We start from the raw sequence: 72,089 nt of genomic DNA on the forward strand, positions 1-72,089 counted from the left end.
TTGCAACGGTCTATCACATAGAGCCTTCAGGTCGATTCTAGCCTTAGGATTATCTTTTGACTTCCCCTCTATGCCGGACAATGTACCAAAAATGGCCTCCGCAATATTCTTTTCAGTGTGCATCACGTCAATGTTGTGTGGGCAAAGGAGGTCTTTGAAGTAAGGCAGATCCCATAAGCATGACTTGTGAGTCCAGGCATGTTCCGTATTATACCCTTTGAAGTATCCTGGACGCAAAGGATCAGGCTCGAGAGCGTTTAACTGATCAAGGGTCTGTTGGCCTGTCAACGCAGCTGCTGCAGTGTTTTTGACAACTCTACCTTTGATGAAATTCTTCTTGTCTTTTCTGAACTTATGGTCAGGATCCAGGAATTGTATATGCATGTTGAAGCAAGAATACTTGCGACCAGCCAGCAGCCAACGGAACTGAAGAGCTGCCTTGCATGTGGTGCATGGGAACCTTCCATGCACACACCAGCCAGCGAATAGGGCAAACGCCGGATAATCATGCGTCGAGTACATGTACCACACATGCATTTTGAAATTTGTTTTGGTAGCCGCGTCGTAGGTCTTGATCCCATTATCCCAGGCTTCTTGCAACTCATCCTTAAGCGCCTGCATGTACACATTCATATTCTTCCACGGATAGTTGGGCCCTGGAATTATCAACATCAGGAAAATGTTCTTTCTTTTCATAATCTCTCAGGGTGGCAAATTTAGTGGAATGACAAATACAGGCCAACAAGTGTATTGTGTTGCCGTCATACCATACACATTGAACCCATCCGTGGTGATGGCAACTCTAGGTTGCCTTGGATCTTCCGATTTATCCTTATGTAATGCATCTAAGTGCCTCCACGCAAAACCATCTGAAGTGTGTACCAGCATCTTGTTCCCATCCGCATCTAGTTCGGTTCTTTTGCCCAATTTGTGCCATGTCATCTGTCTGGCCGTCTCTTCGACCATGAAAATACGTTGAAGTCTTGGTACGATTTGCAGATACCAAAGAACACTAACGGGGATTTTGGTCTGATTCTTCTCACCCATGCCGTTGTCTACCACAATATACCTGGAAGAATTGCAAATGGGGCAATAGTTCAAGGCCGCATACTCAAGCCTAAATAAGGCACATCCATTCTCACAGGCATGTATCTTCTCATAGGGCATCTTAAGTACACGGAGGATTTTATCTGACCGGTACAGGTTTGCAGGCAGTACATGGCCTTTGGGTAGAAAGCGTCCAAATATCGTCATCATCGCGTCGTAGCATTCTCTGCCTAGGTTGAATTGAGCCTTCAGAGCCATTACTTGCGCGATGGCATCTAGCCGACAAAGCTCAGTCTTCTCGTGGAGAGCACGTTTTGAAGACTCCAAAATTTCATAGAAGGCCTTTACTGATTCCTCCATCTCATCGTCCGAATCCCGAGCATCATCAAAGTCTTGCACCATGTCTTCAATCCCGGTACCATTCTCGTCGGTGCGAAGACGAATCACCTCAGCTCTGGCATGTTGTTCAGACTCACCATGAGAAGTCCACACCATATAATTAGGCGTAAAATCCCACTTCTGCAGGTGTTTACCCATTTCAAACTATGTCTGCTTTTTCCAGTTGTCGCAGTTGGGACAGGGGCACCATGTTTTTTGCTGGCCAGTTGCAAACGCGGCTCTTACAAACCCCCTGGTTTTTGTTAACCATTCATGGGTCATGTCTTACTAACTAGGGTGACTAGTGTACATCCAAGCACGATCACTCATGTTGCCTAGCTACCTATGGGGGCACAAGAAATAAATATATAATTCATCATCTATATTTATACACTAATCAAGTTTGTCTGTTTTATTACATCCATGCAACCTACACGCTAATAGGTAAAGATAGGTCCAAATCCCACCCGAGTATGTGTAGATTGGGTCGTTTTCCCATGCTTTGCTCCAGATGCGACGTAGAATTTCGGCAGCACCTCCCCGCTGTTCTCCTGATACACGTCTCGGCAATAAGCAGAGACGATGTGTACCCAGAGAACAACAGGGGAGGCATTGATGAAATTCCGCATCGGATCCGAAGCCCAGCATACGGGAAAACAAACCCAATCTACACATACTCGGGCTGTCCATGGATAATGTTGGACAATTCGAAAGGATGGCGGTTATAAATATGCAAAGAAATGCATATTTATAGATGTCGCCCTTTCGAACGGGAGACGCATACTGCTCACGCATACTCATGATTGAAGAAACCTATAGCTAGCAAGTTTCATCCGCACGAAGACCGGGACATAGCAAATAAAGGGGGTAGGAGGAGAAGTCATTTGTGCTCACCAACAAACGCAAGGACGGAGCTCGTCCAACGCACATGGAGGCCGTCGAACAACTGCACATTGAAATTCACACGATCAACACAAATATGATGTTTTTATAATTAACATAATCGGAAAATATGTGACCTAACTCACAATTTACAAAACTATGACCACGTCGGTTTGTGAAAGGCCGAAAAGCACCTTCTCGTTCAACCGGAGGCAGAAGAGTTGTCGGGGGTCGGGGGTTAGTGGCGTCGGGACTCAGTGTCGTCGAGGGTCGGTGGTGTCGGGGTTCGGGGGTTAGTGGCGTCGGTGGTCGGGGGTCAGTGTCGTCGGGGTCCAGGGTCAGCGGCGTAAGGGGTCCGTCGTCGGGGGGCTTCTCGGTCAACAAGAGGCCCAAGAGGTGTCGGAGGTCGGGGGTTGGGGGTTAGTGGCGTCGGGGGCGGCGTATTCTGCCAGGGTGTCGACAGGATGTCGTGTCTGGGTTTCGGGCATCATGTCGGGGTGTCGAGGTGTCAGGGTGTCATTTTCTTCTTCATCATCTTCTTTTTTTTCCTCCTCTTCCTTTTCTTCTTCTTCTTCTTCCTTCCTTCCTTTTCTTCTTCTTCTTCTTCTTCTTCTTCTTCCTTCTTTTCCATTTCCCTCTTCTTATTCTTCTTCCTTCTTTTCCTTTTTCGTCTTCTTTATTCTTCTCCTCTCTTCTCTTTTTCTTCTTCTTCTTTTTATCCTCCTCCTCCTCCTCCTCTTCTTCTTCTTATTATTCTTCCCTTATCTACTTATTCTTCTTTTATTCTTCATATTTTTTCCACTTATTTCAATTATGACTATGTAGAATCTAAACCTATCACTAAACCTATCGCTAAACCTATATAGCACTAAACAGCAAAAAAATAACAAAAACAAAATCTACAAATCATTAACGAAAAAAAGAATCTACCACTAATTAACAAAATAGAATCTACCTCTAAATTAACAAATCAAATAACTAACTAAACCTACTATTCAAATCAACTAACTAAATCTAATTAAAACAACTAACTAAATCAACTACCACTAAATCAAATAACTAAATCATCTAACTAAATCAAATTAAATAAAAAAACTCACCTAGCCGGAGAGGAGAGGGCGGGGAGGAGGGGCGGGAGGGGAGGTGGCCGGCGGGCGGGAGGGGAGGCGGCCGGCAGGAGGGAGGGGAGGCGGCCGGCGGTCTGGGAGGAGGGTGTGGGGAGTAGGGCGCGGGGAGAAGGACGCGGGGAGGAGGGGGCGGGAGGGGAGGCGGTCGGCGGGGGGGTGGGAGGCTGCCGGCGGGCGGGGAGGAGGGGTGCCGCGAGCGGGCGCGGGGAGGAGGGCGCGGGGAGGAGGCTGCGGGGAGGAGGGGGCGCGAGGGGAGGCGGCCGGCGGGTGGGGAGGAGGGGTGCCGCGGGAGGGGAGGAGGGGCGGGGGAGGAGTCGGCCGGCGGGAGGGGGGGGCGGCCGGCACGCGGGGGACGAGTGGCTGAGAGAAACTGTCGGAGGGGAGGAGACTGGCCAGTGATAGTGAGAGGGAGACGGCCGTTAGGGGGGGCTCGCTTTGCCGTCCTCCCCCCCCCCCCCCCCCCCCTGACGGCAAAGAGAAGGAGGGAAGACTGCAAAGGGAGCGCCCGTTATGGGATGGGAGGGGTGTACGGTGGCACCCCCTTTGCCGTCTGTCACCCCTTTGCCGTCTGCCACCCCTTTGCCGTCCGCCTGTGGTTCCTTTGCCGCCCGCTGGCCGACGACATAGGGAAGGCCGATGGCAAAGAAGTTTTTGCCTTAGGTGTTGTCTTTGCCGTCTGCTTTGTGCCAGCTGATGGCAAAGAAGCTCTTTGCCATGTGTCAGCAGACGACAAAGGAAAGGTGGACGGCAAATTTCTAAATTCGAGTAGTGTATTATGTGAAGCCAACTCCTGCACGTGGCCGCGTGAGTTATGTTTCAGTAGAAGAAGTTGCAGAGGATCCCGATGTCATTTTGGGTACGCTCGTTGTCAATCATCATCCAGCGTCTATTCTTTTTGACAGTGGGTCATCCCATTCCTTCATTTCCGAAAGTAATGCACAGTTGCATAATATGTCCTTTTCTGATATGCCAATCCCATTAGTTGTCCAAACCCCTCATAGTAAGTGGAAAACTTCTAGGATAAGTTATGACAATGAAATCCTAGTATACAGGCTAGTTTTCCAAGCATCATTGATAGCCCTGAAATCCTTAGATATCAATATCATCTTGGGTATGGACTGTATGTCAGCTCATTACGCCAAGATTGATAGTCATACTAGAAATGTTCAACTTACCTATCCCTCGGGTGAGATAGTAAATGTCTCAACTCGAGTTGCCCAATGCCAACTCTATTCCCTCAATGCCAGTCCTCTCCCAGAGCTTGAAGACATTCCGGTAGTCCGTGACTTCCCGGATGTTTTTCCAGAAGAACTGCCAGGAATTCCACCTGACAGGGATGTAGAGTTTGTGATAGATATGGTTCCATGAACTGTCCCAATAGCCAGAAGACCTTATAAGATGGCACCCTTGGAGCTAGCCGAACTTAAGAAACAACTAGATGAGGCCTTGAATAAAGGTTTCATTCGACCTAGCTCTTCTCCTTGGGCTTGTCCCGTCCTCTTCATCAAGAAGAAAGATCGAACGGATCGGATGGTTGTAGATTATTGACCAGTTAACCTGGTCACCATAAAGAACAAGTATCCGCTCCCCAAGATCAACGATCTGTATGATCAGCTCGCTGGATCTTTAGTATTCTCCAAAATCGATTTGACGTTGGGTTACCATCAAATCAAGATCAAGAACGGGGACATTCCAAAAACGGCTTTCGTTACTCGTTACGGACAATACGAGTACACCGTCATGTCCTTCGGTTTAACCAACGCCCCAGCCACCTTCTTTCGCTTGATGAATTCAATCTTCATGGAGTATTTGGATAAATTCGTCGTGGTGTACCTCAATGATATTCTCATCTACTCGAAGAATGAACAAGAAAATGCCGAGCATCTAAGGCTGGTATTGATGAAACTTTGAGAGCATCACGTTTATGCCATGTTTTCAAAATGTGAATTTTGGTTACCAGAAGTGAACTATCTAGGCCACGTAATCTTTGGTAAGGGTATTGTTGTCAATCCCAGAGAGTTCAAGCTGTCCTTGATTGGACTCAACGTGAATCGGTTAAGCAAGTTAGGAGTTTTCTTGGACAAGCGAGCTATTGTCTCCGCTTTGTCAAGAATTTCTCCAAGGTTGCAAAGCCTCTAACTGAACTCCTCAAGAAAGATAAAAAGTTCAAGTGGACACCACAGTGTGAGCGTAGCTTTCAGGAACAGAAAAGACGCCTGACTTCCGCACCTGTGTTGTTACCACCAGATTTCCCTAAGGACTTTGTTATCTATTGCGACACCTCGCGACAAGTATTAGATTGCATTATCATGCAGGATCGTCATGTGATTGCATACACATCTCGACAGTTACGTCCACATGAGGATAGTTATCCCACACATGATCTTGAGCTTGCAGCTGTAGTCCATGCACTGAAAACCTGGCGACATTACCTTCTTGGTAATAGTTGCGAAATATTCACTCATCACCAAAGTCTGAAATATATCTTCACCCAGCCGGATTTGAAGCTCAGGCAAAGACGGTGTGTTGAGTTGATCTCAGATTACGACTTAGGGATAACTTGCACCCCGGGGAAGGGTAATGTTATGGCTAATGCACTAAGTCGTAAGTATTATTGTAGCAATCTAATGCTACAACGAGGTCAACCACGTCTCTATGAGGAATTTCGGAAGTTAAACCTTCACATTGTTCCTCAAGGATTCCTTTCTACCCTGCTGGCGAAACCTACTCTTAGGGATCAAATCATAGCTGGCCAAAAGCGTGATAAGGGTATATCACAGATCAAGGAGAATATCATTAGCGAAAACACTAAGGAATTCTCCATGAATGATCAAGATGTTGTGTTTTTCCAGAACCAGATAGTGGTTCCTAAGAATCCACATCTGAGGTAGTTGATCCTTAAGGGGGCTCATGATTCTCCCCTCACCATTCATCCTGGTAGTACTAAGATGTATCAGGACCTATGCCAGAGGTTTTGGTGGACTAGGATGAAGAGAGAAATTGCTCAGTTCGCTGCTAACTGCGATGTTTGTCGTCGAGTTAAGGCAGAACATCAAAGGCCTGCTGGCACCCTTCAACCTTCAGCTATTCCTAAATGGAAATGGGATAAAATCAGTATGGATTTCATCACTGGATTTCCCAAGACCAAGAAAGGAAATAATGCTATCTTTGTGGTCATTGACCGTCTTTCCAAAGTAGCTCATTTTCTTCCAATTCGTGAGAGTATAATAGCTAGCGAGCAAGCAAAGTTATATATATCTCGAATAGTGTCTCTTCATGGTCTTCCTCTGGAGATTAACTTAGATCGTGGAAGTATTTTTACTTCTCGCTTCTGGGAATGTTTTCAGAATGCCATGGGGACTCACCTATCTTTTAGCACAGCTTTCCTTCCTCAATCAAGTGGTCAAGTAGAAAGAGTGAATGAAATTCTAGAGGATATGCTTCGAGCTTGTGTTATATCATTTGGTACGAATTAGGAGAAGTGCCTTCCATTCGCCGAATTTTCTTATAACAATAGTTATCAATCAAGCTTGGGCAAAGCCCCTTTTAAAGTTCTCTATGGATGAAGATGTCGAACACCTCTTAATTGGTCAGAAACCGGAGAGAGGCAACTCTTTGGTCCGGATATGATCCAGGAAGCACAAGAGCAAGTTCACATTATTCGTGAAAAGTTGAAAACAGCCCAGTCTCGTCAAAAGAGCCAATATGATCGTCATCATAAGGCTGTGACCTTTGAAGATGCTTTACTTGGGTAGCTGAACCTATTCCTTTGCATGACCTGTCATTGTCACAGTAAATAGCCAAACCTTGCAACCTAGCATATCTGGTAGTTTCTTGAGCCATGTTGTGCTATTTCCTGGTATGCTTGCTATGCCTAGGGTAGTGTCAGGTCTGTTTCATCTGGGTGATGAACATGAATGGATGAATGTGTTCTAGTGACAAAGAATAAGTGTGGAACCTGATTTGGTAAAGGTACCGATGAAAGGCTAAGTAGGAGTACATGGCCGGTTGTTTCATAGGAACCGTCCTTAGGAACTGAGTTCCATGTATGTAATCCAAGAGTAGTTACTACCACATGCTGGGCCCGGAAATATGACCCCGCTCGACTTATTAATCGCCTAGTACTTGATCCAGGAGCCGCAAGTAGTTTCTGGTGTTTATAGTCATGCTGGAGACCGTGCGTAGTGCTGACCTTAGAGGTGGGCTATGATGCGGTAGGCAGTGGCACGGTGTACCAAGTGGCACCCGGATGGTGGGCTTCGGAACCCTGCGCACATCGTTTGGGACCGTGGCGGAAACCTTGGCCGGACTTTCGTGCGGGTTACTCTCAAATAGGCGATAAACCTGGACTAGGTATTAGCATGGTTAACGGTCGTGGCCGACTCCGTCGCTAGGTTTCTGCTTAAAGGATGCCGAGGTGCATGACGTGCACCTAGCGATAAGTGGCGAGAGCGTGTGTGAAGAAGTATACCTCTACAGGGTTATGATGTATTCGAATAGCGGATATGGACTACTTGGAGACATATGTTGTTCATCGATAACTTTAATGGCTACTCATTAAAAGTATCAAGATAAGCGTGAGTATCATGTATGGCATTTCCGTAGGGAGACGGAAAGGAGTTCATGATAATGTATTGTCGTGGTGGTAGTGGACTCGTGTACGACTTATCAAAGTTGTTAAAACTATTTAAAATTGTAGTTTAGTCTAGCCAAGAGTCAAAGCTGGCTTGCTACATGAAACACCACAAACCCCTTTATTGATACCTGAGCATGAGTAGATAGATCTGTTCTAAAGTCTTGCTGAGTACACTTGTACTAATGTTTGCTTAATGATTGTTGCAGAGGATACCCACGAGCCAACAGGTGGGTTCTTTCTAGACATCGATGATGACGAGCAGCTGGTATCCCAGCTACGACCTGGCCCCTTTTAGAAGGGATCTGTAGATAGTCAGGCTTTATGCCTTACCCTTTCAACTGTCTGTACTGAGACAGCTTTTATGATTCCGTTGGTTTGGATGACTCTGCTTGTATGACTTTGAGTGTCGGGTCGTGTGACCCCATCTTGTATGAATATATTATGCAAGACTCTTCCGAGTCTTCTAAATAAATGTCGTGATGTTGTATGGTTATGTTGTGATGCACTGTGATATGCATGGGATTTGACACCTAGTCGTATGCCCTTATTAGCTCTCTATATACAGAAATGCCCCTTTGTGATTCCACCGAGCCTTGGTAGTTCGCTACTGCTCCGGATACATTGGTTGACCGACATGTATCCTTCTTAGCTGCTGTGTCTGTCCCTACGGGGAAATGTCATGCGGTGTAATAGAGTCCTTGTCTCTGTACACTCGCTGATGACCGACACCTGCTTTACTGGGTTATGTATGCCTGTCTCTGTACAGACGAGCCACTTGAGTTTATGACTAGATATGTCGACCCGGGTTCTCTGACATTGAAATGCTAGCGACCCTAATGCATACGTGAGTCAAAAGGCGCAAACGGTCTCGGCAAAGGTAAGGTGGCAGCCCTGTGGTTAACCGTGTGTGAGACCGCAAAGGGATGCAATGTGTTACAAGCTGGATTACTAAAGCTTAGGATCGGGGTCCCGACACTACTGTTCTAAATAAAAGGCAAAGAAAAAATTTTGGAAATACTAAAATGGATTCAAATTAATTTCTCTCCATTTTTATATTGAAGGGAATCATTTTACCCTATTTTCCACGTATTTTATTTTTGGAGAATTGTTTTTTTTGAAAACCACTTCAAAAATTGATTTTGAAAAATAATATAAAACATTTTTAAAATAGTCTCGTGAGTTTCATAAGTCCAAATATAATTTCAAATGGCCCCTGGTTTGGAGTGTCATAATGCCCCTCTCAAGATTTTGAATTTGGGCAACGGGATTTGAATTCATTTAAATTTCAAATAGGACCAAATATGAAAGAGATTGCAAAAGGAATTATTTTTCACAAGCCACCCTTGTTTGCCAAGTCCTTTATTTTGAAGAAGTCATGTTATCTTGTCTCAGTGATTTGTATTGGAATTCAAAAGAAAATGGGGAAGTCATTTTATTCCCTCTCATTCAAAAGTTTTTTTAAAAATTTTTAAAATTTCACTCAAGTTTTAGTCACTCAATCAATCAAACGATCAGTCAACTATTTATTATAACATTCCAAAATTTGGGATGTTCCAAACCTACCACACTTAAAACGAATCTCGTCCTCGAGATTCCAAGAAGGCTAGAGAGAAAAGGTTAGGGTTTGGGGGTCTTTTAACAAATCCAATCTCCTGCAAGGTGGGTCCCTCATTTTTTTTAACAATCCTCTGGGGACTTGGCATCTGACTCCTCACATTCTCCATACTAACTCCTCTGGTGATGCTCTTCCGTTATATTCATATCGTTCCCCTCAAAATCCGATGTCTTTCGTGGATATAAGCTTCTTCCATTGGTTCTGCAAGCTGAACGAAACATCTATCGTATTTTTACGACTCTCGGGTTTTACGCGTGCTCCTAGGAAAACGCTTGCTAACACATCATAGCTTATTCCTTCATACTCTTGGGATAACCTTCATGAAAATCTTGAGATGCATCCTTGGTATCGATTGTATTCCTTGAACTCATTTTCCTTTCCATTGGTCTATGCCAATAAAAGTGTTCGTTCCTCATATTAAATCTCTCCTCAAATTTCCAATACAATGGTATATTATTAAACTGTTGTCACCCCGATAGTTGTATATGATCCAGCATTTCCTTGGATGGTATTCAATGGGTTTGACTCCTTAGTATGCATGGTACATTCTTACTCATTGGATCATGTGGGTTTACCGATTACTACCTCACTTAAAATGAAATATACCCAAGCCTCCATAGACCATATTTTCTCATATCCTCATAAATGGTCAAAGATCTTTGCTCACAGAGAAACAACACAAAAAAGTTTCATCATAGGAAATCATGACACAATAAATTTTATTGATTCATGAAGTTATTACAATCTCTGAGTCTTCCATTACAATATTCAACTCCATAATCTTATGAAAACAGGAGTGCTTCATGTTACACTTATTACCATTGTCAAAACTTAACTACTCCATTCTAGATTTCTTCCCATGTGGACAATTACTAGCATAATGTCCTGCTGCATTGCAACGAAAACAAATTAGTTCCGACAAGTCTCGGGGCTTCTTGGTGTTTGCTCTTACTCCTTGGTTTTCCTGCTTCCTTCCTGGGCACATATTGATGTAGTGGACCAATTCCTTAGACATGAAACATCTGATATGACTGAAGTCTTTATGTGCTTTCTCTCACTGGTGTACTTTCTCTTCTTTCCGGAATCCTTCATTCTGGCCAGTTCTTCTATTTCAAGTGGATCAAACTCTACTTTTTCTGCCCGGAAGTTTCCCAGGTTTTTATGGATTTCCTTCGTGCGATCCTTCGAAAAATGTCCTTCTTCTCCACATGAGTAACATGCATTGGAGAAAAATCTGGTTAGGCTCTGTCCATCAGGGACTTCTATATTTTCCTTCATCCCAGGTTCTTCTAGAATCTTGTTCTTGAGCGTTTCTTTCGTTGCTTCTTTCTGCTGCTTGACAACTTGTTGCACCTTGGGGTAAATGTGACACTGAGCTGGGTAGTGGGTGTTTCCTTCACACAAGAAGCAAGTCACCTAACTAGTTGGGCATTCCTTCGCAGGGTGGTTTTCTTCACAATGAGGGCATCCATCCTTGTGTTCTCCCTGGGTGTGTCCTATTTCTCCACGGATCTTACATGCACAAGGTTTCTTCATCGGGCTATCATAGCACTTCTGAATGAGACCGGTTCTTAACAGAGTCTTCTTCAATTCGTCCCAAGTTTCTGCTCCACTAAATCCCTGTATGGCATGATGCATTTTCCACCAGATAGCAGCACCTTGGGTAAAGTACTGAAGAGCGTGTGCCACTTCATATTTCCTTGAAAACAAATTGCTCCCGAAGTGCTTCTCCATGTTCTAAATCCATATTTCCACTTCCAGCTGGGTCATTGGTCCAGAGATTACAAGTCCAGCTTCATACGCAATCTATTGGGTCGAACGTTTTTGGGATGAGATGGGTAAGAGAGAGAGAGGGAAAGAGGAAGATACACACAATACACACAATATTTTTGAGAATAGATTTTATTTGTGGCTATCGGAAAACACACACAAATGACGGCTCACAAATCACCGTTTCTAACGTGGGTATATAACAGGGGTTTGGACTTCTAATTGCCATATAAATATTGAAACACTTCAGGGTCTTCGAATTCTTCGGGTCTTGAGAGTGTTCAATTGGCGCAACTTCAATTCTTCAAATGCATGGTGAAATCCTGTTTACTTTGAAGTCGGACTGAGTTGATCCTTCATGTGGTCAAAAGGGAAAGGGTATTGTCTAACTATTTGAGGTGAGAGAGAACATTTGATGAAATCAGAAGAGATGATAAGTAAAGGATGTTCTTGGAAATAAAATTTTAGAGAGATCCTTTCCTAAGGGATTTCCAGTTTCTAGGGTCACGTCCTACAGTCAACATGTGCTCTGATATCATATCTGTAGCGACCTGATTCAAAACGAGTCAAGCCTCTGTGTACCTGTGCTATCCCTGGATCAGTATACTCGCACACAGAGTACATCAATGTATATATCAAAGTGCAATCACATGTAAATAACATAAAATATATATATACCTCACATGCCGACCGTAACCCTGAATCGTACTCTTACTCATCGAAGAAAGTGTCTGCAACATAAGATGTTGCAGCCGTGTAGGTCAGCATATTGAATATGCCGGCAAGTCACAAAAGAGAGGGGTGAAAATATCATCTATACTATATGCATATATGGTAGGCGGGGCTGTAGTTTAAGTTTCGCGTAAAGCAAATTTTTCCTACAACAAGAGAGAGAGTAAAAGAAAATTTTACTATATTGTTGGTTGTTTAATGAGAAGGTTCCACCAACCAGTTCTCATACCCAAATTATCAATATCACCCACATCAAATATATTAATGGTGTTGAGAATTCCTGATAGTTTTAGTTCCTTTGGATCAAGTTGTCCATGACCGTGGACATGGCTAATTGATTAGGTTTGAGTACTTTGCAGAGTTTTGCACACGTTCCCTACAAGATTTGATCGCCTCCGTTGGAGTCATCGCACTTTAGGGTGTTTGAGAACTGGATGATCAAAACATGGTCTTTCAACGGGTTCCTCTAAGCCACTGTTAGTGCCCATCCAATCCTACCGTTCTTCTACATCTCGTAGCACCGCCCCATCCAGAGTCACCATGTTGTCCAACCAATCTAGAGCCTATAATTACTTTTGGCTGTGTAGGTAAGCCTCGGGTCTTGAAATATCCATCCATCTCTTCATGCCTGGGTGAAGCTTTCCGCAAGATGACATATATCAAATGGTAATTAGGATGAGTTGAACCGTTATAAGGATTAGCCAATAAGTTTCTTTACCATACCCAATGGAGTCTCATAATAAATATTTTCAGTAGGTTCACTAGGTTGAGAAACAAATTACTGAACTTCCGTTCGAGGGGAAGATGCCCCAAACAAGCCACTCAAAGGTGACCGTTCATAGTGAAAATGTTTCCTTACCAATTTCCACTTACCAAAGGTGCTTCACTCCCCGGCAACGGCCCCATAAAAAAGTCTTGATGACCCTCAAGTATAGGAACCAATAATATTCATTTAAATAAGTAAGAGTGTTGAACCAAACGAGGAGCAGAAGGAAATGAAAAGCAGATTTCAGCAAGGTATTCTCTACAAGTGTTGTATGTAATAGTGATAGATAGTTTTGTAACAAGATAATTCGTAAGAAGTGACAAGTAACAATAGTATCAAAGAGGAAGCAAGGTAGCCCAATCCTTTTAGTAGAAAATGACATGCCTGAAAGTACTCTTATATTAAGCAAGCACTCCCGAGAACATATGGGAATTTTTGTCTAGTTAAGTTCATCATGTTGACCTGATTCGCATTTGCTACTTTGATAATTTGATATGTGGGTGGACTGGTGTAAGGTGTTGTTCTTAGTAGAAAAATCAACCAACTTTTGATTACCCTCTCTCTCGCAAGCATCCGCAATTACCAAATAGGAATTAAGATAAATCTAATCAGAGCATTGAACGTGTGGTTCCAGCTTCTGTGATTCTTGCAACTCGTCATCTATTTGTTACTCAACAATGACTTACCTTAGGCCCATAACATGGTGAAGTTTCATGTAGTCGACATTCATATGACACCACTAAGTGAAGAAACAACATACATATCATCAAAATATCAAACGAATATAAACTTTACATGATTACTTATAACAAGACTTTTCACATGTCCTCGGGAACAATAGTAACTACTCACAACTGATCAACTTGTTCAAGATCACAGGTATAATAATAATGATTAAGGATCTGAACATAATATCTTCCACCAAATAATTAAACAAGCATCAACTACAAGATGTAATCAACAAAACTAGTAGCCCACAGGTACCAATCTTAGGATTTAAGAAAAGATTGAATACAAGAGATGAACTAGGGTTGGAGATGTGATGGTGCTAGTGAATATGTTGATGATGATTGGTCATCCCATGAAGGAGGACGCGTTGGTGATGATGATGGCTTCAATTTGGCCCTCCTGGACAGGAATTCCCGTGGTAGAATATCTTTGTATGATAGCAAAAGGGCCTTTGCCTCGGTTTCTGCCTCGAGATAGTGGCGCTTCATACCAAAAGGTTGATTATGATTTTTTGAGGGAAAAACACACCATCAAGGAGAAGAGGGGCATCAGAGCACATCTAGGGTGGCCATAAGCCATTAGTGCGGGCCTAAGGTGTTTGCGCACCCTGTTGGCTTGTGGCCAGCACGTGCCCCCCCTATGGTTTATTTTTTGGCCCAGTAGTACTTCAGTATACCAGAAACATTCTCCGTGATTTTTCACGTCATTTGGAGTTTGTTGATTTTTCTCCCATTTTCTCGGTTTTCCGGTCAAGAATTCAACTTTCCAAATATTCCCCCCTTGTGTTGAACCTTGCATATTCAAATAGAAAGGGAATAATAATTGTATGATAATCGGGAATAATGGACAAGAATAACACAAATATCAATAAGGAAATATGATGAAAAATGGATGTATCAAGATCGATTCGATGTCTCCAACTGATGATTCATGGTCACAGTAGACGAGAGTGTCTCCACTAGGCGCAGAATTATCCGCTAGGTCAACCCCTTGATTGAAGCCAACAAAGACATGCTTTCAGTCTAGTTGAGTGCATTGAGTCGGCTCGACGATGTCGATGCAGATGTCCAACTCGGATCCTCATGCATCGTTCTTGCCGATGAACACATGGATCATGCTGAATGGAACCCGCTACCCGTACTCGTTTGAGCCAGCCTCGGGGCTCCAGCTTGAATCGTCAATGTAGAGCTTTCCGCGGCGGCTCTTGGTCATCTGGCCGATTTCATATCCCTCGATCCCTGGGAAAGCTACCTCCAAGAACTCAACACCACTATGCACTATCCCCATGGTGGGCGCCAACTGGCGTAGTTTTGTCACGGCACATGTCCTCATGATAGACTAAGTCTAGGATCCATCATAAGTGGGTGGTTGTTTTGTTGGGGTTGATTGGGAATGAGATACAAGAGTTTACCCAGGTTCGGTCGCTTCGGCAGAGGTAAAAGCCTACACCGTACTTTTTGTGTTATTGATGATGATCTCGATTACAAGGGTACGAAATCACTAACCTAGCTCTCGGCAATTTTTAATTTGTCCTTTGTACCTCGTGGGCTCTTCTTTATATATAGGTTAGGGACCTAAGATTACAACAGAGTCTGAGTCTTATTGCGGTCCGTGACCTCTTGTCATCTAAGTAGGGAAAGCTTCATATGTCTTTTGCAATGTGCCGGCCCACCAGGTGATCTTCGATAACTCGGCGTTGAGGATAAGACGCCCATACCTCAAGCCTCATATGAATCTTGGTCTTGGGTCGGACTGGAAAGGCCGGGGCATCCCTTCGGAGGGTCATGCTGATATGTCTCCAACGTATCTATAATTTTTTATTGTTCTATGCTGATATATTATCATTCTAAGATACCTTTTGGGTATTATTTACCAATTTATATTATTTTTGAGCACTAACCTATTGACCGAGTGCCGAGTACGTGTTGTTGTTTTCTGCATGTTTTTCACTTTTAAGGATTTCAACACCTAACGAAGTCCAATTAATCTCAAACTTTGTGGAAAAAAATCCTGGACCAAAAGTAGACCAACGAGCATCGGAAGAAGGGTGGAGGCCACCCGAGGGCCCCACAAGCCAACACGACACGACCTAGGGGGACGCGCCCTCGTTGGCATGTGGGCGCCTCGAGGCCCTCCTGACTTCGTTCGATGTCTTATAAATTCTCATATATCCTTAAAACCCTAGAGGTGGTCCTGAAACACTTTTTAGGCGCCGCAAGTCTCTATTCTAACGAGAGGCCATCTGGTGCTCCATGTCGCACCCTATCGGAGGGGGGATCAAACACGGAGGGCTTGTTCATCAATCTTGCTGCCCTCATGATGATGTGTGACTAGTTGACCACAGCCTACGGGTCCATAACTAGTACCTAGATGGCAATCTCTCTCTCTTGATCTTCAATACAATGAACATCGCATCTTTACTTTGATCCATATGATGTAATCCTTTTGTGTGGTGCGTTTGTTGGGATATGATGAATTGTGGGTTTAAGTTCAAATTATTCCATATAAATATTTGATTCTTCTCGAATACAAATATGATTCCTATGTGCATGATTATGATAGCTTTGTAATTCTCTCCGATCTATTGAAATAGTTTGGCCAACTAGAATGATATTTCTTCGTTGAAAGAGGTGTGTTGTAGTAGGATCAACCTGGAGAATTTCTATATCCTAGTGTCAAAATGGTACAATATGCATCTTTTTGTTGCTTCTACTAAGGATAACATGATGGGGTTTATTCATATTTCTTGAGTTTACTTTCTCTACACCATGTCATCGTTCTCCATGCATTACTTTGTTTTACTTAATACTCGAGATGCAAGTTGGATAGCGGTCAATAAGTGGAGTAATTATAAGAGGTGCAGCCATGACTCAACCTATTTTTTTATGGAGTGCTGCCTATATACACATGATCATTGCCATTAATATCGCATAACTATCCCTTTTCTATCAATTGCCCAACAGTAATTTGTCTACCACCGTATGTTGTTTTCATGAGAGATGCCATTAGGGGAAACTATGGCCCCTGGGTCTATTGATCATATATTTACAAAACCTTCAGTACCGTGTTGCCATTTACTAGTTTTCATCTTATTTTGCAATTTACTATTATCTACACGTCTCACTTGCTTGCAAATAACGAGACCAAAGGGGATGGACAGGCCTCTTGCCCGCGTTGGGTGCAAGTTGTTTGTTCTTTTGCGTGCAACCACTGAAGATGGTTGTTGTTGATATTCCTATTGTTTTGATAAATCTTGGTTTCATAACTTAGGGAAATACTTACCCACATTGTGCTGTAATAACTCGTTCCTTTTCACAGGAAACCAAACGCAGATCACAAGTATCACACGTCGTGGGGTGCATCCCCAACACATAGCTAGTGGTACATACCCTCAGCCCCGAGGGTGAACTACCCCATCCTCGTCACGGGCTCCATCGGGATGATTAAGATGGCCACCAGAGATTATTTTCCCCTCTCGCAGGGTACTGGAAAGGCTCCAAATGGATTTTTATTTGATACAAAGAGTTGCAGCATCGGAGCAGAAGTTATCTCCTAAATTCTGATAGTTCTCTGGGTTTATAGTATTTTTCAGCGTTCGAATCACGGTAGTCGGAGCCACGTGGGCACCACAAGCCCTCAGGGCATGCCTAGGGGGAGGGGTGTGCCCAGTTAGCTTGTGTCCCATAGTTGGCTCCGTATTTCTTATTTTCTCCATAAAAATCATAAAAAAGTTTCTAGTGATTCCGAGAATTTTTATTTTCTGCACAAAAATAACACCTCTCTAATTTTATTGAGAACACCGTAAGTCGAGGTTAATTCTAAATAAATTATATGAAGTTCATCAAAACCATATAACAGTATTACACACATAGGAAAATATGACATGAATACTTCAAATATTATTGATACCTTGGAGACGTATAAGTATCCCCAAGCTTAATTCCTACTTGTCCTCGAGTAGCTAAATGATAAAAGAAATAATATATGAAGTGTGAATTCTAGCATAGTGTGTAATTTTGATCAATGATAATTGATTTACTTCTTCTAGCATCATTAACATCAACTTTCCTCATGAAATTCATTATGATAAAGTAGCAATCAATTCACATGTCATGATTCAAACAATGCATTCTCTTGAAATTTAGCAACATATGGTCTTAGTCATCAAACAATTTCAATGCATCATCAAGTCTAAGTAAGAGATTCACATGCTCAATTATCATGTATTCTTCTATGATAGCTAATACACAAAGCATATTTTTCAAACAAATAACATCCATCAAACAAAGAGAAATATAGGGGCTTAATGTTTTGCCTCCCAATGTACGTATCATGAAGATAATTGTCAACAATAATGAATCATGACCAAATATATTGGACTCAATATATATGTTTGGATCTTTCCCCACCACATGGTACTTGCCAACTAATAGATTGAGGTTGGAATAAGAAGTTGGCTCAACATGAAAAGTAAATAACATTATAGTAAATAGATTATCCCTTCGTAGAGGGAAGTAGGGATTTTCAAAGGTCCAGAGCTCATTGTTTAAAACAAAGATGAATATATTTTGGGTGGTGCGTCTTTCCTGTCAATGTTACAACAAGGGATTTTAATGTCTTCTATGCTAATCACATTATTGGCGGTTCCCAAACAGAATTGAAATTTTACTACCCCTCAACCATTCACACACTTTCCATGGCTACCCTATCCACGGGTGCCCTCCAAACAATGAACTTTCTAGGAGGGTTATTTATTTATTTATTTATTTATTCTGTATTATGTAGCACTGGGCATCCTTCTTACCAGCCGCTCTCATGCAATGACAAGTGAATAAACACTAATCATGAGAATAACCTGCTTAGCATGGAAGATATTGACCGCCCAGTCGCTCCATGAGCGGTATGGGCACACAAAATGGGTGTTTATTTGAAGGTTTCAGAGGTGGCGCATGCAAATTTACTTGGCATGGTAGAGAAACACCATATATAGGTAGGTATGATAGACACCCATGGAAGAAACTTGGCTCAAGGATTTGGATGCACAAGTAGTACCTCTACTTAGTACGAAGTTTTTGCTAGAAAAAGGTTCTAAGCAAGCACCACATGTTGGAGGATCCATACCAATATAATTTCTATGCGAATATACCCAAACATAACCATTATATTGTATTCCTTGTCCAACTTCAACAATTTGACCAACATTGAAAATAATGAATGGGCATTCACAATCATAAAATATCTCCACGATAATACATTTGTATGTGAAATTACTTTTTCTTATACTACGCATTCATGAATATCTTATATAACCAATATTGTGATTGTCAAAATTCAATAGATTGTACTTTAAAAACCAAATGTGAAACTACTACTAAGGATATAGCACATTGACAGTTTCAGATTTATGATATTTCGTTCATTCACAATTTACTCTTAGGATATAAGTGAATCACACGAGTAAACATCGAATTACTCTTGAAAGATGTAAGTGAAGATCAATGAGTAGTCGAACAATTAAGTAGCTATGTGAGGACTCTATCTTAGTAAAAAATATCCGATATTATAATTTTATTTAAACAGAAAACTTAGCAAAAATGCACTCCAAGAATAGAACATATCACGTGGAGAAATAAAAATTGGGGCTCAACATAGACTAACCTATATTTGTTTGATGAAGAGAGGTGTGATGCGTAGAATACCCAAGCCTAGATGCTTTCCACTTCTTGAAATGTTTAGCTCGGGTGCCTTGGTAATCCCCAAGCTTGTTCTTTTGTATCTCGTTCAATCCCCTCATATCCCGGTCTAAGCTAAGTCTCAAAAACATCATCCCCACAAAACTTGAAAAGAACTCGTGAGATCGGTTAATACACATAAGAATAAATAAACACTTCATGTACTGCCAAGACAAGCTGCAAAATAATTTTGAAACATTAGATACTTTATACTATCATTTCCACAATTTATAAATGCTAATATAAGCCATGAAAACTCTAGGATAAGTAGAGAACAAAAATATGACAGCAATCGTTCCAAACAGAACAGTCTCTAGGAATCTATTTAAAACGTAAACATATGTATCTCCAAAAATTCTGAAAGTTTAGGAAATCATAAAGATTTTGTATGAAAGTACCATGTAAAAAAATTGAAACCTTCGACCTTTCGGAAAAATCTGATAATTCAAATACTACAACAGAAGTTTCAGTTTTTGTACAACACATGTCACACATCCCATTCAAGCATTCTAAAGGCAATTCTTGGAAATTTTTATTGAAAAACAATATCATAAATAACATTTGACAGAAAAAATAAAATAAAATGATGCTCCAAGCAAAACACATATTAAGTGACGAATAAAAATATAGCTCCAAGTAAGATATACCTATAGTGTTGAAGACGAAAGAGAGGATGCCTTCCGGGGCATCCCGAAGCTTAAATACTTAAATCTTCCTTGGATAATACCTTGGGGGTGCTTTCGGCATACCCAATGTTAGGTTCTTTCTTCTCCTTATTCTCCTCATATCGATATCTCACCCAAAACTTGGAAACTTCATTCACACAAAACTTAACGGAACTTCGTGAGATGGGTTAGTGTAATAAAGATAGATCATTCAGTTAGGAACTATAAAGATAAGTTTCGTAATTTTATCACATAATAACTATTGTATTATTATCATACCCTAATTTATATCGCTCAATATAAGCTATGGAAACAATTAAACATGCAAAACAGAATCTGTCGAAAACAGAACAACTTGTGAAGATCTGAATGAAGACCATACTTCCCTAACTCTATTTTTTTTGGAAAAATTAGGACAAAGCAAATAATTTTCGTATAAAACTATGTAAAATGTTAGAATTTTTTGTGTGTCCAGTAAAATCATGGAAATTTTACACTGGACATAAAAGTTTGTGTTTTTCCACAGAATCAAACAAGCAAGTATCCACAGTATGCCAAAGCCTTTAATTGGCACCTTAGTGAAATAAAAGACACAAAACATGATTAATACGGTATCTTAATCATGTGAACACAAAAAAAAGTAGGTACAGGTATTAGTTTGTCTCCAACAAATGCATTTCTTTAATGTCTTTTAGCTAAGCAAGATGATTTCAATGATGCTCACATAAAAATTAGTAGCTGAAACATGCGAGAGAGCATCATGGATCACATGGCAAGCACATTTAAATATAATCCACTTCCTATGCATAGGGATTTTTCAAGCATACCATTTATTGTTGCAGGAATCAACTTGCATAGGTAGGCAAAACAAGCATGACTATAAAACTTTGAACACATAGAGAAGAAAGTTGATATTATTGCAATTCCTGCAAGCATGTGTTCCTCCCTCATAATAATTTTCAGTAGAATCGTGAAGGAATTAAACAATATAACTATCACAAAACACATTCTTTTCATGATACATAAGCATATAATTTTCATTATGCTCCCAACAAGCTAACTTCTCATACATACTATTGGGAGTTTCATAGGAGACTCGAATATTATAGATGGTTTCCACATTAAAAGAGTAATATTCAGAAAAAGGGCATTCATAATTATGACAAGTTTTATAATAATAATCATCACTACTTTTTATAACATAAGTATCATCACAATAATCATCATCAATAGTAACTTGGTTCTCATCATAATCAATTGAAACCTCTTCCAAGATAGCGGAATCATTAATAAATAAAGTCATGACCTCTCCAAATCCAGTTTCGCCCTTATAATATGATTGAACACCCTCCAAAATAGTGGGATAATAATCATCTAAAGTTAAAACTCTTCCAACCCCACTTTCCAAAAATCGCAATCATCATAAATAGGATGTATGCAATCGTAATAATAAATTTGATCATTCAAATTAGGGGGACTAAAAAGATCATCTTCAATATGCCTAGAATTTCCAAGCCTTGGACACACACTAATTGTAGAAAATATATTCTCAAATATGTCATTCTCATCAAGCATAGTATCCCCAAGATTGTGGGTTTCCATATCATTAGCATAATCATTAATAGCATGAATAGCACCAATAGTGTAACAATTATTATCATCATAATTTTCCAAGTTGGTGCCAAAAAGATTTTCAATGTTATAAGGAGTACCCTACCCTTCCCAATCATCCTTATCACAACAAGTAGTAGGCATAACAAAATAATCATCAAGTGCGTTATTGTCCATACTACTTTGGGATTCATTCTCCACAATTATAGGAGCAACATTATTTGGTAGAGATACCTTTTACCTCTACTTTTCCTTATTTTCTTCTTCATGGGTTTAAGTAATTTATCCAAGCTTATTATTGAAGAGATGGGGGCTCCTCCTTGCAACCTTGATCATTACGAGAAACAATAGGAGGGTATTAGGAGACCTTTACCCTTTCATTAGTATTCCATTTATATTCTATTTTTTTCATCTTTCTATAGTTGGTAATATAAGCATTCTCCTTGCGATTTACTACAGAGAACATATAGATTTATTGTAGATTAGCTTCATTGGTATTAGTGATAAGGAATATATCAAACCAATCATTTTTATGTGACAATTCTTCACACTCCAAAAATAAACAAAGTTCATTATAGAGTTCACGGAGATCAAATTATCACAATATTTGGAAGCAGTTTGATCATGGAAATGCATGCATTGGAAATTAATATGGCCAACCATATTACAAAGTTCACAAGTAATCGGATGAAAATATCATAATATTGTGGAAAATTAATCTCTCACTTTAAGCCACCAATTAGCTTGATCACATTTATGCTTCTTACAACATCTATCATCCTTATATGGCACGTCTTCACAAATTTTGTTCACTCCACAAAAATTGACATGCTTATAGGAAATATTTTTATCGTGACAAGCGCAATAATCATTAGCATCAGCAATATTCATAGAACTCATACTAAAAATATTATTATCATGCTCACCATTCAAGGATTCTTATTAAGTATTTTCATAAATTCTTCCTCTACCAAATGAGCACAATTTTTTGAACCATCATTTTCATGGAAGACATTAAAAAAGTGAAGCAATTGAGGCAACCTAAATTCCATTTTTTATAGTTTTATTTTATAGAACCAAACTAGTGATAAACAAGAAATTGAAACATTTAATTGCAAGATTTAAACATATTTTTTCAAGCACTCACCTCCCCCCACCAACGGCGCCAGAAAAAAGCTTGACGTCTACTACGCACCTTTATTCTTGTAGACATTGTTGGGCCTCCAAGTGCAGAGTTTTGTATGACAACAACATATTTCCATCAAGTGGATGATCTAAGATTTATCAATCCATGGGAGGTGTAGGATGAATATACTCTCTCAAACAACCGTGCAATCGAATACAAGAAATCTCTTATATCCCCAACACACCAATAAAATGTTAAATTGTATAGGTGCACTAGTTTGGAAAAGAGAGGGTGATACAAGTGTAGTATTGATAGTAGAAATAGATTTTTAGAATATGAATAAATAAAAACGGCAAGGTCGCAAGTAGTGAACTGTAAGCGGAACATTATATAAATGCTTAGAAACAAGGCCTAGGGTTCATACTTTCACTAGTGCAATCTCTCAACGATGCTAACATAGTAGAATCATATGGTCATCCCTCAAAGTGCAACAAAGAATCACTCTAAAGTTCCAATTATAAGAGAACATAATACGAAGTTGTTGTAGGCAGCAAACCACCTCAAAGTTATTCTTACCGATCAATCTTTTGGCCTATTGATATAGGGTGTCACTAATAACCATTGTGTTCATACTAGAATAACACCTATGATACATATCAGTCAGCCCTAATGTCACCTAAATACTCCAATGTCACCTCAAGTATCTGTGGGTTAATTATTCAACATGCATCAAACAATTTCAGATCCATCATATTAAATCCAACACAAAGAACGTGTATAAAACCCTATACAACGATTACAACATAAATAAAGTGTTCTAAAATCAATATTTAATCCAACATAAGAAGATCTCAAAGGGAAAGATTCAATTCATCACAACAAGGTAGCGAGGAAGAAACACCATATGATCCAACTATATTAACAAAGCCCGTGATACATCAAGATTGGGACATCTCGAGAACACGAGTGAGAGAGAGAGATCAAAACCATAGCTGCTGGTACATACCCTCAGGCTCGAGGGTGAACTACTCCCTCCTCATCATGGCCTCCGACAGGATGCTGAAGATGGCCATCGGAGATGATTTGCCCCTCCGACAAGGTACTAGAAAGGCTTCAAATGGTTTTTTATTTGATACAGAGAGTTGCGGTGGAGAGCGGAAGTTCTCTTTTATTTTCTGATGGTTTTGTGATTTATAGGATTTTTCAGCATTGGAATCACACCAGCCAGAGCCACATAGGACCCACAAGCTATCAGGGCCTGCCTAGGAGGTGGACGTGCCCTGTTAGCTTTCGTCCCACACGTGGATCCCCTCCGATGGTTCTTCACTCTGGTATTTCTTATTATTTCTATAAAAAAATCATAACAAAGTTTCGGGCGATTCCGAGAACTTCTATTTTCTGCACAAAAACAACACCATGCTAATTGTGTCCAAAACAAAGTCAGCTTGGGTTAGTTCTAAATAAATTGTATAAAGTGCATCAAAATCATATAAAAATATTGTAAACCTAGGCAAATATGGCATGCATACTTCATAAATTGTCGATACGTTGGAGACGTGTCACATATCACGATAGAAAGACTAAAAACATTGCAAAAGTAAAACTAACATGATAACCAAATTCAACTAACACCATCAACGATAATAATGGTTCTTATGCAACATTGAATTTTGGAAAGCTTTATTTTCTTTTTTGATTGAATTTGCACATCCCTTTGTTTTTTACTTTCTTTATTTCAGCACCTAACAAATGCATTTTAGGCAATATTGCATGGCACACTAATGTCCTAAAATTATGAATAAAAAAGAATTCGTTGAGTAATAATTCTAATCATGTACATAGTGGTTGGGATGGATGGATATTTCTTCCATCCAAAATTACTTTTCAAAAAAGGATAAAAAAGATGTATATAAAACTAAAATACATCTAGATAAATCATTCCTTTGACAAGTATTTTCGGCCGTCCAAAACTATTGCAAAGAAACAACAACTCGCTGCGTATCCTATGCCGACTCCCACGTCCTCCCTCCCACTATGGCGACTCCATGGCGATCTGGATTTCTAGCCGACGTGCTCCTCTTTCAGTGGACGCATCATCTCAGGTGCACCTCCATGAGCACGTACGTGCTTTTTCATGGCTTGCATGGGTGGCTCCACGATTTCTCCCCTGGTGCAACTTTTGCGGATAAAGTTTTCTACTCCAATGGCTTCTCTGTACACCCGATGCATCATCGTCGACGTTTCATCATGGTGGCATCTTTTGGTCGACATACTTTTCGTCTCACCGACGAATCAGTAGCTGCAGCGTTGGAGTCTGCCATTGGGGGTTCTGCCATTGATACTATGGTGACGAAGATCGCGGACTCCGTTTTCTCCTTCCTGGTTTCTTGCAAACAAGTTGGTTTTCATATCTTGGATTTACGTTCTTACAAGTGCTCTAGTTTTAAATGTTTCTTTCATTTATGGGGTAATGGTGGCCCGAATTGGAACCGGGTATTTTCTCTATGGAAGAAACAATGTGATGTTGAATGGGTTTTGGTCAGCCCCTCTAAGCGACGAGCTTCACTAGGTCTGATGGCAATGCATTCCATGCCAGGAAAATCATGTTTAAAATCTGGATCATCTACACGTAAGAATCTCTCTTTTGCAACCATCCAACGGTATGAGGTTTGCAAGGGTTATCGATGCCGTGTCACGTAGGATATTGTTGACTTTTCAAAGTGCTGGTTATTCTGTTCCACTACAGGAGCGTGTCATCATCAGTGCACCATCGCCGGTTGAACTCCGGTGGACGACGACGACACCTCATATTACTTTTGGCATAGTTTGTCAGCCGACGTCTTCTCCCGGGTGTATGGCAAGGAAACAAATATCACCGTAATTGATGGGATTTCTCCCTCTCATTGCGCTGATAGGGTGACCCCCCCCCCACCCTCAAGCGGGATTTCAAAATCTTTGGATTTTTCACAGATGGATAATTTTAACTCCGTCCTGATTCTGCTAAACCTAATGGGCCATCGGTGAGCTCTCCTTTGATGGGTCCAGAAATTCCTTCCTCGCAAGAAGCCCACCAACGGTTTGACGAGCTGATCAACGGCATGGTTCATGAGATATTTTCCTGCACGATCTGCTCTGAACGTGGGCATCTAGCCCCCAACTTCAAGTTGCCGATATGCTCCTCCTACGGCTATGAGGGCCATTACAAATCTAATTGTGCTTATTTTATGCATGATAATTGTCTTACTTGGAAACATAAGAGCCCCACCACCTCCCCTGTCGCCGATTTCTCGGGAACCTCTGTTGTTCTTGGGGAACCGCATAGCCTGTTGAACAGTTCCTGCCTGTCCTATCGCAATCATCGCCTCCCAGGACTCCATCAGACACACCGCCATTGACGCCTCCTCCACCTGCAACTCTCCCTGACATGGGCAACTTCGAGCTCGAACCTGAGCGGTTTGTGCCTCCGGGCCATAACATCATCGACGGAGGCCCTGACCGCCTCCCGCGGATGTTCATCACGCCAACAAACCCCATTGCCCGCAGACATGAACAGTATGTCATCGCTGAAGTCATGCCTGCCCCCTCCTGATCAAGTCGCTCAAGTACGGCAGGAGGTTGTTGATCTTCTCCACAACCTCAGCTTTCATGTCCGCTCTGCTCAACCATGGATTGAGGGGGTATCTTTATTTGAGCTTAGGGATGCTAGAGAGAGCTTTGCTGCTGCTCGGATGATTCCGCAAGCTATGATGGACGACACCTTTGTTAGATGCATGCGACACAATGAGGGGGTAGGATTTAGAGGGGTTGCCAACTTTCGTCAGGGTTGTTTGATGTTTTTAGGCGTTCCTTTGGATTACGCAATACTAATGATCTTCGGGCTGCAGTTAATACTTTTGGGGAATTTCATTATTGGGTCATTGGTGATCCATATCTTGTCTGCTCCATTGTCTTTGCATCTTTTCCAGATGATAATCTGGTGCCCCACAGTATCACTTTTTCGGAATATGCTGCTTGGGGTGGGGTGAGGGTTTCTTGGTCTGCACCTCTGTTAATTGGGTGGAGGTTTTGTGGAGAAAATGACGAATGATGAGGATCACATGCCCCTCGATGGCAATCCCCATCCACTGCGAGGACAGTTGGAGTAGAACAACATGCTATTCGCTCTTCCGCCAAACCCAACGCTGGGCTGGAAAGCTGTGCCACCACAACCACCACCCCCAATGCCTGAGCCGCCGGCTCAACCTGATGATGGGCGGTTGGGGTTGGCCCCCTGAAGCTCCTGTGAAGGAACCTGCTGCTCCGGAACAAGACCAGGAATCCATGGTTGTTGATTAGCCAACTTCTTCCGACTCTGTTTAGGTGATTGTGGTGGTTGATCCTAAACCGGCCGATTATGATGCTGTGGATGCTCCTGGCGCTCCTAATGGGGGCAATGCTGCTACGGAGGAGGTTGCCGAAGACATGGCCCCTAAGGAGGAGGATGGTGTAGAGGAAGCTAAGGATTTCAATCCTCTGGCGATTGTTCCTTATTAGCAACGCATGTTCCGATCTGATCAGCTGATAATCGGAGCAGTTCAGATTGCCTATGGACCGTCGCTACCGCCGGTTATAGCTTGGACACGCTCCTTTCAAGCGCTAATGGGGGTTTTCACCTCCAAGGATGTTCCTCGTCACCTCGCCATGCCTGTGTCCATGCCAATTGTGCTTCCCAAGCGCTCCTGGTCATTGGCTTTTGATGAAGATAGCACTGAGCCTCACATCATCTACCACGACAACAACCCTGCTCCTGCTCCTGAGGTAACGGCTTCATGACCAGGTAACGGCTTCTCTCCATCAGGTGAATTGTTCTCCTTCGTGACTCCGGCTGCCCCGAAGAGGGGGCCACGCAAGAAGGCCACACCCATTGTGGACTCCTCGGTATGTCAGTATACAAGGGGGTCAATCAAGAGGGATGGTTTCAAGCCGGTGCTGTAGGAGCTTCTGATGCATGTGCCCAAGAAGAGGAAGCCAAGAGCAAAACCCCTTGAAAACTCGGAGGTTTAGGCAGCGCCGTCTTCATCTCAGGAGGAGGCTCTCCCACCTGCGACTCCTGTGCGTGTAATTCAGGCGGTGGGCCATAGCCTTGGCATTGCACCAGAGAAGCTGTCAAAGGATCGTCTTATGGAGGATCCTGATGTTCCCAATCCTACACCTGCTGATGATTAAACTACGTCTCATGTATCTATGTTCTTATTGCTGTCCGCTGGCTATGTTTCACGGCCATCAGAACTTTGGATGCGTGGGTTATTATGTAACTCCACTTTTACTTCTCTCCATATTTGCTATGAATAGTCGATCTATGAGAAGCTGGCATGTTCTTTACAGGAATGTGCATGGTTTAATTTCTGATTCACGACAAAGAGCGGTTAGAAACAAAATAGATGAAAGCATGGCTACGGTTGTTTGTCTTCGAGAAACCAAAATGCAAAATATTAACTTTCAGATTGTTAGGAGGTTTTGCCCCAAAATACTCGATCAATTTTCTTACATCCCCTTGCGTGGTGCCTCTGGTGGATTGATCACCCTTTGGAACTCCTCAGTTTTAACTTGCACTCTGGTTGAAATGCAGAATTTTGGCTTAATTGTGTCATTCGTCTCCAATCACACATCTGAGGTCTGGACTTTGGTAAATGTATATGGCCCTTGTCATGGAGATGCTCGAGACGAATTTGTCAGCTAGCTATACAATCTTAATATTCCTGCGAATGATGATTGGATGCTGCTTGGAGATTTCAATTTTATTTGATCCCCTTCCAATAGAAATCTCCCTGGTGCTGATGTGAATGAAATGTTCCTTTTTAATGATATCATCGGCCACCTGGGTCTTCTGGTATTGCCCCTCAAAGGTAGGTCTTTCATTTGGTCCAACATACAAGACTCACCCCTCCTGGAGCAGCTAGATTGGTTCTTCAGTTCTGCTAATTGGATATCATCCTATCCCCTGACTCAAGTCCTCCCTCTAGCAAAATCTGCATATGATCATGTTCCTTGTGTGGTGACAGTCAACACCTCCATCCCTAAATGTAACATTTTCAGGTTTGAAAATTATAGGGTTGAGATGGATGGTTTTTTGGAATGTGTACATCACTCTTGGCAGACCCCTTCCAGGAAAGGTCACATTTCTGCCATCATCATGGATAAATTTAAACACCTGACGCAGGCCCTAAAGAGATGGCAGACTGGTATTTCCAAACATAAAACACTTATTAATAAGTGCAATCAGGTGGTGCTATGTCTGGATGACCTTGAGGAGCTCACACCCCTTTTTAGACCTGAAGCTAATTTCAGGTTGATTGTCAAACTTCATCTAGATCATCTGCTGCATTTGCAATTCTTGTACTGGAAAAAGAGAGCTACCATCAGGTTCATCAAGGTGGGGGAGGAAAATACTAAATTTTTTCATGCCATGGCTACTGAAAGATACAAAAGAAACTCCATATCATCTCTTAGGATGGAAGATGGCTCTGTTATCACTGATCATGAGCAGATTGCTGGATGCTTTTGATCTTCATTAAAAAAGAGAATGGGTTCTTCTCAAGGAATCAACTTGGCATTTGATCTACAATCTCTCATTCCAAGAGTGGATGGGCTTGATGTTTTGAGACTGCCTTTCACTAATGATGAAATGGATAGGACTGTCAAAGAAATGCCCATTGATAAGGCACCTCGTCCAGATGGTTTCAATGGTCTTTTATTCAAGAAATACTAGCATATCATTCGTTGTGATTTCTATCAGCTTGCAGCTAACTTTCATGCAGGGATTGCCAAGTTGGAAAATATGAACTCCTCTTATATCACTTTTATACCCAAAAAGAGATCCCCTGAACAAGTTGGTGATTTCAGACCTATCTCCCTGACTTGTATGGGTCTTAAATTCCTCTCCAAGATGATTGCCAACATGCTGCAGTTGCATATCATGAAACGTATCCATAAAACTAATATGGTTCCATCAAGTCCAGAACCATACAAGATTGTGTTGGATGGACCTTGGAATATTTGCATCAATGTCACCAATCTAAACAACCAATTTTCGTCCTCAAGCTTGATTTTGAAAAGGCTTTTGACTCTATGGAACATGAATTCATCTTTCAGATCCTCAAGCACAAAGGTTTCAATGCTAAGTGGATTTTATGGACACAGCAGCTGCTCAGTTCTGGTTCCTCCTCTGTCCTTCTCAATGCAGTCCGTGGTAAAAAAATTATGTGTAAAAAAGGGGTCAGGTAGGGAGATCCCATGTCCCCTCTCCTTTTTGCCATTGCTGCTGATTTTCTCCAAACATTGGTCAATCAGTTATTCCCGTATGGCCTCATCTAGCTACCAATACCCTGCCATGATAAAGACTTTCCAATTGTTCAATATGCAGATGACATACTCATCATTTTGCCTGCTGTCGAGTCTCAGCTACTAGAGTTCAAAAAGATGCTCCTGCTTTTTTCCCAATCCACGGGTCTTCAAGTAAACTATTACAAGTGTGCTTTGCTACCCATTTACATTGATCAGGGATAGCTTCAGTCACTTGCTGACTCTATTGGTTGTAAAGTTGGATCTTTACCTTTCACCTATGTTGGTTTGCCTGTTGGGACAACAAAACTAAGGATTATTAATCTAATGCCCTTGGTTGACAATATGGAAAGGAGAATTTCTGCTAGCTCCTCCTTCCTGGCTCAGGGGGGAGATTGCAGTACCGAAATTCTGCCTTGTCCTCTATTCCCATCATTTTCCTCTGCAGTTTGGATATACCAACATGGATTCTTAAACAGTTGGAAAGGATACAAAGACAGTGTTTGTGGAGGAAAAATGGACAAGACCATGCCCCTTCCCTTGCTGCTTGGAATTTAGATGGAGACCAAAAATGAAGGGGAGTTTGGCCATTATGAATCTGTTTGTCCAAAATGAAGCCCTGTTGCTTAAACATGCTGACAAGTTCTTGAACAGGGCTGATATACCCTGGGTGCACTTAATCTGGAACACATATTATCATACCACAGTTCCTCAGGGTACCACCCTCTGTGGCTCCTTTTGGTGGAAGGATATCTGCAAAAAAATGGATAACTACAAAGCTGTCACATATGTACAGCCTGACAAGGGAGACACTTTTCTCTTCTGGTCTAACTCCTGAGCAGTAGGAGATTCTACAATGCCTCTAGCTATTCAGTTCCAAAGATTGTTCTCCTTTGTCATTGACACGTTCTGCACTGTTGAGGAAGTGTTCCAGGCTCACCAAGCTGGCACTTTGATCAATATGTTTCACCTGCCTCTATCTGACAGGGCCCATCAAGAGTTAGATTCAGTCACGTCTTTAATTCAGAATCTTGATAAGGATCCAACCTGCAAGGATATCTGGCTGTGGAATAGTGATAGTAAATCTTGTACTGCCAAAAAATATTATGTTCATGTGCACCTGCACATTATTCCCAACCCACTTCTTGGATGGATATGGAAAAGTTGTTGCACAATGAAAGTCAAGATGTTTGCGTGGATGCTCATCATGGACACACTCAACACACAGGACATGCTGGAAAGAAGGCACTCGAAGGTGTCTGAGTCAAATCTCTGTATTCTTTGTCATGCTAGAATCGAAGAGGATAGAGATCATCTCTGCTTTAACTGCCTCTTCAGCAACAGGGTTTGGACTTATCTCCAAATCTCATGGCAGGGTAATTCTATGTGGACCACTTCACTATCAGCCAGAAAGGAGTTTCATCATCCTTTTTTCACTGAAGTTGTGTTTACTGCCTGCTGGAATATTTGGACAGTTCGGAATGCCAAGATCTTCAACCATGAGAGACCACACTTCAGTAAATGGAAATCTGGTTTCATTCATGATATATCCCTTTTAGCTCACAGGATTAAGGCTAGACTTAGGGATGATCTACTTAAGTGGATATCTTTCTTACCTCCTTGAGGTTTGTACCCTTCCCACCCCCTCCTCATTTGTACATCCCAACCCCCTCTCATGTACATATAATCTGTTAATGGAATAAAATAAAAGTTGTGGGGTGTTTCCCTACAGTAGCTTGTCAAAAAAGTATTTTCGACCGAAGGGACAAAAACACTAGACGACATGGATGGCCAGACGCAAGTGACTAAGTTGCCACCAGCCAGGCCGGCCGTGTGAAGCATGTATGCAATACCAATAAGGTGGTAAGCTGGCAATGGCGCTAGTACGACACACATCAATGAAGAATCACAAGCGACGGTTATCGATAGCGAAAACGATGAAGCCATCGCGATTGATGCGTGCGGGTTGTGGCTGTGCAACCCTTCAACAACAATTGGTCCTAGCCCATTTTGTTTTCTTCCTTTTTTTCAAATCTCATAAGAAAATCCAAAATCACTAATTGAGAAGTACTCCTTTCAAAGATCATTCCCACCTCTCCAGGTTGTGATTAGTGGTGCACTGCATGTGTGTCACTTGTCGTAACCTCGGAGTTTGCCCTTTTTTCGTAGATCCATATTTTCAAAACATTTTATCTCTTAAACCACATGTCCAAATCTCTAACCGTTTTCATGTCTGCATTTCTTGCATCGAGATCTTCAAAACTAGATCCCATGTTGATAGGTTTTGATGAACTTTTTTCGCAAAAAACAAATGGACGGAAAAACCGTGCTTCTCCATATAGAAAAAAACAGAATACTCATTTTTCCATTTCCGAGAGGCACGGGGGTGCCTCTTGCGAAGGCCAAACCATGTCGTTTGCAGAAGGAAAATCATGCCTCTCTTGAAAGAAAAATCGTGCCTCACACAGAAGAAAAATTGTGCCTCTTGCAATAGGAAAAAACAAAAAACGTGTATTTTTCATTTCCAAGAGGCAAGGTCGTGCTTCTCGCGAACCCGGATCCGTGCCTCTCGCGGAAGCAAAACCATGCCTCTCACGAAAAAAATAGAAAATGTGTTTTTTTCGTTTTCGAGAGACATGGATGTGCCTCTCGTGAAAACAAAATTGTGCTTCTCACGTAATAAAAATCGTGTCTCTCACGAAAAAATGCATTTTTTTCGTTTCTGAGAGGCACGGTCGTGCCTCCCGCGGAATCAAAACCATGCCTCTTGAAAAAAATATGTTTTCTATACAAAAGCTAAGAAATATGAGGGGAAAACCGGAACACCAAAAAAACCCGAAAAAACCATTCTAAAAAATAGAAAACATGTGTGCAAAAATAAAAACAAATTTGAAATGAAGCTCAGAGAATGACACGTCGCGATGGCTAAGAACGCGCAAAGTGACGGCATGTGAGAGTGATCATTGGGAGGCTCCCGAAGGAGCGGTCACCAACTAGTTGCCCCCAAGAAAATCTAGTTCTATACTTGGTTGATGTACTAATTATATACATGTGGACGACACGTACATATATAATACTCCGGCTCCGGTTCTGGCTCGTAGTTAGCTTTCTCCGAAAAAGGGCGCTTTATTACTTAAGTGGTTTAAGTATTACACCTGGCCTCTGCATAACTAATATGCACATAGTCAAAAAATATACTCTCACGTAAACAATAAAAAAGTTGAAATACAAAGAAACATGTGGAGTCCGTATAACAACGACAACGCCGGGGACCCAATCCTAAGATCGTGCTGCCATCCATGTTGGGTAAAAATTTCCCTCGCCGTAGCCTCCAATCGTGTACACACCTCCATAAATAATTCTCGATTCCTCACACGTTGTAGAGAGGACTATAAATGAAAAGTGTTGATACATTAGTAGATAACCTGCATAAGAGAAGTACCTTTATAATTAAAACTTATCATGTCTACATAGCCAAAGCGACTAAATAACGGGAAATGCAACGAGGATACATTAGCAACATTAGAAACATTGCAAGGAGGATACAATCCACAAGCTATTTCGATGACTAACCATATAAAATGAGCCAATTTGTATTGGAAGAATAAATATTTTATTGCCTCATCATGGTGACAAAAGACACATTGTGTACTTGCATGCCAAGTCCTCTTAATAAGGTTATCTTTAGTAAGAAGGACTCCGCGACGAAGATATCATGCAAAGATTATATTCTTAAGAGGTATCTTCATTTTCTAGATCTTCTTATTGTTATCAAGTGGTACATAACACTGGATTACGCTCTATACATGGACACCATAGGGAAAATTCCTTCCCATGAATGTTCCATCGAAATACATCGGACCGATGTGACAATTGTACCATGGACAACTGCTGGAGTAGGATGTTCTGTTATTAGAGTCTGGGTCCAATTAAATCCCTTCTAAAGGTCACATTTGGCGGAAATGATTCCAGTATCGTGGCAATTGTAGCACCCTTGTGACGCACAATATTGCATAGAGTCATGTATTGTTCCTGGAGTGTGGCCTTTCCTAGTCACTTATCCTTCGAGAATCTAATTTTTGAGCCATCCTACGCTGACAATGATCCATAGTAGAAAAATATTTCTTTGTAGCCAATAGCCCCGCCTAAAAGTGAGAATCCCCAGGCTTCATGTATACTTGGGATAATGCCTTGAAACACACATATTTTCCATGGAGGAGGGTTTGCCATACATTGTCTTATGTTAGTAATTTAAACAACCATTTGTCGAGGAGGGCCCTATTCTTAACCCCAGGGTCATGAATGCCCAACCCGCCTTGGTCTTTGGGCCGGCGAACCACACTCCATTTCGCGAGTCGATATTTCTTTCTCTCACTATCTCCTAGCCAAAATAATCTTGATCGAAAATAGTTCAATCTATGTACAACTCCTTTCAGCAACCTGAAGAACGAAATCATATATAGTACCATATTACTTAGTACTGAATTTATGTGGGCCAATCTTCCACCCAAAGACACCAGTTTACCTTTCCAACTGCTAAGTTCTCTTTGCATTCTCTCCTCGACGTGTTTCCATTCAGCATTTGTGAGCCTACGAGAATGTATCGGTATCCCCAAATAAGTAATCGGAAACTGGTCCAACTCACATCCGAACAGGTCGGCATACACGTTAGCCTCCTCTTGAGCCTAACCAAAACATAGCAATTCACTTTTATGAAAATTGATCTTAAGACCTAAGAGTTGCTCGAATGTTGATAAAATTAATTTCAGATTTATCGCTTTCTCGAGGTAATGACCCAGGAAGAGAATCATATCTTCAGCAGATTGAAGTATAGAGAGACCACCATCAACTAGATGAATTACTACCACATCAATTTGGTGATCAACCTTGGCACACTCAATCATGATCGCTAGCATATCTGCCACTATATAAATAGCATGGGCGATATCGATTCACCTTGTCGCGACCCCTTATTTGTTTGGAAGTAGTGGCCAACGTCATCATTGACTTTAATGGCAACACTACCTCCAGAAACAAACTTATGGATCATAGCGCACCACTGTGTAGAAAATCATTTCATTCTTAGAATCTGTTGAAGGAATGGCCATTCCACTTTGTCGTAAGCTTTTTCATAGTCTATTTTGAGCACCGCCCCATTTAACTCTTTTTGATGTAATTCATGGACTGTTTCATCAAGGACAACAACTCCATCTAGGATGTGTCTACCTTGCATAAGAGCTGTTTGTGAAGGTCGAACCACATGTTCAACAACCGAATTCAGCCTAATAGTCGCAACCTTCGAGAATATTTTAAAACTAACATTAAGGAGGAAAATAATTTTATATTTTTGTACCCTTTCAGCCTCATTAAACTTAGGTAATAAAATAATCTCACTGAAGTTTAAGAAAAATAAATCTAGTTGACGAGCATATAGGTTGCTAAGCAGAAGTAGAAGATCCGATTTGATGACCTCCTAGAAGTTTTGGTCGAACTCTGCGGGAAAACCATCCACACATGGGGATTTGTTATCCTCCATTAGGAAAACTACCTTTCTAACTTCCTCCTCGGAGTATTGGGTTGTTAGTAGGCTGTTTTCCTCGTCACAGACCTACGGGATGTCATATTTTCGGGACTCATCCATCAAGAAGTTACCTTCGTCTAGGGCTCTGATCAAATTTTTATAATAATTAGCGATGTAATTTTTAAGTTGCTCATGCCCCTCAATCGTACCTTCAACTTGTTGCAGATAATGAATCAGTTTCTTTCGATGTCTACCATTGGCGAAACAATGGAAATATTTAGTATTCAAATTACCTTCCTGGATATATTGAGAGTTAGAATATTGGTACCATTTTAGTTCCTCTTCACACAACATGCTAGCTATCTGTGTATTCGATTGACTCTTTATCTTGATCTCATGCTCAGATAGAGGTCTAACTTCCGCCAAAGCTTCTAATTCATCAATGATAGATGAAAGACGAAGCTTCTCCTTTTTTAGGATACCCACCGTATGCAAAGCGCAACCACCAAGGAATTTACGTAATGCACGCTTTTATTATTCCATTGATGTATTGTGGTATGCCTAGCCACCGGTCTCTCCCATACCTCCTTCACCATGTCATGGAAGCCAACATGATGCAGCCAACCATTTTCGAACTTGAAGTTGCATCTGTGTTGTGTCGTCTGATATGGACACGATATGAGGTACAGCACGAACAAATACCTCAGGAAATTTAAATTCCCTATCGGTATCCAATAAAACATGCTCCAGTTTCTGATATGTCCATTCTGGAAGACTGTTCGCCCAAGTGAATTGTCTTCCAATCATGGAAACCTCTCGCAGATCTAGACTATCGATGACAATGTTGAAAAGGAAAGGCCAAGGATTATCAAAGCTGCCATGGATTTTTCCCATTTGGGAATCAAAGCAAGTTCAAATCCCCTCCTATAAGAATGGGGTAGGGATTATCTTTTGCCATATTAACCAATTCACGGAGAAAATTGGCCCTGAACACATCCTGGGTAGCCCCATACATGGCAACAAGGATACATATAAAATTATCGCCCTTGTTGCAAATATGTAGTTTAATGCGAAACTCACCATCCGAACTGGCCAACACATACATAGTGCCTCTATTTACACCAAGTAAAATGCCCCAGAACAACAACAACGTGATCGTGAGACCCAAGTGAAGTCTATCCTGCAACAAAGACGGTTAAGAGGACTTACTCAGAAATCACTTCTCCCAGTTTCACACATAGCCAAAAAATCAAAATTGTATTCCCTATTATATTCCATAATGTATAAATGTTTAGCCAAGTCACCAAGAACTCTGCTATTAAAAAACATTCTATTCATGGGAAACAATAGGAGATTTAGAAGATTTCGCCCCTTTATGAGACATACTATCTTTTTTTGAACGTGCGGTCTTTTATTTACGTCCAGAGGTTGTAAGCTCAATCAACGAACTAAGCCCGGGTTCATCTAGACACATGTACGAAACTGATCCTACTAAATGAAACAGCAGCTGACCATCTGACGTACATGCAGCTCCTCCTACTCGGTATGGGTGGCAAAAGACTTGTTAGAAACATGTGGAACAACTTTTAGTAGATCATATTCCAAATGTTTCAAAGTGTTTGTCAAAATATAAACAACCCTCTCACTTTTCCCAGACTAACACCACATTATTCAGCTTAGAAATGATGGTGTTGTTCGAAAAGTATAAAGAGGATTTAGGTGGCGACGTAATACCTTGATTGTCAAGGTTGTGCGGTGCTTTATGGCCATGGCCTTGGTCAAGGAGTCCTAATGACCGTCCATCGTATCGTCGTTGCGAACCGTATGGAGACTACCCTCACGTGTAGGTGTCAGCCCAACGATGATCGTGACGCGCATTCAACTACCGATAAATATAAATATGGTGGAGTAGAGACCACCTCCCTAAGAGTATCTCTAGCAGACCCCATATAGTGCCGACCCATAAAACGCATTTACAGTTCGCGAAGAAATGACTTCGCGGGTCGGCGCGGGTGTGGGCAGAGTTAGACCCCGTAAAATGGACTCGTAAAAAAGAATACTCTCTGAATATACCGATTTTAGCCCATTTTTTTCTTCTGGTTGTCCTCTTCCTTACGTCAATCTGAAATCGGCACATGCTACTTCTCAAACAACAGCGCCAGAATTTGACACATTGACGGAGACTTGATTGCGTTGGTTTTTCCCTTGAAGAGGAAAGGGTGATGCAACACAGGAGCACTAAGTATTTCCCTCAGTTTGAGAACCAAGGTATCAATCCAGTAGGAGAATCTCGTCAAGTCCAGAGTACCTGCACAAACACAAAAGAGCTTGCACCCAACGCGATAAAGGGGTTGTCAATCCCTTCAAGATTGATTGCAAAGTGAGATCTGAGGGCGGAAAGTGAAACGAAGAAAAAGTGTAAGGCTGAAAATATGGTGTGGAGTAGACCCTCTTGGGGAACATCGCATGGGAAACAAAAAATTTCCTACGCGCACGAAGACCTATCATGGTGATGTTCATCTACGAGAGGGGATATCCGATCTATGTACCCTTGTAGATCGCACAGCAGAAGCGTTAGTGAACGCGGTTGATGTAGTGGAACGTCCTCACGTCCCTCGATCCGCCCCGCGAACCGTCCCACGAACCGTCCCGCGATCCGTCCCACGATCTAGTGCCGAACGGACGACACCTCCGCGTTCAGCACACGTACAGCTCGACGATGATCTCGGCCTTCTTGATCCAGCAAGAGAGACGGAGAGGTAGATGAGTTCTCCCGCAGCGTGACGGTGCTCCGGAGGTTGGTGATGATCTTATCTCGGCAGGGCTCCGCCCGAGCTCCGCAGAAACGCGATCTAGAGGTAAAACCGTGGAGGTATGTGGTCGGGCTGCCTTGGAAAAGTTGTCTCAAATCAGCCCTAATTGCTCCATATATATAGGAGGAGGGAGGGGAGGCTTGCCTTGAGGCTCAAGGAGCCCCAAGTGCTGCGCCACCAAGGGAGGAGGATTCCTCCTCCAATCCTAGTCCAACTAGGATTGGAAAGTGGAGTCCTTCTCTCCTTTCCCACCTCCTTTTTTTTCTTTCTCTTTGATTTTCTATCCTTGGCGCATAGGGCCCTCTTGGGCTGTCCCACCAGCCCACCAAGGGCTGGTGCAACACCCCCTAGGCCTATGGGCTTCCCCGAGGTGGGTTGCCCCCCCCCTGGTGAACACCCGGAACCCATTCGTCATTCCCGGTACATTCTCGGTAACTCCGAAAACCTTCCGGTAATCAAATGAGGTCATCCTATATATCAATCTTTGTTTCCGGACCATTCCCGAAACCCTCGTGACATCCGTGATCTCATCAGGGACTCCGAACAACATTCGGTAACCAACCATATAACAGAAATACGCATAAAACAACGTCGAACCTTAAGTGTGCAGACCCTGCGGGTTCGAGAACTATGTAGACACGCAGAAAACTGTAGCAACAAAATGACATGATCAACATGCTACGTCTATTAGTTTGGGTCTAGTCCATCACGTGATTCTTCTAATGACGTGATCCAGTTATCAAGCAACAACACCTTGTACATAATAAGAAGACCCTGACTATCTTTGATCAACTGGCTAGCCAACTAGAGGCTTGCTAGGGACAGTGTTTTGGCTATGTATCCACACATGTATATAAGTCTTCATTCAATACAATTATAGCATGGATAATAAACGATTATCTTGATACAGGAATTATAATAATAACTATATTTATCATTGCCTCTAGGGCATAATTCCAACAGTCTCCCACTTGCACTAGAGTCAATAATCTAGCCCTCACATCATCATGCGAATTACATTGTAATAAATCTAACACCCATATAGTTCTGGTGTTGATCATGCTTTGCCCGTGGAAGAGGTTTAGTCAGCGGGTCTGCCACACTCAGATCCGTGTGCACTTTGCATATATTTACGTCCTCCCCTTCGACGTAGTCGCGGATGAGGTTGAAGCATCGTTTGATGTGTCTGGTCTTCTTGTGAAACCGTGGTTCCTTTGCTAAGGCAATGGCACCCGTGTTGTCACAGAACAAGGTTATTGGATTCATTGCGCTTGGCACCACTCCAAGATCCGTCATGAACTGCTTCATCCAGACACCCTCCTTAGCCGCCTCCGAGGCAGCCGTGTACTCCGCTTCACATGTAGAATCTGCTACGACGCTTTGCTTGGAACTGCACCAGCTTACCGCACCCCCATTAAGAATAAATACGTATCCGGTTTGCGACTTAGAGTCGTCCGGATCTGTGTCAAAGCTTGCATCGACGTAACCCTTTACGGAGAGCTCTTCGTCACCTCCATACACGAGAAACATCTCCTCAGTCCTTTTCAGGTACTTCAGGATATTCTTGACCGCCATCCAGTGATCTACTCCTGGATTACTCTTTAACCTGCCTGCCATACTTATGGCCAGGCTAACGTCCGGTCTAGTGCACAACATTGCATACATGATAGACCCTATGGCTGAAGCATAGGGGACGGTGCTCATATGCTCTCTATCTTTATCAGTTGCTGGGCACTGAGTCTTACTCAATCTCGTACCTTGTAAAACTGCAAAAGAACCCTTTCTTGGACTGTTCCATTTTGAACCTTTTCAAAACTTTATCAAGGTATGTGCTTTGTGAAAGTCCTATCAGGCGTTTTGATCTATCCCTGTAGATCTTAATGCCTAGAATGTAAGCAGCTTCTCCTAGGTCCTTCATAGAGAAACTTTTATTCAAGTAATCCTTTATGCTCTCCAAAAACTCTACATTGTTTCCAATCAGCAATATGTCATCTACATATAATATTAGAAACGCCACAGAGCTCCCACTCACTTTCTTGTAAATACAAGATTCTCCGACCACTTGTATAAACCCAAATACTTTGATCAGCTCATCAAAACGTTTGTTCCAACTCTGAGATGCTTGCACCAGTCCATAAATGGATCGCTGGAGCTTGCACACCTTGTTAGCATTCTTAGGATCAACAAAACCTTCGGGTTGCATCATATACAACTCTTCCTTAAGGAAACCGTTAAGGAACACCGTTTTGACATCCATCTGCCAGATTTCATAATCGAAAAATGCAGCTATTGCTAACATGATTCTGACGGACTTAAGCATCGCTACGGGTGAGAATGTCTCATCATAGTCAACTCCTTGAACTTGTGAAAAACCTTTTGCCACAAGTCGAGCTTTATAAACGGTCATATTGCCGTCAGCGTCCGTCTTCTTCTTAAAGATCCATTTGTTCTGAATAGCCTTGCGGCCCTCAGGTAGTACTTCCAAAGTCCACACTTTGTTTTCATACATGGATCCTATCTCGGACTTCATCGCCTCCAGCCATTTGTTGGAATCTGGGCCCACCATTGCTTCTTCATAATTTGCAGGTTCATTGTTATCTAACAACATGATTGACAAAACAGGATTACCGTACCACACTGGAGCTGCACGTGGTCTCGTCGACCTACGTGGTTTGATAGGAACTTGAACCGGAGTTTCATGATCATCATCAGTAACTTCCTCCTCAACCGGCATCGCAACGACAGGGGTTTCCCCTTGCCCTGCGCCACCATCCAGAGGGATGAGAGGTTCGACAACCTCATCAAGTTCTATCTTTCTCCCACTCAATTCTCTCGAGAGAAACTCCTTCTCGAGAAAAGCTCCGTTTTTAGCAACAAACACTTTGCCCTCGGATTTGAGAAAGAAGGTGTACCCAACTGTCTCTTTTGGGTAACCTATGAAGATGCACTTTTCCGCTTTGGGTTCCAGCTTTTCAGGCTGAAGCTTTTTGACATAAGCATCACATCCCCAAACTTTAAGAAACGACAACTTTGGCCTTTTGCCATACCACAGTTCGTATGGTGTCGTCTCAACGGATTTTGATGGTGCCCTATTTAAAGTGAATGCAGTTGTGTCTAATGCATAACCCCAAAACGATAACAGCAAATCAGTAAGAGACATCATAGATCGCACCATCTCTAATAAAATACGATTACGACGTTCGGACACACCATTACGCTGTGGTGTTCCAGGCGGTGTCAACTGTGAAACAATTCCACATTGTCTTAAGTGAGCACCAAACTCGAAACTCAGATATTCACCCCCACGATCAGACCGTAGGAACTTGATCTTCTTGTTACGATGATTTTCAACTTCACTCTGAAATTGCTTGAACTTTTCAAATGTTTCAGACTTGTGCTTCATTAAGTAGACATAACCATATGTACTCAAATCGTCAGTGAAGGTGAGAAAATAACGATATCAGCCGCCTGCCTCCACGCTCATCGGACCGCACACATCGGTATGTATGATTTCCAATAAGTCACTGGCACGCTTCATTGTTCCGGAGAACGGAGTTTTAGTCATCTTGCCCATGAGGCATGGTTCGCACGTGTCAAGTGAATCAAAGTCAAGTGACTCCAAAAGTCCATCGATATGGAGTTTCTTCATGCGCTTTACACCAATATGACCTAAGCGGCAGTGCCACAAAAACATGGCGCTATCATTGTTAACTCTAACTCTTTTGCTCTCAATGTTATGTATATGTGTATCACTATCAAGATTCAATATGAACAATCCTCTCACATTGGGTGCATGACCATAAAGGATGTTACTCATAGAAATAGAACAACCATTATTCTCTGACTTAAAAGAGTAACCGTCTCGCAATAAACAAGATCCAGATATAATGTTCATGCTCAACGCAGGCACTAAATAACAATTATTCAAGTTCATAACTAATCCCGATGGTAACTGAAGTGAAACTGTGCCGACGGCGATTGTATCAACCTTGGAACCATTTCCTACGCGCATCGTCACTTCATCTTTTGCCAGCCTTCGCCTATTCCGCGGTTCCTGTTTCGAGTTGCAAATATGAGCAACAGAACCAGTATCAAATACCCAGGCACTACTACGAGAGCCGGTTAAGTACACATCAATAACATGTATATCAAATATACCTGATTTTTCTTTGGCCGCCTTCTTATCAGCCAGATACTTGGAGCAGTTGCGCTTCCAGTGACCCATACCCTTGCAATAGTAGCACTCGGTTTCAGGCTTAGGTCCAACTTTGGGTTTCTTCGTCGGATTGGCAACAGGCTTGCCGCTCTTCTTTGAATTTCCCTTCTTGCCTTTGCTGTTTCTCTTGAAACTAGTGGTCTTATTCACCATCAACACTTGATGCTTTTTACGGAGTTCAGACTCTGCGACTTTCAGCATCGCAAACAACTCGCCGGGTGACTTGTTCATCCCTTGCATGTTGTAGTTCAACACAAAGCACTTATAGCTTGGCGGCAGTGATTGAAGAATTCTGTCAGTGATAGCCTCTTGCGGGAGTTCAATCCCCAGCTCAGCTAGACCGTTTGAGTACCCAGACATTTTGAGCACATGTTCACTGACAGACGAATTCTCCTCCATCTTGCAAGAATAGAATGTATCGGAGGTCTCATACCTCTCGATCCGGGCGTTCTTCTGAAAGATAAACTTCAACTCCTGGAACATCTCATATGCTCCATGACGCTCCAAGCGACGTTGAAGTCCCGGTTCTAAGCCATACAAGACTGCACATTGAACTACTGAGTAGTCCTCGTTACGTGTTAACCAAGCGTTCTTAGCATCCTGGTCAGCCGTAGCGGGTGGTTCATCTCCTAGCGCAGCATTAAGGACATAATCCTTCTTCCCAGCTTGTAGGATCAACTTAAGATTACAAGCCCAGTCTACAAAGCTGCTTCCATCATCTTTCAACTTAGCTTTCTCTAGGAACGTATTAAAATTCAGGGTGACTATCGCGTGAGCCATGATCTACAACACAAATATATTCAAAGTGGACTTAGACTATGTTCAAGATAACTAGAGTTTAACTTAATCAAATTACTTGCTAAACTCCCACTCAAAAAGTACATCTCTCTAGTCATTTGAGTGGTTCATGACCCACTTACACTAGCTCAAGTCCGATCATCACGTGAGTTGAGTATAATTTCAGTGGTAAGCATCCCTATGCTAATCATATAAACTATATGATTCATGATCGACCTTTCAGTCTCATGTGTTCTGAGGCCATGTCTGCACATGCTAGGCTCGTCAAGCTTAACCCGAGTGTTCCGCGTGTGCAACTGTTTTGCACCCGTTGTATGTGAACGTTGAGTCTATCACACCCGATCATCACGTGGTGTCTCGAAACGACAAACTGTAGCAACGGTGCACAGTCGGGGAGAACACAATTTCATCTTGAAATTTTAGTGAGAGATCACCTCATAATGCTATCGTCGTTCGAAGCAAAATAAGGTGCATAAAAGGATTAACATCACATGCAATTCATAAGTGACATGATATGGCCATCATCACGTGCTCCTTGATCTCCATCACCAAAGCACCGGCACGATCTTCTTGTCACCGGTGCCACACCATGATCTCCATCAATGTGTCGCCATCGGGGTTGTCGTGCTACTCATGCTATTACTACTAAAGCTACGTCCTAGCAATATAGTAAACGCATCTGCAAGCACAAACGTTAGTTTAAAGACAACCCTATGGCTCCTGCCGGTTGCCGTACCATCGACGTGCAAGTCGATATTATCTATTAGAACATGATCATCTCATACATCCAATATATCACATCACATCGTTGGCCATATCACATCACAAGCATACCCTGCAAAAACAAGTTAGACGTCCTCTAATTTTGTTGTTGCATGTTTTACGTGGTGACCATGGGTATCTAGTAGGATCGCATCTTACTTACGCAAACACCACAACGGAGATATATGAATTTATATTTAACATTATACAAGGACCTACTCTGTCAAATCCGATTCAACTAAAGTTGGTGAAACTGACACTTGCCAGTCATCTTTGAGCAAGGGGGTTACTCGTAGCGATGAAACCAGTCTCTCATAAGCGTACGAGTAATGTCGGTCCAAGCCGCTTCAATTCAACAATACCGCGGAATCAAGAAAATACTAAGGAGGGAAGCAAAACGCACATCACCGCCCACAAAAACTTTTGTGTTCTACTCGAGAAGACATCTACGCATGAACCTAGCTCTGATACCACTGTTGGGGAACGTCGCATGGGAAACAAAAAATTTCATACGCGCACGAAGACCTATCATGGTGATGTTCATCTACGAGAGGGGATTTCCGATCTACGTACCCTTGTAGATCGCACAGAAGAAGTGTTAGTGAACGCGGTTGATGTAGTGGAACGTCCTCACGTCCCTCGATCCGCCCCGCAAACCGTCCCACGAACCGTCCCGCGATCCGTCCCACGATCTAGTGCCGAACGGACGGCACCTCCGCGTTCAGCACACGTACAGCTCGACGATGATCTCGGCCTTCTTGATCCAGCAAGAGAGACGGAGAGGTAGATGAATTCTCCGGCAGCGTGACGGCGCTCCGGAGGTTGGTGATGATCTCATCTCGGCAGGGCTCCGCCCGAGCTCCGCAGAAATGCGATCTAGAGGTAAAACCGTGGAGGTATGTGGTCGGGCTGCCCTGGAAAAGTTGTCTCAAGTCAGCCCTAATTGCTCCATATATATAGGAGGAGGGAGGGGAGGCTTTCCTTGAGGCTCAAGGAGCCCCAAGGGCTGCGCCACCAAGGGAGGAGGAGTCCTCCTCCAATCCTAGTCCAACTAGGATTGGAAAGTGGAGTCCTTCTCTGCTTTCCCACCTCCTTTTTTTTCTTTCTCTTTGATTTTCTATCCTTGGCGCATAGGGCTCTCTTGGGCTGTCCCACCAGCCCACCAAGGGCTGGTGCGCCACCCCCAAGGCCTATGGCCTTCCCCGGGGTGGGTTGCCCCCCTGGTGAACACCCGGAACCCATTCGTCATTGCCGGTACATTCCCGGTAAGTCCGAAAACCTTCCGGTAATCAAATGAGGTCATCCTATATATCAATCTTCGTTTCCGGACCATTCCAGAAACCCTCGTGACGTCCATGATCTCATACGGGACTCCGAACAACATTCGGTAACCAACCATATAACTCAAATACGCATAAAACAACGTCGAACCTTAAGTGTGCAGACCCTGCGGGTTCGAGAACTATGTAGACATGACCCGAGTGACTCCTCGGTCAATACCCAATAGCGGGACCTGGATGCCCATATTGGATCCGACATATTCTATGAAGATCTTTTCGTTTGAACCTCAGTGCCATGGATTCATATAATCCCGTATGTCATTCCCTTTGTCCTTCGGTATGTTACTTGCCCGAGAATCGATCGTCAGTATCCGCATACCTATTTCAATCTCGTTTACCGGCAAGTCTCTTTACTTGTTCCGTAATACAAGATCCCGCAACTTACACTAAGTCACATTGCTTGCAAGGCTTGTGTGTGATGTTGCATTACCGAGTGGGCCCCGAGATACCTCTCCGTCACAGGGAGTGACAAATCCCAGTCTCGATCCATACTAACTCAACGAACACCTTCGGAGATACCTGTAGAGCATCTTAATAGTCACCCAGTTACGTTGCGACGTTTAATACACACAAAGCATTCCTCCGGTGTCAGTGAGTTATATGATCTCATGGTCATAGGAACAAATACTTGACACGCAGAAAAGAGTAGCAACAAAATGACACGATCGACATGCTACGTCTATTAGTTTGGGTCTAGTCCATCACGTGATTCTTCTAATGACGTGATCCAGTTATCAAGCAAGAACACCTTGTACATAATCAGAAGACCCTGACTATCTTTGAGCAACTTGCTAGCAAACTAGAGGCTTGCTAGGGACAGTGTTTTGTCTATGTATCCACAAATGTATACAAGTCTTCATTCAATACAATTATAGCAAGGATAATAAACGATTATCTTGATACAGGAATTATAATAATAACTATATTTATCATTGCCTCTAGGGCATAATTCCAACAGACCCAGGGAACATAGTGTTCACTAGAGGCTTCTCTCAAAATAGCAAATATCACGGTGGGTGAACAAATTACTGTCGAGTAATTGATAGAACCGTGCAAATTCATGACGATATCTAAGGCAATGATTATACATCGAGGCATCACGTCCGAGACAAGTAGACCGATACTTTCTGCATCTACTACTATTACTCCACATAGCGACTACTATCCAGCATGCATCTACTGTATTGAGTTCATGACGAATAGAGTAACGCTTTAAGCAAGATGACATGATGTAGAGGGATAATCTCAAACCAATGATGAAAACCCCATCTTTTCACCCTTGATGGCAACAACATGATGCGTGCCTCACTACCCCTTCTGTCACTAGGTGAGGTCACCGCACGGTATGAACCCAAAACCAAGCACTTCTCCCATTGCAAGAATCATAGATCTAGTTGGCCAAACAAAACCCACAACTCGAAGAGAATTACAAGGATATGAAATCATGCATAAGAGAGATCAGAAGAAACTCAAATAAGATAAATAGATAATCTGATCATAAATCCACAATTCATCGGATCTTGACAAACACACCGCAAAAGAAGATTACATCGGATAGATCTCCATGAAGATCATGGAGAACTTTTTATTGAAGATCCAAGAGAGAGAAGAAGCCATCTAGCTACTAGCTATGGACCCGTAGGTCTATGGTGAACTACTCACGCATCATCGGAGAGGTCATGGTGTTTATGAAGAAGCCCTCCGTGTCCAAATCCCCCCTCCGACAGGGCACCAGAACGTGCCCCAGATGGGATCTTGCAGAGACAGAAGCTTGCGGCGGCGGTAAAGTACTTTCGATGATCTCCTGATTTTTTCTGGAATTTTAGGGAATTTATAGGCGAAAGAACTAGGGCAGAGGAGGCCGAGGGAGCCCACAAGCCTGGGAGCGCGCGGGCCCCCCTGGCCGCGGCTAGGCGGCTTGTGGGTTCCTTGGTGACCCTTGCCCTGATTCTCAGGCTTCCCGATCTTTTTCTGTTTCGGAAACAAACATTTTGGCAGTTTTGTTCCGTTTGGACTCCGTTTAAAATCCTCCTCTGAAAGGGGTCAAAAACATAGAAAAAACAGGAACTGGCACTTGGCACTGAGTTAATAGGTTAGTCGCAAAAAAGATATAAAAGGCATACAAAACATCCCAAGTTTGACAAGATAATAGCATGAAACCGTCAAAAATTATAGATACGCTGGAGACGTATCAGCACACACTATGGGAGAGGACGGCCACCTATGAACGGATGGACAAGGAAGACAAGGGGCGGCCCTCAGCGGACAGGCGGCCACGGCGGGGCAGGCGGTGGGCGTACTCCTCCGCGAGCTAGAGCTAGCTAGATCATTCAAATCGATTCACTCAGAGCTAGCTAGCTAGCTAGTGCCGTTGGAATCAAATCGATTCAGCTACAGCTAGCTAGCCAGCACCATTCGAATCAAATCGATTCAGGTAGCTAGCTAGCTTCTTCCTCAGGATAGACACACACAAGCACGACCAGCAGGCACAGTTGCCGGGGTGGACAGTCAGCGGTCATGCCGGCCGGGGCGGACGGCCAGGGGGCACAGCGGCTGGGGCATACGGCCGGCGTACGGCCGGGGACGGGCTGACGGGAGCAAGCCACTAAGGTTGTGATGGCATTTGGACTCCCGCCAACGGTCTTTCACGTATACACGTCGCCATTGGGTTGTCTCCGAAATCCCTATTTTCACGGGTTTGGCAGGAATATTTTTAGTGTCCCTTAAAAAACTTTACAGGTCGCGGTCCAATACGGGCCTGACTTTACATTTTTTCACATGGACCCGTATTTTGACGGTTATTTTACGGGTGGGTCTGCTAAGATGATCTAACAGTCTTAACCGCACGCTCGACCATTGTATGTAAGGCTGCACACACCTCGATGTGGCTAACATGCCCAGCTCATCCTAAGCTGGTAGCTATGCGGCCACCTCGAGCGCAACTCAAGGATAACGATGCGAGGCCCCATGCAGCCACTCCGTCCCATCGTCGTTGTGCTGCACCGTCATGGTAAAAGCCAGTTGCATTGCTGTATTTAATGTTGGTTATGATGGCTGCAACACCACACCCGCTGGCTGTCGTTTCTACGGTGATGAGCCGAGGCCCCCCGCCAAGCCGCCAGTATCCTGCACCAAATTGAAAACCATGTGGGCCGACGCTGCCGTAAGAGTCGGTGTCGACGGCTACGATGCAACCCGCGGCATGAAAGGTGATGACGACTCTTGTTAGTGGCCCCGAGGGACAATTCGAGACAACCACAATGTGGAGTCGGCTCTAAGACTGACGACAAGTTCCTTGCCTCTCGATGTCTGTGGTGGGGAGTTGAACGGAGTGACCGCGATAAGAGAAAGTATAATACTGCTGAGTCAGCTAGCTATAGGAAATAAAGTAGTATATTTTTGCTTAGTTTGAGGAAAGAGAATAGGAGAGAGAAGGTAAGCGAGCTCTTAGTTAAGAGCCAGCTCTAGCACGTGTTCCTAGGCACTTTGTGAGAGTGAAAGGTGGACCATATAATAAAAAGTTAGTACACTTTTCTAACCAATTATTATATATGGTAGCTATAAGATGGGCTATAGATGACACGGCCATGCCTTATTGCCACCAGTTGGCTGTACTATTAACCATGCTCTATCATAGGGCCACCTGCCAGTGCACCATCGAGGCCAAGGCTCGCGAGTTCCCGATTTTCAACTTGAGACACCCGAATGTCTTTCGATGTCGCAGAACTACAGGATGAATCGCTGCATGCGTTCCCGGTGTGTTCCCACATGTGCATCTCATCATCCTTCTTCTTCGCACAGTTATCATCATCATATTTGTGTTTCCAAATGAACGAAACAAAGTCTGGATCTGGAGTGTATCCTGCTCGCTCCCTGAACGTGAATGCGTAGCCCTGGAGCCTGACGACCAGATCTATTGCCAAGAAAGGCCTATTATTCCTTGTCCTTTCACAAAATCCGAGTGTTCGACATAGCAACGAGGATACATCGTAGGCTAAAGAGATCCACGTCCAAGGTCTGATCCATTAGCGTACCAATGGCCCGTAAGCCCCAAAATTCTGCTGAAGTTCAATCTTATGTGGAACCTCGTGTGATTTCCATGAACTAATAATCATCTAGGCATTAATAGACGGCACGCCCATTTGAATTCCATCCACCCTGTTCAAATCCCCGAAAGACGGGAAGTTAATAAGGTAAGCATTAGAACCATGTTGAATAGCCTCCCACTTCCAATGACGATGAACCGATAACTTCCTGGCAATCTGACTCTCAACAACACTAGACGTCACCATCAGGACACTAACGTGAACATTGGTGATCTACGTCTATGTCGACGCCAAGTAATCTTTCACCATTCAATCTGGCAACCGTGGAAAGTAAGTCTCCTCAGCACCAACTCTTGAAACAAAAGCATTGGGATTAGAGAGTTTAAGGACCGGGCAGTGCAACATCGGATGTGCTATTTGGTCACAAATACAACAGTAATGTTCCACTTTGCAATCTTTCGTTGCATGTGTACCAACCACGCACTTCCAGCAATGAACCCCTTCTTACTTTGGTCTTGGGCACTCACTCTACCTGCACGTCAGACACTTGAACTGCCAAATGTGATGCATCAGCAGGCATAGGTACGTGTGACTGAGGATGCATAGAATGTGTGCAATGTCCTTCTGGATATGTCTATACATGTTGTTGTGTTATGGGATATTGTGGAAATTCTTGTTCTACCAACATGACATGCGGAGGAGGGTGAACACCATGCTGCAAAGTTCCACCGACAAATTGTTGCTATTGTGGCTTCTCTTTCTTCTTGTGTTTTTGAACCGGATGTGTCACAACCACTCTCGGATCGGACCAGCGTGAGGTGTTGGACCTCTCGTGGCGGGGGTGCCACGCTGTTGGGGAATGTTGGATGGGAAACAAACAATTTCCTACTCTCACCAAGATCAATCTAGGAGATGCACATCTATGAGAGGAGATATTGTATCTACATACCCTTGTAACATCCCAAAATTTTAAATTTTGAAATGTTATAATAAATAAATAATTAGGATTTTTTTGAATTATGTGTGATTGATTGTTTGAAATTGAGTGGAATTTGAGACTTAAAAAAAATAATGAGATGGAATAAAATGAGTTTCCCAAAAAAAATTCTATTTTGAATCCCCATTTAGTTTTGGGTTTGAATATTTTCAAAACCCTCTGATAACAAAATCAAATGAGAGGATGAAAATGACACTCCAATAATCAGAGACAATGTCTTGATTCAAAATTTAAGTATTTGGAATTGATTTTAAATTAAAATTCCTTTTCATTTCAAAGTTATTGCAAAAAAATTATTTTTTAAAAGAATTGTAATTAATCTTGAAAATATGTTCATGTTGTAGGAAATTTTATTCTCAAAATTTTGATATATAATATGCCTACATAAAATATTCTCTTAATTTCGTTTAAAAAAATTTCGCTATTTATTTTCAAAAATAAAAAAGACAATATTCACCTCTAACACTGTTCATTCAGAATTAAAAAAACAAAAAGGGCTGGCCGGATTTGCCTCATGGCCAGCCGAATCCTACTTGGCCCATGCGACGCTTTGCTCTCTTTTCTCCATATTACGTATATGTTTAGTCCCACATTGCCTATTTGTGGATCTTTAGACCTTCTTTCCACCTATAAATATAGATTCATAGGAGCATCCAAGAATCGTCTACTTCGAGTTAAATCAATCTTTTGGTTTGACTAGGTTTATTGAATAAAAATATTTACTTCTCTCCGACGGGATTTCTGAAATCGGTCTCCTCTTTGGAATTAGTTCTTACTCTGCATTCTAAAGGTATTTCTCTTCGTATTTTTCTTTTATACTCCAATTGTTTATTATTTATAGACTAGTATTCCTACACTAGTATACGGTAGAGTAATAAGATTTATCAATTAGTCTCTGTATTTACACATTAGTCTTATAATTCTTTTAGACATAGCACTTTTCTTCCGTAAAACAGCTTGACCCTGATTTTTCAAATAGCCATAACTTTTTACTCGTTTATCCGAATTAAATTAAACCAACGCCTGGAGTTCCGTCTTGATCACACCTATCCCGTGAACCAGCATATCAAATTTTTGAAATTTTCAAATTTTGAAATTTCTTCAGATTCATATTCAAACTTCTTCTGATCATATGTTTTATCCATAGTTCTGTTTCAGATGAATCCAATTGTGTCAGATTCGTATCAAAGTAATCTTCCCATTTGTATCATTAGTTTTAACTTTTCAAGTTATAATTTTGATCAAATAAAATTTATCTATTAGTGCCCAAAAGTGCTCACATTGTTCTAAGCTGATTCAATGTTATATTGAAGTATTTGTATCTTTTGATCCGCTATTTCAAATCTAGTAATTCTTTTTTTCTACATGTTCCTATTGATCTCCTATATCCAGTAGCATCATTAGTTTCGACCTTTGAATCTTACAAATTTGAGCGATTCAAATTTGTATTCGACATTCATTTCATCTTATCTTGTAAATCATAACACCTTTTCAATTGATTCCTTTTACCCCTAAATACTCATGTCATATATTTTTGTACATAACCATCGTACTTCAGTTCAACTTCTTTTGACCTTCTGAATGCAAATTCAATTCATACTTCAATTCGCTATAACTTGTGTTGTACTTGTAGTGCTCCATTTCAAGAAATTCTTTCTACAAATAAATTCTTATGTCTTAAACTATTTGTCAAAGAACGTTCTTGTTGTTCTCTCAATATTTTGATCACCTCCCATAGTGTATGCAAGTCGAGCTTATATAGCGATAGTTGATCATCCTTTGACTCTTTTGAGTTGACCCCTTTCACTTTTCCTTTTACAACAACATAAGGCCCTATATTTTAAATCTTGGTATGTTGTTATTTTGCACCAAGACATGTTTTGTTCTTATGTTCTTTTGGTTCTTACTTTGGCATGAATGTTTTTGGAATGCTATTCATTTATGATAGATTGCTCGGAGTGTGACGAGTAGAATTATCAGGATTATGAGAGTGACTATATTCATCAAGTAATACCAGGCAAGTTCACATTGATCATATTTTTACCTATGGTTTTATTGCATTAGTTTCAACCTTCTTCACCCATTGCATGCAAGTAGGTACTTGGAAGCTTTGGTTATTGAGTAGTATGTTATGATAGGCACCCCTAAACCCTTGTTACTTTGGCCGGGACGTTATTTTTCTATGCTCCTAGTAGACGGGGTTTGGTTGAGTGTTTATCATGAGTATTGTGAGAAACTTAATAATCAAGACATGAAGACTCCAAGACTTGAAAGACCTCGGAACGAAATATACCTCTGGGTGAAGGACGGTTCAGATGGGCTCCCTTGGAAAAACCATCGGAGGACCCGGAATGCATGGAGAAGAGCCATGACATCTTGCGAAAAGCTTCACCCAGGCTCAAAAGATGGATGGATATTTCAAGACCCAAGGCTTACGGTAGTGCCCCAGATGTAACCTTGCCATATTTGGAACCTATTCCATGTGGGTCCAACTTGTCAGAGTTTTGATGATATCATATGTGCCATGAATTCTTGTGATGACTCCTTATTGTTTCTCTTCCTTCCCATGCATGCATGCATAACATATCGTTGCTTGCCCTTGTCTTGTGTTGTTGCCATCTGATCTTAGCAATTCATGTGGTGGTGGTGATCTTGTGGTTGCACCTTGTGATGCCTTGTGATGATGTGCATGTGATGTATATTTTATGTGGGGTGTGCATGTGATAGTATATGCTTAGGTTTCAAAACCATCTCCACCCCTCCTCTCTATTTCTCCTATGACAAGATTCTCTTCTCCCTTCCCTCTTTTAAAAAATGCCCATGTATTAGTGTATTTTGTGGAGGATGCGAAGATGTGTTTTAAGGATGCAAATAAATCCAAAACAGCAAATAAATTGCTGTTTTGCATTTAATCAAATTGCTCCAAATATTTCTTTCCTATTTTATTCAAATAGGTCATATTTTTATATGACCAGGGGGTATTTCCTTTGGAATTTATCCCAGTAGTTTGCCTTGTGTTATTTTTTCCCTTTCTGTGTTGTTTTCTAAATAGAAAACCCCCAACAATTTTTTTATTTCCCCTGGCGTAGCATGGGCCTTCCCCCTTCGGTGTGGCCCATGTCCCTCCCTGTCCAGTGAGAGCCCAGGGCGCGACCCCCCTTCTCCTTTCCTGACGCCGTCCTCTTCCTTTCCCTTTCCGTCAGCTCGCTGGGAGACAGAGAAAGTTGACGCCGTGAGCTCGGACGTCGAGGCCCCCATATATCGTTGGCGTCCGTGCCCCCTCGGCCTAGGGTTCCCCCTCTCTTCCATCCGCCTCCGCCACTCCATTCCCCATCTCCCTCCTCTCTCTTTCGTTCCCAGAGGTAAGTCTGTAGGATAGCAGAGAGAACAGCGAGATCCTCGCCGCGTCTACCCCCCATCGTCGACGACCCGCGCCATCCGCCATGTCCAGGAGCTCGGGCCTCGACCCTGCTCTCCATTCCCATCATCAATAGGGTCGGGAAGCATCCACACCGACGAGCTCGACCTCGTCAACGGCGCGCCCACGGTGCTCCTTCCCCTACCTCGGTTCTGCAGATCACGGCGTCCTCGTTGCCTCCGGCCAGGTCCTCTTCTCCGATCGGATCTCCCTCCGTCATCAAGGTGAGGTTCAACCTCCCCTTCCTCCTAGATCGGCCGGATCCATCGTGTGTTCGCCGTGTCTTCCATCTGGTGTAGTTCCGTCAGGTCCAGTAGGTTGTCGCCGGCTGCTAGGCTTAGCGCGCTAGATGCAGTAGCAGCATGGCTTCTCCCCCTCGTAGTAGCAGTGCCGAGGCTGTGTGGATCCCCCTCGCCGGCGGTGAGCCGTGGTGGACCAGCACCACGTTTCTCTTTCGCCGTAATCTTCTCCCGTAGCGCAACAGTAGTCCGCTGTAGCTTTGTGTGTTTCTCTGTCGTTGTGCATGTGTGTAGCAGCAGCTGGGCAACCTCCCCCCCCCCCCCCCCCGCGTAGCCGTCGAGCAGCAGCAGCAGGCGCTGTCCTTTAGTGCAACAGCAGAAGTGGCTCTACCCAGCGACCCTGTCGCCGGCGAGCAGCAGTGCACGCGCAGGTGCAGAGCAAGCCAGTTGAGGTGCTAACCTACCTTGGTTTAGCCCTCCTCTCTGTCAGACTCCCGATCCGTAGCGCAGGGGTAGCGTTCTGTTGTGCCTGTTGTGAGGTGCTGGGTTCGATCCCCCCCTCGGCACCTTTTTAGCTTATATGATTTTTCGGCACAACCTTCAACAGAGAAGCCTACCTTGCCTGGCCCCTCTTTTCTGTCGATAAGATGACAATAGCAGAGTGGTATGGCTCTGTTGTTGCAACCAGTGGGTTCTGGGTTCGAATCCTAGGGAGCCCCTTTTATTTTTTCCTTCATATTATTATTTTCCTTGCCTTCTTTGCTTGATGCCATGCTTGTGCCACAATCCATTGATGACTTGGCATTTATGTTTTACCCTTTATTGCTATGAGCAGTGCCATGTGATGTGAGCATGTGTGTGTTCATGTGAGAAGAGCATATATGTGTGTAGGTGTGCTGGTGAGAAGTGCATGTGTGTGTGTGGACACAAACATGGGGTTAGTTGCACTAGATTGCGTGTGTATGGTGGTGCTACTTATTAGATGATCCTAGGAAGGTGATAACATGTGTAGGTTATTCATTGGTGTAGTTACTAGCATTTGATGGTTGCACTAGGTTGTGAGTGTATAAATATAGTTGATCTTGTTCTAGTGTTGGTTGCTTTGATAGCATGTGTAAGTGTGTGGAGTTGATCTTGAGCATGATGTGCTTGTGGGTGAAGTGGAGTAGATGTGTGTGTGAGAAGCATTCCACCTTTGCAAGCAAGCTTTGTACCTCCACATGGCTATATGTGAGAGGGCATGGTATGTTGTTTGTGTGGGAAGCTTTGTAGTAGGGGTTGAGAAGTTGATGAGCATGACACCAACATGGGGTTCAAACCCCCATGTCACTTTGTAATTGTGCACATGATCTCAACCTTTGTAGTTGTTAATATAGTGGAACTACATGAAATGATGCCCTATTCACTAGGCATGATTTGAAGTAGTTTCCTCTTCCTTAATTTGTGGTCACTTGTTCCATGTAAGTGCCCACATATTATATATGATTTTGGGGTAGAATCTCCCAAGGAATCCAGTGGTGAAGTTAGTTTTTCCATTGGGATAAGTTATGGAGTTGACATAATCAGATTTGTTGCCAAGCTTGCTCTTTGTTTCCATGGAATAGGTGGAGTCCAAGGGCATGAGCTTTTGAGTGATAGTAGTAGGGGTTTTGCTCTACACTATAGTAGTGTAATTTATCACTTGGTGTTATTTGTGTGCAAACCATGCCTAGACAAAGTGGGCATGTGGCTGAAAATTCCAGCTTAGTGAAATCTGGAATTTCACTAAATCTGAGAATGTGGAAACATTTTTTTCTCCTGTAGATGAGGTTGTGCTGGTCATTGTGTTGTGAACTAGCCTTAGTTCAGTGCTAGGAATTTAGACCTGGTATGTTTGTGAATATCCCTGTCAAATTTCAACTCATTTAGAGTCCTGTAGGTTATGTTTTTGTTGCTGTCAAAAAGCTTCAAAACAAAGACAGAAAGTCAGGTGCAGGAATTTTCACCAAGTCCCTGAGATCTGATGGTTTTGGGAAAGTTTGTGGCCTTGTATCTTCTTGTGTTTAATTCCTTTTGGTGTGATTCTGGCAGGTGCTTGTAGTGTTCTGGGCTGGCTACAACCACATATATTATTTGTCATATTTGGAGGGCTGTAGCTATGTTGCATGTAGCTCACAAAGAGCTAAGATGCAGATTTTGGCAGATTGTGTAGTATAGTCATTTTGATGAATGTGGGTGATTAGTTGATGTTGTGGTGTTCTTACTTGCTCCAATCTATTCATATTAGGTTGTTCTATGTCTTTGCAACCTGGAAATACCAGAGTTGTGCCATTGGAGTGTGTGATGTTGTTTTTGACACGTAGGGCTTCATATCTTGTTTCGTTGATTCCCGTTGATCCGTAGCTCCGATTGTTATGTTCTTTATATGGTTTTGCATCGTTTTCACGAGACGCATCTGATCATGTCATTCTCACGCATGAAAAAATAGCTTAGTGTACAGTTTTGTCCAGAAACTTGTAGTAGCTTCTTTTTCTTGTGCTTGAGTAGAAATAGTGATGCATGCTCATTTTTCATCTCATGCATCATGTGCTTGTTGCATCTTGTGTTGCTGCTGTTCATTGGTTGTTATTCTTATGTTGGGTAGCACCAGGATCGGAGAACAAATACGTGGAGTCAGGAGAGTATGTGCAGGACGAACAAGAACCATTCCAAGCTGAGGATATCATAGGCAAGATGATATGACCTTGATTCCATCTCTAGACTTGTTATGCTAGTTTGCGTTTCCATGTCATATTGCTCGCTGCCTACCACTGAATTAAATTGCCTCTTGATATTCCATGAACCCAAACACTGATCCCTTCCTAGCAAAACTTGTATGGCTAAGTAGGCTTTGCTCAGCTACTAATGTTAGCGTTGCTAGATGCAGGTGCTTTGACTCATGTGAAAACATGAGCTTCATATCATTATCTTAAATTCTGTTATTTTAATTAATGCACCTATACACTCGGTAAATGACGGAAGGCCTAGCCTTTTGCCGGGTGCTTTGTTCCGTTATTGCCGCCTTAGTTACCGGTTACCGGTGTTTGATTCCATAATGATCGCTCCTAACACGTTCGGGGTTGTTATGGGGACCCCCTCGATAAATCGCGTAGTGCTAAGGCTTGTCCGGCAGGACCCAACATTGGTGTTAATTTGCTAATCACTTAATAATTAACTGCATAGGGAATAGCTACCCCGAGGACTTTAATCAACAACCCGGGCCAGTGCTCCTCATGAGTGTTGGTCCAACCCAGAGCAACTTATTACGCTCCCCGGGGAAACTCGGTGTTTTGGAATGGTAACCATCGCTCATCCGGCGTGTCCTGAGACTGAGATATTCGGCTCTTATCAAGGTCATCGACACGTCGGGAGGTCCTGCTAGCCTTGTCTTATGTTAGCGGTATATCTTGCGTATAGGAATCCCAGTGAAGCTTTGGTTTCCCCCAGAGTTGAGGTTTTCCTCTAAGGAATCCGACGAGATCATGAGATTCGTGATAGAGGATGCCTTTGAGGCATGTGTACATTTGTGATGGACTAGTTGGAGCACCCCTGCAGGGTTTAATCTTTCGGAAAGCCGTGCCCGCGGTTATGTGGCAACTTGGAATATTTTGTTAACATCCGGTATTGGAGAACTTAAACATAAGCTAATAAAATGGCCAACTGTGTGCCTAACCGTGATTGTCCCCCTCGAAGATCTCTCTTCGATCGGGAACACGGTGGGGTTATGAATGCCGTAGGTAGGTGTTCAACATCACTTAGTGATCAAGTAATCACGACCGCTAGTGTAGACCACCTTCATAACTGCTTTACGTAAGTTAGCCACTAAATCAAGCTTAGGATGCTGCAACCTTTATACACATCACCTTACCCTACCTAATAACATGACTAGTTCTAGCACCAAGATCTTAGATTGCTGAGTCCCCATGGCTCACGGATTCCTCCGAAACTCCCAACAGGTACAGGTACCCTAGAGACAGATGATCCTGACGGCACTCAGCTCGCGTGGCAGTACGACGAGGAGACATACCGCCTCTACGTGAACTATCCAGAGGACTAAGGCGTGGTCGTGATCGTGGGCCTGCAGGAAGGGTAGCATAGCATTTCTATGTTTTTTAGTCCGTAGCGGAACTACCTTGATTGTATCTGTGATGTACTCTAAGTTATTAATGAGAAGACAATTGAATCCCGAATTGTCTACTTTATTATTATTTGTGTTGTGGTACTTGCTTGCGAAACGCTTAGATGCGCTTCTTACCTATTCGGGGCCTCGACCCCCAGATCGGAAAGGACCGCATCTTGGTCGTTACACTTACCTTCACAACCACAAGTCATTATGGGCTCTGGCTTGGTTGGACAACGTGGTGACTCTGGACGGGCGGTGCTACGAGATGTAGAAGAACAGTTGGATTGGATGGGCACCGACAGAGGCTCAGAGGAACCCGCTGAAAGACCATGTTTTGCTCATCCGGTTCTCAAACACCCTCAAGTGCGAGGACTTCAACGGAGGTGATCAAATCTTCTCGGGAACATGTGCAAAAATCTGCAGAGTATGCAAACCTAACCGATTAGCCGTGTCCACGGTCATGGACAACTTGAGCCGAAGGAACTGAAGTTATCAGGAATTCTCAACATGGTCATGGACTTATTGATGTGGGTAATATTTATAACTTGGGTATGAGAATTGGTTGGTGGAACCATCTCATTAACAACCAACAATGTAGTAAATTTTCCTTTTACCCTCTCTTGTTGTAGGAAAATTTGCTTTACGCAAAACTTAAACTACAGCCCCACCTGCCATATATGCATATAGTATAGATGGTATTTTCACCCCTCTCTTTTGTGACTTGTCGGCATATTCAATATGCTGACCTAGACAGCTGCAATGTTTTATGTTGCAGATACTTTCCTCGACGAGTAAGAGTACGATTCAGGGTTACGGTTTGCACTCAACCTGTCGTTGGTGTTTATTGGGACTCGACTCCTTTGTCTGTTTTCGCTGAGATTTTTGAGGTATATATCAGTTTTACGTTATTTACATGTGATTGCACTTTGATATATACATTGATGTACTGTGTGTGCCAGCTTACTGATCCAGGGATGGCAAAGATACACAGAGGCTTGACTCGTTTTGAGTTGGGTCGCTACATTGATGTAGTGGAATGTCTTCGTGATCCAATCAAGATCCATACCTAGTTCAATCTCGTTACCGGCAAGTCTCTTTACTTGTTTCGTAATACAAGATCCCTTGGCTAACTCCTTATTGACATTGCTTGCAAGCTCATTGTGATATTTTATTACCGAGTGGGCCCTGAGATACCTCTCTATCACACGGAGTAACAAATCCCAGTCTTGATCCATGCCAACTCAACAGACACCCTCAGAGATACATGTAGAGCATCCTTATAGTCACCCAGTTACGTTGCGACATTTGATACACATAGGGTACTCCTTCGGTGTCAGTGAGTTCCATGATCTCATGGTCATAGGAACACATACTTGCCATGCACAAAAATAATAGCAATAAACTCACACGATCACATGTTATGTTCATAGTTTGGTCTTGTCCATCACATCATTCTCCTATGGATGTCATCCCATTATCAAATGACAACTCATGTCTATGGTCAGGAAACCTTGACCATCTTTGATCAACAAGCTAGCTCATTAGAGACTTACTAGGAACATTGTGTTGTCTATGTACCCACACATGTATTTGAGTTTTCATTCAATATAATTCAAGCATGGATAATAAATGATTGTCATGAACAAGGAAATATAATAATAACCACTTTATTATTGCCTCTAGGGCCTATTTCCAACAGTCTCCCACTTGCACTAGAGTCAATAATATAGCTCACATCACTATGTGATTTACATTGTCATGTATCTAACACCCATACAGTTCAGGTGTTGATCAAGATTCGCTCGTGGACGAGGCTTCGTCGACGGGTGTGCGACATTCAGATTCGTGTGCACTTTGCAAATATTTATGTCTTCCTCTTTGATGTAATATCTTTATGTGTCGGGTCCTCTTGTGAAACTTTGGTTCCTTGGCCACAGCAATGGCGCCAGTGTTGTCACAAAACAGAGTCATTGGATCCAGTGCACTAGGCACAACTTCCGAATTTTTCATGAACTCCTTCATATAGACACCTTCTTTAGCCTCCTACGAGGCAGCTATGCACTCCGCTTTGTTTGTAGAATCAGCTACCACACTTCTCTTGGAACTACACCAGTTACCACTCCCCCCATTGAGAATATATACGTATCCCATTTGAGACTTAGAGTCATCCAAATCAGTGTCAAAGCTTGCATAAACGTAACCATTTACGAAGAGCTCCTGATCGCCTCCATAAACGAGAAACATTTCCTTAGTCCTTTTTAGGAACTTAAGAATATTTTTGATCAATGTCTACTGTTCCTTTCCTGGATCACTTTGAAACCTCCCTGCCATACTTATGGCATGGCTGACATCAGGTCTTGTGCACACCATTGCATACATGATAGACCCTATGGCAGAAGCATAGGGGACAAACTTGTCTTTTCTCTATCTTCTACAAGCAATCGTCATTGATTCTTACTTAACTTCACACCTTGCAATACAGGAAAGAACCCTTTCTTGGACTTGTCCATTTTGAACTTCTTCAAAACTTTGTAAAGGTATGTGCTTTGTGAAAGTCCTATTAAGCGTATCGATCTATCTCTATAGATCTTGATGCCTAATATGAAAGCAACTTCTCCTAGGTCCTTCATTGAAAAACTCTTGTTCAAATATTCCTTTACGCTTCCCAAAAAATTAATATTGTTTCCAATCAGCAATATGGCATCCACATATAATATTAGAAACGCTATAGGGCTCCCACTCACTTTCTTGTCAATACAAGCTTCTCCATAAACTTGTAGAAACCCAAACGGCTTGACCACCTCATCAAAGCGCTCATTCCAACTCTGAGATGCTTGCATGAGTCCATAAATGGTCGCTGGAGCTTGCGTACCTAGTCAACATTCTCTGGATCGAACAAACCTTCTAGTTGCATCATATACAACTCTACCTTAAGAAAACAATTAAGGAACATCGTTTTGACATCCGTTTGCCCAATTTCGTAATTGAAAAAGGCAGCTATTGCTAACATGATTCTGACGGACTTAAGCATCGCTATGGGTGAGAAAGTCCCATCGTAGTCAACTCCTTGAACTTGTGAAAAATGCTTTGCGACAGGTCGAGCTTTATAGATGGTGACATTACCGTTCGCGTTCGTCTTCTTCTTAAAGATCCATTTGTTCTGAATGGCCTTTCGCCCTTCAGGTAATACTTCCAAAGTCCATACTTTGTTTTCATACATAGATCGTATCTCGGATTTCATGGCCTCTAACCATTTGTTGGAATCCGAGGCCACCATTGCGTCTCCATAGCTAGTAGGTTCGTTGTTGTCAAACAACATGATTGATAAGGCATGGTGGCTATATCACTTAGAAGCAGTACATGCCCTTGTAGACCTACGAGGTTTGATAGTAACTTGAGTCAAAGCTCCATGATCATCATCATTAGCTTCCTCTTCAATTGATGTAGCGTCCACCAAAACATCTTTCTATGTTGCGCCACCCTCTGGTTGATGTAAATGTTCTATAAACTCATCAAGTTCTATCTTCCTCCCACTCAATTCTTTCGAGAGCAACTCTTTATTGAGAAATGTTCCGTTCTTAGCGAAAAATACTTGGCCTTGGGATCTGAGATATAAGGTATACCCAACTGTCTCTTTTGGGTATCCTATGAAGACGCATTTCTCCGCTTTGGGTTCGAGCTTTTCTGTCTAAAGCTTCTTGACATAAGCATCACATCACCAAACTTTAAGAAACGGCGACTTTGATTTCTTGACAAACCACAGCTCATACATCTCAATGGATTTAGATGGTGCCCTATTTAAAGTGAATGTAGTTGTCTCTAATGCATGACCCCAAAAAGGTAACGACAAAATGACAAGACACATCATAGATAGCACTATATCCAATAAGGTACGATTACGACATTCAAACACACCATTACAATGTGGTTCTCCACATGGCGTCAGCTGTGAAACAATGTCTTAAGTCATTGCCAAACTCATAACTCAGATATTCTCATCCTCAATCAAATAATAGGAATTTAATCTTCTTGTTACGATGATTCTCAACTTCACTGTGAAATATCTTGAACTTTTCAATCGTTTGAGACTTTTGTTTCATTAAGTAAATATACTCATATCTAGTTAAGTCATCAATGAAGCTGGGAAAATAACAATATCCACCACGTGCATCAGTGCTCATCGGACCGCACACATTAGTATGTATGATTTCCAATAAGTCACTTGCCCACTCCATTAATCAGGATTACGTGGTATTAGTCATCTTGCCCATGAGGCATGGTTCACATTTGTCAAGTGATTCAAAATCAAGTGACTCCAAAAATCCATCAGCATGGAGCTTTTTCATGCGTTTTACACCAATATAACCTAAGCATCGGTGCCACAAGAAAGTGGTATTGTCATTATTAACTTTACATCTTTTGGCTTCAATGTTACTAACATATGTGTTATCACTATCGAGATTCAATAAGAATAAACTCCTCACATTGGGTACATGACCATAAAAGATATTACTCATATAAATAGAACAACCATTATTCTCTCATTTAAATGAGTAATTGTCTCACATCAAACAAGATCCATATATAATGTTCATTCTTAATGTAGGCACTAAATAACAATTATTCAGGTTCATCACTAATCCCGATAGTAATCAAAGAGCGAGCGTGCCGACGATGATCACATGAACATTCGAACCATTTCCCACGCGCATCGTCACTTCGTCCTTCGCCAACGTCCACCTATTTCGTAGTTCCTACTTTGAGTTGCAAATGTGAGCAACCGAACGTGTATCAAATACCCAGTGTCGGATTTCAGGCTCCATAAAACCCTAAAGATTCAAACTCAGGGGCGTGTACGATGATCTCTCGCGGGCTCGCCTCACCTAGCTCGCTACTCGCAGGGGATGGCACAGAACTCACTCGATGGTGAGGACAACACAAAACACATCAGTTTACCCAGGTTCGGGCCGCTGAGAAGCATAATACCCTACTCCTGCTTTGGTGGATTGCCTCTCGTGGATGTTGGTGTATGAACTAGTACAGAGTTCGAGGGCCTCCGGAGGCTGGGTGGCGTTTATGGGGTGTGGGTGCGCGAACGAATGGATTAGATCAGGGATATCGGATCCCCCTCTATGAACTAACCTATCCTCTATATATAGCGGAGGCCCATGTCCTCTTCCCTCATCGCAAGGGCGAGAAGGGATCCCACAACGACCAATATTTGAAGGAGAATAGGTGATCATGCTCCCCTGCCCAAAAAGTGGTCTTCGCTTGCAAAAGTGGCTACCAGCGCTGTAGAGACGGGACAGGTATGACGTATGTCCTGTTGGCTGGCGGCAATGGCTTTGTTGCACCAGAATGGAAACCTTTGGGAGATGCCTTGTGAAGTCGCGTATGTTCTTCTCTCCTTTGCACGAAAGGGGAAACTGCACCGTCTTGCAATGCGCTGCTCACCTGTCCTTTCCCCGTGTCATCCTTGACTCCTGAGGTCGGGCCTTGCATTGGAATATCCGCCGCTCCGGAGGGGTCCTGAGGAGGCCCCCTGTGGGTATTGAAGATGTTCCTCCTTGTGAGGGTATTACCTTGAGTGGTGCCGAGCGTGTTGGTTTTCGGTCGATGAAGTGGGCCAACCCAGGGCCACAGGAAGGTAGGTCTGGGTACCCCCATTCCCAGAACAATGATAGTAGCCCCCGGGCCCAAGGCATGCATGGGTTGGCTTCTTGGCAAAGCCTTGGGAGTGGCCCGAAGCGTCGCGGGCCCTAATTGCCTACGGGCCAGGCGGCACACATGTCTAGCGGCCATGCGGCAACACTCTCGCTCCTCGAGGCATCCGGGGTGCACCAGACCACGATGGCACGATCTGCAAGAGCCGCGCCGGCCATCATTGTTACTCATTGAATGGCATCGGCGCAGCCTGCCCACGCCCAATGGCCCTCACGGACATGACCGCTCGGTTGATAGGTGAGGCGACGTGGGCAGCAACGCCCCCGTCGGCCCACCTCGCGGCCCCCGAGGGGCGCATGACGCTTACGCTCCCATGACTTTGGTGGTCGTGGTTCCCCTATAAATCCACCCCGCCCTGGCAAGGGGGAGGCACCGCGATCTTGAGCTTCCTCTTTGCTTCCTTTGCTCCACTGACAAAAACCTCTTCTCCCCTTCGTTTGTCCGTGTTCCATGGCATCCCCAAGAGGCGATCCTGGCAGGGAGAAGCGCGCGGCTCCGTCCGCACCCTCGTCCGCCCCCGGGAGCAGCAGCGGAGGGCCCTCAAGGTTGCCACACGTCCACCGTCGCTGGACTCTGACCGATGAGTTAGTTCCTTGGTTGCATTCCGCTTCCTTGTCGTACCATCGGCTGCTTGGTGGTTGTTCTTTGCTTTTCTCCAGAGCGCCCGCAGGCAAGAAGCTCAAGATCGGCGAGCTTCAGGAGGAGGCGGAGGGGTTGCGGACTCAGCTCGAGAGTGCTGAGGCTGCCATCCTGCCCACCATCCAGGGTGAAGCAGAGGCCAAGGCAGAGCTGGCGTCGCTGTAGAGGCAGGTCAAGGAGGCGGCCGACGCCGTTCTGGCCGCCCAGGACGAGGCAACGTACGCCCGGATGCTGGAGTCCCAACGAGTCAAGAAGTTCGACGGCATCGCCGGCCAGGAGGCGCGCACGATGCGCCTATTCGTGGGGGATGCCCCAACGCTGCCAAGGGTGAGCACTGATGGGGGCTACCTCGCCTTCTTCGAGAAGGTGGTGGAGACGCTGGAGACACGGAGGAGGACAATGTGTCCGACGCGCGCGAGCTTCTAGGCCTTCCCTTGACGCTCATCTTCTCCAACCTGCGCCGCCTCGTCCTGGAGCGTGATCTCATGTGCGTCGTTGAGTCGGTGCCTGCTGAGCCCAGCATCTTCTCCGGGACAAATCCACCCGCGCGTAGACGCCCTGGTGGAGCGGTACGTCCGGGTGACCGTCTCTAGTGAGGAGGAGGGCTCCGACGCCGAGCCTGCCGGTGCCAAGGGCGGTGTCGGCGACCTCTCCCCCCTAGGCACCCCCTAGCTTCTGTTTTCCCATTCCTGTATTAGTGGACCATGAACTCTGCCCTGTCAGGCGTTAAACTTTTGTGTGTTACCTTCGTCGTTCTCCCTCTTTCCTTTCGCCCTTGAATCGACGGCTTGCTCGCTGATAGTCGTTGCGGGTTGGCTTCCTTGCATAGGGCCCGTCGATGACACACCCGTTGCTCCGGGTCAACGCTAGCCACGGCCCTTAAGAGGTCCCATCCTCCCGAGGCATTGTTCATGGTTTTGCACGCTTGGTCGATGTCCTCGTTCTTTGCCATAGCTTAGTCCTTCGGCCCTACAGTCTCTTATTAGTATGCGTGCTTTTAATTTGTTCTGGGTTTGACGCGAAACCAGATGGTCCCCGTCTAAGATAGCGGGGTACCTAGCTCGTGGATTTGCACCAGTCTCTTCCGCAGCTCCTCGTGAGTAGCTCCTATTTTGTCGGTGGGACGGGGTGGAGACCCGTTGGTCATCGCCCCAGGGCGCCCTGAGGCCCCCCGAGACTCTTTGCGGTGGTATCATCACTACACCACGACACTGCATTCCCTATAGACTGGTGTTGGGAAAAGTCAGTATCACCGACCGATTGTTGGTCGGGAAAACTTGTGACAAATAGTCGGTCGGGAAATCATGCCAACAGTAACAAACAGTCGGTCGGCAATACCAGAATATTTCTTGTCAAACGATCGGTCGGGAAAGCTCTTGTGCCCATCGGTTCGTCCGTCGGTAAATAATGTCGACCAACAGTTTGTTGCAACTTGCAAGGGCCTGCGCGCACATAGGAAATAAAATGAGCGCCAACATTTGGCCCAAGCCCGCGAAAATTCCCCCCCCCTCTGCAAATAAGTCACCATACTTGTGCGGGAGTCAAATCCCTAGTTTCCCCTCCTCATTCCCCATCCCAGCCGCCATGGGCTCCGGCCGCCGGCCTCTCCGTCACGCCCCATCCCCCGCACCATCATGCTGCTCCCTCCACCTGTAGCGCCTTCTCCTCCCCTTCTTCTCCTCCTTCCCTACCTCCGGTTCCAGACCAGGTGATGTGGACGAGGAGATGATAGCTCGGGAGGCAGGCAAGATGAACCCGGCGGTTCTCCTTCCATGGCAGCAACCCGACCTGTCGGATCTTCCTCTTCGTCAGTCCGGCGAAGAGGACTGGCAGATCTGCCTCCTCTTGGGTATCATTGGCTGGAGAAGGTTTTTTCTCTTCTAGGCAGATGCATGCTGGATGGGGTAGGCGAAGAGTGGTCTAAGGTACGTTTCTTTTTACCCATTCATCTGTTGTTCACTTTCTCTCCCGCAACCTCTGTTCTTTCTCACCCTTGCGACTTCCCAAGCAAAACCGAAATCTTCCATGCGCCGGCAGCCATGAGTGAGAATGGGAGGGAAGCAGCAGTCGTAACCTCGATCCGGAGAAGGGCAGCAGCAGCGCCCCTCTACTTCACGCGTGGCGGCCTCGCGCAGCTCCGCCTCCATCCCACGCGTGTAGCGACCACATGAAAGCAAGTGAGCACACATTATGAGAATACTGTGTGTCCTAAAATTTATTGACTTTTCGGGTCCAATATGAACATACATGGGAAGCTGATGCGGGATTTGTTCTTACAGAAATAGACATGGCAAGTGGGTTTCCTCTCACCTCAAGTCAACACTTACTTAATTCAGTACCAGAAGAAGCTAGCCATGCCACTCAATTTGTAATGATGCCACGCATGCTGCTGCTACTCCTGATGCTATGTGCTACTAGCTATTGCTGGTTCCTTGTGTTAATGCTATGTGCTACTACCTGGTGCTGATTGTCTCCTTGTTTGGTTATTTGTAAATCTGAAAACTCTTTCTGAGAAGCAAGGTTTGAAAATAAAGCTATGAGCCAATAAGAAGAGCTTTATTTTCAGTTATCTATACTTACTTATACTAATTATGGACTTCCAAGAAAATCCTATGTTAATCAGTAAATACGAGCCGTACATCTGGTGGGACCAAGTAATTATGGTGTGGATTATGCCTTACAATTTAAGGTTGCATTTTTTCTCAGTTTGGCAAGAAAAAAAAGGCCCACGGCCTTTCATGGTTAGAAGATGAAATAATAGGAGCCGCTGCATGAGCATCCCTGTTTAATCCCAGAAAGCTAACATCATAGGGTATCTTTCAGATCTAATCTTTGTTTCTTTAAATATCCCGAGTCCTTCCAATCTAGCTATACTTAGATATCCTAGGTCACCCCTGCTCTCCCGTTTCCTAGCAGGAAACACGCCCTCCTTCTGTATCATGTTTTTTGCAGCTCCGCCCCATCCCCTCAAGGTGAAGGATTTGCCATGATGGATCGGTTCTCCTACCAAGCATTGGTAATGCCCCTGACCAAGGTATTCACGACCTAGCCTCTCCATCTTTCTATAACATGCCCTGCTAATTGGTGTACATAGAGTCGTAGACTTTCCTTTACATTACTACCCTAGGTTTGACCGTGTTATGTATGTGTTTTCTCTGCATGTGAGGATCCAATCTTGGCGAAGGCTCACCTCCCATGTAGCTTTTGTTGCAAATCTAGGTATTCAATTATAATTATTTTATCTCTAAGTTTGGACAGAAATTTTGTTCTTTTAGTATAACTATATTTTAATACCTACTAACTAAGAAATGTTCGCTACAGCCTACATATGATCGAATCTTTTAGCTTTGATCCTGACTACCATCTGTGATTCTTTTTTATGTGCTGGTGGCAGTCCAATTGAAGATGTTTCTACCAACTCTGCTGCTGCTTGCAATCGCTAAACATGAATTAATGGCCCTCTTTGGTCAATCTGGAAGTGATTTGTTTTTCTTTATCCCAATCACTTTGTTGGTACTATAGGCATTCATTACTCACTGAACTTGAATTAAGGAACTCTGTTAATTAATCACTTTACTTGGATGTCAGTATGTTTATAATGTACATATTTGAACGACATGGGAACTGATCGAATATGTGGTCATGAGTTTCAGGGTCAACCGGTCAAGGATGGTAGATAGAATTATGTGAGCATGTCTTTCATGGAGTTACATGCATGTGCTGATGTACATGTAATAGCTCGAGTACCATTATAAGAAATTTAATAGTTATACTTATTTTTTTCACCATATAATGTGCTACCACCATTTACTCTATCCAAATTGCATGTTTTGGAGTTTACATGTAGGCTTATCTACCATGTAAAACTGTGCGGCGCTAAGCAACACAATGGTTGTTTCTCTGGACTCCTGGAAGTTAGTCATGTGATCTCTAAGTTTTTTCGGTCATGCTTTCTACTGATTTCCCTTAATTTTTATTTTGACAGAGACTTAACGTTTCTTAAGTTTGGCGAAAAAAAACTGTTTTACACATTGTTTTTCCTATAAAGATATCGGTACATTCTCTGGCTGAGAACAGTTGCAAGATTCCATGGTCGCCAGTACTCAACAGGAGTGTGATTTATACTGCTACAACTGCTTAACCGTGATGTGAGATATTTTATATAGGTATTATTTGTGTCTTACCTGTTTCAGTAGGCTCCTTTGGGTGATTAGAAATGTAAGCTTTCTAGGGTCAGACAAGAGTCAGTTTGCATGCGGACCATACAAAACTGGGTAATTGCTATCGTTTTTGAAGTAACGTAGGTCTCTGAAGTTTTGAGTTCAAAATAATCATTTTAAATATGTGGAGTAATTGGCAAAGATAAGGGTACATTATATGGGTCAGAACAATGGTAATATGTCCATGGTCATCAACAAGAGTGTGATTTGCATACCTTTGTATGATATTATTAAAGGTATTATTGTTGCTTTGTCGATTTTTGTAGGCTCTTTTGGGCGACAAAAAGGTAAGCTATCTTATAGTTAAACAGTTGGAATAAGTAGAAATCGCACTCTTACAATATATTCTCCGAAGTATTATTTCATTACCAATTTTCCGAAATACTCCCAGCTTTCTTCTTTACCAGGGAATTTCTATCATGATTCCTCTGTTTCCTTGCTTTACCTTGTTAGGTTTTTGTTTCTGTTCATATACAATATGATTTTTTTTCTCTCATATACTCCTTCTGCTAGAAACTTGCTGATTTTAGGGGTGTTGGTACTACTCCAAAGACCGTTTCATAAGAAAACAAGTAGTGGTTGATCGACACTTTGGGATGAGCGTGCATGTGTGGTACGTCTACTCCAGCGACCTACACTTCCTTCACAGATTTGTTCATGCGTTTCTTTTGGTTATTTTGTAACTAACATGAGAATTTTATATATGTATGTAGTACTATAACAAATACAAATTTTTTGCTTCTACGTACTATATCCTACTAGCATATATATATATGGACTACTCACATATGAAATATTTGCAAAATAAAAACAAGCAAAGAAAATGGAGTTTATCATATTGTATTATTATACTTGAGACTTGTTTAACTTTTGTAGGAACGAAAGAAAAGGACAACACTCAAACAAAAGGACAACACTCACAAGGAACCATGATGCTAGCGATCGTGTCATCTGGATATTTAGCCTTCATTTTGTACAACTCATGTCTCATACTAGCATCTTTTAGCTTTCCTTTTTGTAAACGTGATGTATGGTGTCCTCATGGTTATGCTTGGAACAGACTAAAGCCTGTGTATGTGACAATTAATTAATGGAATAAAAAATGTTTGGTGCACCTAATGGAGGATGTCTTCATGATTATTATTAGAACACATGAACTATATATATGTAACAATCAGTACCATTGGTTAATTAAAAGTGTGGTTGGCTAAAAATGTTGATGATTTGTTGGTCGGCAAAAGAAAACAACATCACATTGTTGGTCGGCAATACAAATGTCATCTGAATGTCGGTCGGGAAAGGCTGACACAAAGCCCAACTGAATGTTGGTCGGGAAAGATCCATGGCTACCCCAACACATTGTTGGTCGGGAAAGGCCCATGGCACCCCCAACGAATTGTTGGTCGGGAAAAACCCATGACGGACCCAACAGATTGTTGGTCGGGAATGATACTCCATAGCCATCAAACAGTCGGTCGGGAAAGATATGTCGGTCAGGAAAGGGCTTTCCCGTCTGGACTATTCCCAACAGACACTTTCAGTTGGCAATAATCTTTCCCGACCAACTGTTTGTCATCGAAACCTGTATTTCCAACCAACCTAGTTGTTGGAAATGCAGTGTCGTGGTGTAGTGTGTGCTTCGATCTGAGCACCTGAGCGAGGGGTCGACCGCCGAAAGTGTTAGCCCATGTGGCGGCAAGTCCTAACTTTCACACTCGTTGGCACCTAGGGGCAGTGCGGAATGTTCAACTCCTCAGAAAATGTCATCCAGAAAAGGAGGCCTCAAAGCTGGCAAAACGAGACAGTTCAAGAGAACCCACCCCCCCCCCAATTGTGTTTTTCATACATCGACTCTGAAATCAGCAGATTGAAGTTCAGCAAAGGATAATCCAAGCTCCGGGAAGAATCAAGCAAACGCCACGTCCGTCACCTAGGCTAATCTCCGCCGCCATCTTCCCCCGGCTGTGAGCGTAGTCATTGGCGGACTAAGTTGATTTCCTCCGTCTTCTTCCCAACGCAGTGCATAGGGATGCCACTAGGCGTGGGATGGACCCTTCCGTGTCCTCGGGGGGCCTGGGCGTATACAGCCTCGGCTTGTTATTACGTGAGAGTGTCACTGTGGGGGTGTATTTGGGAGGTCAGGAGGACGCTTTGGCCTCGCATAGGCATAGGCATGTCCCTACCCCCGAGGCATAGGCGCCTGATTCCTTTGGGTCATTGGTGGACCATGTTGATTGCCTCCGTCTTTACCCAGCGCGGAGCATAGGTCATCGACTCAGTGTGGGATGGAGCCCCTTTCGCGTCCTCGGGGGGCCTGGGCATATACAACCTTGGCTCGCTATTACGTGAGAGTATCACGGGATGAAATAGGTTCTGGAAGGATGGAAGGACGATGCAGAGGTGCCACAGGTTGATGCAGGTCTGGCGGGGACTGCACGGAGAATGGGAGGGCGCTCTGGCCTCGCGATGTCTAATCCTTGGGGGCGGTTTGCTCCTTCTCGTGAGACTGGTTGAGGGCTTTTCTACTGCTCTACGTAGGCAAGTCCCAGTCCCACACATTTCCGTTCCATCATGAGGCGCCTCATGGGGCAAGGCCCTGACACCCCTGACACTGACCGAATGTGCATAGACGACACCAGGGTGGCCAAGTGGCTTTGCGACCGGTAAGGCTCCTGAGGCGCGATGCTTAGGAGCCCCCTTTGACGTTCGAGCGGCTCTGCGTTGCCAAGACCCGGTCCCACACATTTCCCAACCGCCGTTGCTTGCGACCGAATAGACGAATGCAACTATGGGGTCAAGCCCTGCCACCCCTGATAACGACCAAATGTCTGTGGACGACATCAAGGGTGGCAGGTGGCCTCATGACCGGTAAGGCTCCTGAGGCTCGATGCTCAGGGGGGCCCTTTTGAACCCCATTTCGTCCTGTTGATTGTGGGCCTGGGGAACCGCGGGGCTTCCCCAAGTCCCGCGACGGAGCAACGCGCACCGGACGGAGCCCCCGAGCGAGGGGGGGGTAGATAGCCCAAAGATGCAAGAAAGGCAAGATGTCGGATTGCCGAATGGATGGCGCAGAAGTTAT

Source organism: Hordeum vulgare, chromosome 6H, assembly GCF_904849725.1.
Source record: "Hordeum vulgare subsp. vulgare chromosome 6H, MorexV3_pseudomolecules_assembly, whole genome shotgun sequence".
Taxonomy (NCBI): Eukaryota; Viridiplantae; Streptophyta; class Magnoliopsida; order Poales; family Poaceae; genus Hordeum; species Hordeum vulgare.